The sequence below is a fragment of the Daucus carota genome, chromosome 6, assembly GCF_001625215.2.
Source record: "Daucus carota subsp. sativus chromosome 6, DH1 v3.0, whole genome shotgun sequence".
NCBI lineage: Eukaryota > Viridiplantae > Streptophyta > Magnoliopsida > Apiales > Apiaceae > Daucus > Daucus carota.
Genome location: NC_030386.2, coordinates 13,690,314 through 13,762,402, shown reverse-complemented (window position 1 = coordinate 13,762,402; position 72,089 = coordinate 13,690,314). Strand labels below are relative to the sequence as shown.

Genomic DNA, 72,089 nt, shown 5'->3' with positions numbered 1-72,089 from the left:
CCAAAGCCGCCCTCTCCAAGCTTATTGTTTTCCGAGAAATTGTTGGTTGCTTCAGCAATTGTTACCAAGTAAAACAATGGTAGTTCCAGACCTTTCTTCTCACTATTATGTGTTGATTCACCTTGTACCTTAAATCTACGTTTTCCTGACAAATGGGGAACAAAACGACACTCAAATACTTGTAATGACATATATAGATATAACAAATTACAATATTTTCCTACATGATGAAAGTCACTGGTGTGCTGAGAAGCTAAAGAGTTACTAATATCAGTAAATTATTGGCATACCTTTTTTTTCTCAGAGTTTGTTTTCGATTCACAGTTGATATAAACAGGCTTAGGAATATTGTTACAACTAATACAGCAATGATAATAATCCATAGCGGCTTCTTTGCTCTTCCAATCATGCTTCTTCCTGTGCATATAAAATTTTAGAACATAATAATAATCTGAACTGATATTATAAACATTAAGTGGACTAATTTTACTCACCTAATTCTCCAGCAGCCCTTCTTACATAAAGATCTTGAACATTTCCCAGATATTCTCTGATATCAAGCAGGTCACCGAACCACAATAAGCATCCACTTCCACCTTCTTTTACATCGATATTTCCATATGCTGTGCATGAACAGTTCTTCAAGCACTTAGCTGCACATTCCTCTAGGGTCAGACTTCGATCAAACCATGAATTTTGAGTGTCTGGAAATTTGAGATTGGAGTAACTCTGAAAACTATCTTCATTCCCACACAACAACTTAGATTTGCGAACACAACCATCAGAATGATCTGTTAACCTCCATTTTTCTGAAAATTTTGGCTCAAACCCATCCAAACACCCACAGATGTCACGTCCGTAAGTTTTCTCAGTAATGTTACAAATACCATATGCCCCACATAAAGCAAAGTCGTCGCATTTATCTGTTGGTAGAGTCACAGTGTTATCCCAACCTTGCATATTGTTAGTCCAGGTAAGAATTTTTAGATCTCCGTCTGAATTTAAGATCATTCTCATCGCAGCAGAACTATTGAGAAGTTTAAACATGTAATACAAATCCTTTTCGTCAGACACAACATCATATGTGAAAACCATATTCTGCATCAAATTAGACTTGCCACCAAACTGAACACCATTCCATGGTCCAAACCTGAATCTCATAGCTGAATCTTTCCATATAACTCGCTGTGGATATCCTTTTAGATAGACTCCATATGTGTAATTGCCTGGAGATGGATCATCCGGGCTTTTCCAGGATATGAGATACCTTTCTAAGTGTTTCACCAAGTCCCAGCCAAACTTCATGCCTGGTAGAATAGTATCACCAAGGTGATCAAAACTCTGCCAGGAAATCTTCAGGATAACTGTCATTTGCATACCTGATCACAAGATTTCCTGTATCTAACAGTTGCGCCACAGGACTCATCACAGTATTTGATGAGTTGGATGACCAAATTATTTTATTGTCACCATTAGTGAGTACCAAATTTCCATTAGCGTCAAACATGAGCACGCCTGATGTATCAGCAAGTGGCGTGTCTCTATTAGCAACCCAGACAACAGTCAGATTGGCTATATTTTTGTACCATATGCCCAAGAACCGACTCTTTAAATTACCAGGGGTAAAGAAACCCATTTGAAAAGTTTCTTTAGCCGACATGATGGTGCTGTTATCATCGTCTCTAATGGTTTGATTAACAGTTATAGTATCAATTGCATTTGCCATATTTGCAAAGGTGAAAAGCATCAAACTGGAGCAAAACAGAATGAAGTAAGTGCTTTCCATTGATCAGTTATAGTTGCTGTATCTACAAATATATACTAAAAGAATAACGTTTAATAGCTTTCCATTGATAAAACATACGTTCTTGCATGCACATCTCAATCTCGTCAATGTTAGTTTAACTATTATGTAATCAAGTTAGCGGATAAAAGTCTTGAATGCTACCAATATTCTAATCTCTGATTGTCCATCGTCGAATGCTACAATAATTAAAGACTAATGTATTGACCTGGACTCTGCTTTATTTATCTTAAGTAGCCAAGAGACTATCAACTTCCTGTTCTTAATTTCTGACAGCTGACATGGATGTTCATGTCAGCATCCTTCAACAACCATTTATTTACTGCATCTATCTATCTATTGCCTAAAGGACAGAGTTTATTATATTAATCACATTTCATATTTCTTAAAAAAATTAAACTATCTTCTGAAACATTTCCAGATTCATCATACAAGTATGGATCGTCAACATACTAATTTACAGATTCCCAGCTTCAGTTCTCAAAGACCGGAACCTCCATTCACGTACTTTTCCTGTACAGGTAACTGAAGTCGTATAAGGACCATGTTTCCAATATAAACAGAGTAAGATAAACTTTAATAGTGATAATCATTGTTATCTAAATTCTATGGAGTAGGACTGACAAATATTCTTCTTATCATCAATATTTTATAATTGGAAAGCTCCATCTGGTCTATTTGTCTATTTGTCTCGTCTAATAGTATTGGCTGCTAGCTAGAGACTTTTCATCCTTTCGCTTTCAAATTCATTCTACGTCTTTTAGTATAGATTCTGATTTTAGATCTCTTTGGTTGTAACTAATTTATAAATGGTGTGTCACCGATTAATATTCAAGACATTAAAAATGCATTTTTAACCTTTTGCAAGACCATGAAAAAGTGTAAAAAATGGGACACGAAACACCATAAAAAAGTGTAAAAAACGAGTAAAGTGGGTATAGTGGTGAGACCCATTTATATTTAATAATAAATTTGAGATAGTGAAGTAAAGTAGTGGGTGTAATAGTATTTATAATATTATATAATGGAGATAGTGGAAGAAAATAGTTTGTGTAATGGTATTTTATATTATAAAAGTTTACTACTTTTGCAATATACACAATTGGTGGGACGTCTAAAAAAAATTGTAAAGAAATGAATGGGACAGAGGAAGTAATAGGCAACTCGAAATAAAAGAATAATCTCATTGACAATTTCACAAACATATAAATTATAATAAACTTATTTTATTCATTAGCAAAATGCAACAAAAGAGATACACCATCATTTGTATACACATCTCAATCTCGTCAATGTTAGTTTAATAGCTTTCCATTGATACAACATACGTTCTTGCATGCACATCTCAATCTCGTCAATGTTAACTATTATGTAATCAAGTTAGCGGATAAAAGTCCTAAATGCTACCAATATTCTAATCTCTGATTGTCCATCGTCGAATGCTACAATAATTAAAGACTAATGTATTGACCTGGACTCTGCTTTATTTATCTTAAGTAGCCAAGAGACTATCAACTTCCTGTTCTTAATTCCTGGGTTAACAACTTACTCCGGAATTGTAATATAAAGAATTGTGGAACATGGTTGTTAAATGTTGAAAACGTTAACTATAAATTAACATAGTTATCATTTCGTAGAAATTCTTACAACTAATTCTTTTTCTTTTTTGATTCACAGACTCAAGTTTCACTATATGCTTCATTTATTTCTTAGAAAGCTGACATATCACTATATTTGTCACAAGCTCTTGTCTGTTCAGAACCCTTGGAGCCTAAAAAATCGATTTTAATCTAAAATACATTTATTTAAGTTATCAAGTTATTTGATCATATCTGAATGATTCTGGGAAATCCTCCTGATAATATTCTTCTCTCTGAGCTAAATTGGAAAATCTTTTCGAGCTCAATGCCCTTTTAACCCTCAAAGTTTAGGGTGGTGTACCGATGCGGCCTCGATGTTTTAAATCAACCGAATCAACCCTCCAAGTATCCGATATGTTCTTTTTAACCCTCATTACCGGTATGAATACAAAAAACAGTATAATAACAGAGGGTAATATGTGTAGAAATAAACTATAAAACTGATGACTTCAAATTAAACAAGATGAATATATATGTACAAAAGCAAATGAACTCCAAAGACTACATTGTATTTCTCCACATATATTAAAAGAGATACATCACATAATATATAAAGGCTACCCACCAAAGTGATAGCAACTAACTAGTGTCCACCTGAAACTAAACTCTACTACTCCATGATCCTAAAAACACTCATTACTAATCCAATACTCTCCCACAATTTCTCTAACTTATCCTCTACTAATAAAACAATTAGTGATTATACTAATTTATTTATTTCAAGTTTAGATTATTAGAATACAATTCCAACAATCTCCCCCTTAATCTAAACTTAGCTTCTATGCCCGTCTGGCAAGTTCTTCGGTGCCCATCTGACTTTCTTTATTGGCCCGTATGACCTTTTGAACTGAGCCCGTATGGCTATTTTGTTTTGCCCGTCTGGCTACGTCTTCATCTGCCCGTATGGCTTTCAATTTAGCCCGTATGGCTTTCAACCCATTTGGTTTTCAACTTAGCCCGTATGACCCTTCTTATTTGCCTATCTGGCACGTCTTGTTTGCCCATATTGCACACTTGTTTGCCCATCTGGCCTTTTTTTTCTTGCCCATTTGGCACTTTTTTCTTGCCCATCTGGCACGTTCACCTCCATTTGATTTCACCGGAAAAATAGAGAACACAACTTCCCCCCATAACTCTCTCGACTTCAAAAATCATTGCTTTTCAAGCAAAAATATCTCTCACAAACACGTTCACCTCTATATCATTTTCTGCCTTCAGTAAGCTTCTCTGGCATCGCCTCACCTTTCACGGCAGCTCCTACTACACATGCATCCCATACTACACATGCAGCTTTGCCACCATGCTTTTGCAACGCCTACCTGTAACTATCTCGTCACACACTTATTCTGCGGCTCCACCACCACCTGGCGGCGGAACAACAAAACCTTGCTCTGATACCATGTAGAAATAAACTATAAAACTGATGACTTCAAATTAAACAAGATGAATATATATGTACAAGAGCAACTGAACTCCAAAGACTACATTGTATTTCTCCTGATATATTAAAAGAGATACATCACATAATATATACATAAAGGCTACCCAAAAAAGTGATAGCAACTAACAAGTGTCCACCTGAAACTAAACTCTACTACTCCATGATCCTAAAAACACTCATTACTAATCCAATACTAATCCAATACTCTCCCACAATTTCTCTAACTTATCCTCTACTAATAAAACAATTAGTGATTATACTAATTTATTTATTTCAAGTTTAAATTATTAGAATAAAATTCCAACAATCTCCCCCTTAATCTAAACTTAGCTTCTATGCCCGTCTGGCAAGTTCTTCGGTGCCCATCTGACTTTCTTTATTGGCCCGTATGACCTTTTGAACTGAGCCCGTATGGCTATTTTGTTTTGCTCGTCTGGCTACGTCTTCATCCGTATGGCTTTCAATTTAGCCTGTATGGCTTTCAACCCATTTGGTTTTCAACATAGCCCGTATGACCCTTCTTATTTGCCTATCTGGCACGTCTTGTTTGCCCATATTACACACTTGTTTGCACATCTGGCCTTTTTTTTCTTGCCCATTTGGCACTTTTTTCTTGCACATCTGGCACGTTCACCTCCGTTTGATTTCACCGGAAAAATAGAGAACACAACTTCCCCCGTAACTCTCTCGACTTCAAAAATCATTGCTTTTTAAGCAAAAATATCTCTCACAAACACGTTCACCTCTATATCATTTTCTGCCTTCAGTAAGCTTCTCCGGCATCGCCTCACCTTTCACGGCAGCTCCTACTACACATGCATCCCATACTACACATGCAGCTTTGCCACCATGCTTTTGCAACGCCTACCTGTAACTATCTCGTCACACACTTATTCTGTGGCTCCACCACCACCTGGCGGCGGAACAACAAAACCTGGCTCTGATACCATGTAGAAATAAACTATAAAACTGATGACTTCAAATTAAACAAGATGAATATATATGTACAAGAGCAAATGAACTCCAAAGACTACATTGTATTTCTCCTGATATATTAAAAGAGATACATCACATAATATATAAAGGCTACCCAACAAAGTGATAGCAACTAACTAGTGTCCACCTGAAACTAAACTCTACTACTCCATGATCCTAAAAACACTCATTACTAATCCAATACTCTCCCACAATTTCTCTAACTTATCCTCTACTAATAAAACAATTAGTGATTATACTAATTTATTTATTTCAAGTTTAGATTATTAGAATATAATTCCAACAATATGCAGGGTAAAGTCCGGGTGTTCCTTTTAAGCCCTAAAATATACACATCGAGTAAACAGTTGAAGAAGAAGAAAAGCAGAAGAAAACTAACATCAGACAGGTAAAAACAAGTACACAACAACTTTAAGAAAGTAGCTGTAGTTACTGGTCGTACTAGATGCATTGGTGGAGCGACCGCCCGTATATTTGTGCGGCATGGTGCAAAGGTGGTGATTGCTGGTCGTCAAGACGAACTAGGCCGATCTCTATGAAAAGATCAAGACGATCTTTCTTATTTTCACCGTGATGATACTTATGAATCAGATGTACAAAATTTGGTTCATTTCACTGTGACCAAGCATGGTAAGCTTGACAATAAGTTTGCTAATGCTGGCATCACAGGTTTGAATGATCCAAGAATATCAGCAACAACATAGTCTGCTTTCATTCCAGGCCGGCAAATCTCCGATAATATACTACTCGCTCAAGTATTATTCAGGGGCTATACGAGAGACACTGGTACATCTAAATGTGCTCTTAAAATTGATTTACACAAGGCATTTGACTCAATACATTGGGATTTCATTTTTGCAGCTATGGCTCATATGAATTTCCCTTCTCTTTTTGTGTCTTGGGTTCGTGCCTGTGTCACCACTGCCATGTTTTCTATCAAGGATAATGGGGCTTCTTGTGGTTATTTTAAAGGGGCAAAGGGCATCCGTCAAGGGGACCCTATGTCTCCTTATCTATTCACAATTGGCGCCATGCATGTTTTCTCATGTATTCTAAATGATTCTCCCCCATTATTCAAATTTCATTGGAGATGTAAGGAGCTACGCTTAACGCACCTATTTTTTGCCGATGATGTGCTGTTATTTTCACATGGTGATGTTGATTCTATTTCTCATCTGATGAGCAGCTTGGAAAGGTTTGGAAACTTAAGTGGCCTCACTGCTAGCATTAACAAAAGCACCAGTTTCTTTTGCAACTGTGAGCCGGAGACTATTGAATGGTTCGATCTTAATTATTCCATGCCTAGGGGTCTGCTGCCTGTCAAGTTTCTTGGAGTGCCACTTATTTCTTCGAAGTTATGCATAAATGATTGTATTCCCTTAGTGGACCGAATCACTGCAAGAATCATGACTTGGACTTCTTTGTTACTATCTTATATGGGACGTTTGAGGCTGATTGAAGTGGTTTTGCTTAGCATTCAGAATTTTTGGACTCGTCATTTTGTCTTACCAAAGAAGGTGCATAAATTAATCCAGCAGCTCCTAACTCGTTTTTTATGGAAGGGTAATGTGACTTCTATAGGCAGTGCAAAGGTTTCTTGGGTGAATTTATGTCTTCCAAAAGAGGAAGGAGGTCTAGGTTTGAAAAAATCGGAGGAGTGGAATTATGCTCAAATTATTTTACACTTATGGTCAGTTATTATTCAGAAGGGCTCTTTGTGGTCTAACTGGGTGATTAACAGTGTCCTTAGGGGGCACAATTTCTGGGTAGTTCCTATCCCTACGGACTGTTCATGGATTTGGCGAAAAGTTTTAAAGCTTCGAACTTTGGCTAAACGATTTATTCTCTACAAGCTGGGCAATGGTATTAGCACTTCTCTTTGGTTTGATCCTTGGTGGAAACATAATTGTCTTGCTACATATTTGACTGATCCTATTATAAGGGCTGTTGGTTCCACTCCGAATGCAACTGTTTTCACTATTATTTGCTTTGGGGAATGGCGTCTGCCCAAGGGGAACTCACAGCATCACCACTCTAATCATGCTTTGGCTACATGGCTGCGTGATTTTGATTACCCTTTATTTGATTTAGACCAAGATGATCAGATAAGTTGGGAGGGTACGTGTTAAACCTAACCATGTCACCACTCGAGTTATATGGGATTCAATTCGCATCAGGGGTGAGAGTTGCACCTGGTCTGCTGGGGTCTGGTGTAAGTTAAAAATCACCAGATTTTGTTTCCTGTCTTGGCTGTTGTGTCTTGATAAGGTGGTTACTAGATCTGTTTTGTATGATCGTCATGTCATTTCTGATAACAGCTGCATTTTTTTTGTTGGAGGGCTTGAAATAGCTCATCACCTTTTTATTAACTGCCCGTATGCTAGACTTATTCACCGGGTTTATTTGAGCGAGACTCACGGGATTACTATGGATTATTCTATGGATTGGAAGGGCTGGGTTCTTTATTTTTTGGCTATAGCTGATGCACCTCAGAGGCAGATTTTGCTTTTATATCTACAAGTTTTTTCTTATCATCTATGGAGGGAACGTAATGCAAGGCTTCATTGGGGAGGCAGTTTTGGTCCAAGGAAATTGCTAACAGGAATCATGGTTGATATGCGTGCAGGGCTGCAGCTTCTACTTGGTTATTTAGACTCATTTCTAGTAGGCCTATTATATGTACATGGTTAATTTGATGTAAATCTTTTAGTTAGTTGCTGCTGTGTTGGTAGTCGATAGGCTATGATTGGGGTCTTTTTTTCCCATGCCAGTGAGCTTGCTTCTTTCTATCTATAATCTCATACCCTGAGATTGTTTATAGAAAATTTTTATGACTAGCCTCTTGATCTATTGTGTATTCTCTTTAATATATATATATATATATATATATATATATATATATATATTATATCCATTTAGCAAAAAAAAAAGATTTCAAGAGTGTGTTCGATACTAATGTTTTTGGTGCATTCTTGTGCGCCAAACACGCGAGTAGAGTCATGGTTCTTGCAAGAAGAGGCAGCATATTGTTCCCTATAAGTGTTGCATCAGTAGTTCATGGAGATGTGCCACATGCCTAGTGTGCTTCAAAGCATGCGGTTTTGGGTTTGGCATAGAATTTGTGTGTAGAGATGGGGAGTTATACGGAGTAAGAGTTAACTGTTTATCTCCTGTGAGTCTCCAGCATCTAGCAGCCAATACTAGTTAAGGTAGATTCCTCAAAAAGACAACCATCGTGAAAACCGAAACCGAGTGCACTACAACAAATCAGCCTTTTTACGACGGAAATTACGCCTGCATTCCGTCGTAAGTTACGACGAAATTAAGCCTGCATTCTTTCAGATCCGGACCATTTTTTATTATTTTTTATTTAGGAAATCAATTTAAATAAGGAACTTACGACGAAACGTATGTGTCATCGTAAGTTTGGAATATAAAAACGACACTGTACTCGGAATCAGAACATTTAAATTTTTTTCAATTCAGTGAAAAATAATAAAATAACGAACTTAAGACGGTTTTGTGTTCCGTCATAATAAGTTACGACGGATTGTAGACTGTCCGTCGTAAGTTGAGGCGCGAAGGTGTTCCGTCGTAAGTTATCCGTCGTAAATACCCTGTTTTGTTGTAGTGGTGTGTAAATATTATAGACAGAATTAGACAAGCAAAGCTCTGTTTTTATCCTTGCCATCTGTGTAGGTCTGATGGTTGTCTATTTTTAAGACTTTAAAATGTTTTCATCTATTTAAACACACACACATTCAGCACATATATTTAATTGCTGATATGAATTAATGTACGTAGATACCGGGAATGATCGTGGAAATGCCTACCGTGCTTCAAATTTCATAGAGATATCATCTTTTTAATTCATAAGATCTTGGTATGAAACCTTGAGATACTGGTTATCTTGCAATTCCAGGACATGATCATGGAACTGTTTTGAGTTCCCACGTCGATAACAGATAAAGGCAACACATGCTGAGATACCAAGGGGTAGAAGAACAAGGGGAGTATGATTTTATTGTTCAATGAGACCTTTACGGACAAGAAGGCAATTGCAGAGCTTGAATACCTCCACAAAACTATAAATTTCCAACAACTGAAAAAACACTGAGTTTTGAAAACTAACCTTGTCTAGGCATTTCCGCGATCTTACTGTGCTTCAAAGCATCAGGTCTTACGAATTAATGTAGGTCTGATCAGGGCGGATCTAGGAATATATTCTTAGGGGGCCACCAAGCAAATTTTCTAAAAATAACTATATATTCTCAGATTTTCAGGGGGGCACTTCTATAGATAAGAATTCTATAGAATTGAACATGAACAACAACGATAAGAGCTTTAAAAAGAACCACGCATCTACCACTGCTCATGATTCTAGAAGAGTTTCCATCGATGCCAAAATGATGAGAGGCACAAATTCTCCCTCGGGTGACGTTCAGCTGGAGAGATTCCTAGCCCAGTCCGCCAACTGAAAATCATGGCATCCAAACAACCTATTCAACTAGTTCAGGAGAGGCGTCCTGTCGTGCAGGGTAGTGGTTCAAAGACAAGGATGATGGAAGCGAGTGGGGAAGGACAGATGGTAAGAAGATCATGAGATATATATATATATATATATATATATATATATATATATATATATATATATATATATATATATATATATATATATATATATATATATATATATATATATATATATATCATATATATGCATAATATAGACCGTAAAAAGTTACGAGCACTGATATATGTACTTAAATTTTATTCAAAGCAGTACCATTTATAATATAGGATTCTAAACTCGAGCAATTGATAAATGGATATTTCTATTCATGACAATTTGATGTATTGTGTTAATTTGGTTGAACTTCTTTATTAACTTAAGATGCACTTTTCAACCAGTTCTCTATATCAAAATATAGAGTAAAGTCCTGAGTACCCAATTTTTATTTGATGTAAAGTGCGAGTACAAAAAATACACATTGAACCATTATTATGATTTTTAATGTTGTCTGTTTTATCTTTAGAATACTCCAGTTTTAATCGTAGTTTTCAGCAAAACTCCCACCCAATGAATTTTCTATGGGAATGACTACTCTGTCAGCCCCATGAGATTCAACTGCCTGCATTATTTATTTAAAAAGAAAATTACGAAACTGGGTATTGGTATATTAACTGAGCTGGACTATGCATGGGAAATATTATGTATCATATAAGGTTGTATAAACTTAAAATGATTTCTTATTTTTACCAAGATATCATGTCCTACTTATTAATCTCAAGAGTAAAAATTAAGTTACTTCACACATATATTGGGTAAAGATGATAAAATAACTGCAACAGTTCGTTGAAGTAGTAATTAGTAGAAATGTGAAGAACCTGCACTGCATTCTCAGATGTCTCGCAAGGATCTAACTGACAGCCAGGATAAACTGCAAGTACAGCTTCCTCACTGCATGCTCCTATTATTCCCTGCATATCACCATCAAAGCAATAATTATGCTAAGTAATTAAAAGTCTTAATTTGGTGTGTCCAAGTGCATCAATATATTCGATATTATAGTGTGTATTGGTGTATTATATGTTTTGTGGTGATGGCTACATCATACAAGTTGTAATTATACCTTATAAGCTACTTTAAGGTGGGGAAAGGTGGAAACTGGGATACCACTAGCATTTGGTTGGTGGTCTCTTGATTGTGCCCTTCCAAATGAAACCTGGCTAGCCTTTTGCTCAAACTTTTGGACAAGCCTCTGTAGTGTTTCATGGGACACTTGTGCAGGTACATTAGGGCAACCTGTAACATCTGTCCCTACTCTAGCAAGGTGTTGTTTAAACCTGTTGATGCCCAATACCAACTTTGAGCAATAGTTACACTTTGCCATTTTCTTATTTCCTTCACCCTCATGGGTGCAATGTTCCCATGCAATGTCCACTTCCCTAGTTGACATCTTCCTATGAAATTATACAGTGAAATACAAATCATACACTTGACCATATCTTAACTTACCATCCCTAATTCAATTTTATTAGTAAATCTCAAGAAGGAATTAAAATTCTCAAAACATCATAGATCTTATGGATCAAAATCCTAATTCAAATTAATTAAAAACAACTATCTTTCAATATAGAAATACATAAACATTCATATCTATATCTATATTCGTATATATAACTTAAAAAATAATACTTATTTATTTAGAAAAACTACCAACCGGTCCAAATTGTAAAGGACAAATTTAAAATTAGAAAATGCAAGTCCTGAATTGTGATAGAAGAAGAAGATCACTTAATATAATTAATTTAAACTTTCAAATGGATAAGAAATAAGTAAATTTATGAATTAATGATATTGTTTAGATCTAGACAAAATGAAATAATTCACGAGATTTATCAATAATTATAGATGAAAAATTCAGAATTATCACAATTATACATATTATATTATATTTAAAATGCTAAATCCAAAAATTTGATAACTGATTAATTTCATTTTAATTTTAAAATATTGACTAGGATAAAAAAGAAGACAATATAATCTTTGATGACAAAAATAAAAATTTAATACTTCATACTTAAAACTATGGGAAAAGAAAAACAAAATAGAGGGGATAATCTTAAAATCACTTGACCAAAATTTACATGCTTATCATTTGAATTGACAAAAATGATTAAAAATATTGGGAAAATTATTTTAAAAATTATAAAGTTTAAACAAATGTATCTACATACTCATAGTGTAATAAAATGTATTAGACGGATGGACGTCAATGGAACAAAATCAAACAAATTGAGAAATTGATTGATCATATGTGGATGTCTGATTTGAGGAATGGATCTAATTTGCATTTGAATTGACAAAATAATTAAAGACAATGAGAAAATTAACTAAAAAAATATAAATTTTAAAGTAAAAGTATCTACATACTCACAGTGCAATGAAATGTATAAGATGGACTGATGTCAATGGACCAATATCAAATAAATTGATAAGATTGCGGTTGAAATTGATTTATTGAGGGATGTCTGATTTGAGGTTGATTTGAGTAATGGATCTATGGGAGGAATTGCAATGGAGGGGTGAAAATTACTGATCGTCCAAAAAACATCACACCTATTGTGAGAATGGGATGAAAAGGGGATGGAAGAAAAGCGTGAATGTGAAATCAGACCTATTGTGAGCAGGGGGTGAAAAGGGGATGGAAGAAAAGCGTGAATGTGAGAACTCACTAATAGTGTATATATAATTGTGGACTGAGGTAGAGAACTGATATATTTGGACATAATTAATCTCAAATAATACTTTACTTTTGTTAAAATTTGTAACTATTTATTTTATTATTAAATTACAATTATATAAGTAAATTTTTTACCATTATTAAAATTTAATTATTATTTATCATTATTTATGAATAATTGTACGGTTTTGGTCAAACATTCTTTAATCCACCTTCCAAGTTGGTATACATACATATTATATTATATATGTACTTAAATTTTATTCAAAGCACCATTTATAATATAGGAGTCTAAACTCGAGCAATTGATAAATGGATATTTCTATTCATGACAATTTGATGTATTGTGTTAATTTGGTTGAACTTCTTTATTAACTTCAGATGCACTTTTCAACCAGTTCTCTATATCAAAATATAGAGTAAAGTCCTGAGTACCCAATTTTTATTTGATGTTAAGTGCGAGTACAAAAAATACGAACCATTATTATGATTTTTAATGTTGTCTCTTTTATCTTTAGAATAGTCCCGTTACTATAAAACAATCATCCTTTTTAAAAATTAGAGGATGTTTGATTCATTTTTACACATTGAAAAACCACCTTCGTTCTACTCCCTTAGAAGAATACTTATGTGACAAACTCATTTAAATCCAACTTCATTGTCTTTTTAAGGACGTTCTACAAAGTCTCAGTTGTGATTTTTCTCAATCATTTTCAATTCTTCAACCACCGACTTTCTCCAAGATTTTACTTTTGAAGCTTCCTCAAAACTTTGTGGTCCAACTCAAAAAGGTAGCTATTTGGGAGCTAAATTAAATGAGAAATAGGAGTTATTAAGCTATACACCGTTCAACTCTATTTCCCATATCTTAAGTTTCATATGTCGTATTTCGACGATCTTACCGCTCACACGAAGGTTATGAAGTTATATTTAATTAAGAGGTGATGTAATAAGAACAATCCAATTGAAAAGGCTCGTAAATCGATGATAAAAGAAAGCTATGAATTTTGATGAAGAATCCTATTTCGTTTGAAGCTCTATTTGTATACTGAATAAAATATTAAAAATACTTTTATTATTAGATATATGATCGGATATTATTATTATTGTATAGTATTAGATTTGGGATATTATTAGGGTGAGAGGGGGATAGTGGGAGGCCAAGTGAGACACTACAATTTTTTTCGTGGTTGAAGGTTTCTTATTTAAATCTCTTTTATTTTCTAGTTAATTTAATTAGTGTGTTAATTTAGTCATATTTACTAGTTATTTTAAAACATCCACATGCATGTTCACCCTCGGAGACAACTGATGGTAATTGAACCAAAATTGATCGAACATGTGTTCTTAAGCATACAACTCGCATTTGTCCGTCTACAATCAGTAGAGACCATACAGTAGAGACCATGCTCTTGCGGTTATATATAATTTTTTGTCATACTGGCAGTGAGATAATTTTTTTGTTTTATTTTCATGGAATGAGTATTAGTTTTTGATTTGTTTGTCAAACAACTCCAAAAAAAATTAAACGCACTTTAACATAATTGTTTTTAGTTTTATTATATGTAAATAAAGTTGAATTTAAAAAAATAATTTAACATACCGATTATAATATACGTGAATAACAAGAAGAAAATAAGATCTACAAATTAATTTACAAAAATATATTGAATTGGTCAAGTAGCCAATTAATTGAGTCGGTCATCGAGCACCATTGTTGACTTCTATTATTGGATATGATCCAAGTATACGAACCGATGTAGCGAAATCCTGTAACATTTAACATATAATCAGATTACCATAACAATTTACCTATGTGAGAGATTTATACCGATCATCATGGTTATGAGCTCTATATTTTCTGGGTGGAAGCAAAATTTGTTATTACGAACAAGTAGGTAACTGGTCGGTGATTCCTACAGTGCGAAGTTAGGGGCCATTTTTACATTGAATAAGATCAATGATATGTCTTCCAATTTAATGTGTTTAGGTGGAGTAAACCAAACCTTAAGTTTTGTGACAACATACTCTACATATGACTCTTCCCTGACTTCAAAATCAACATAAAAGAGATAATCAAAGCACCTGCATTAATGAATTTGACCGTTACATATAAGCCGAATTACGAACTGTTTAATTCTGTTAGTGTTTACAAAAAAAGATGTCAAATAAATTATATATTTTCTTCGAATCCTGAAAACAGTGGACTAAGAAAAATACAACTTACTCACCCTTCAGTGGATCTATCAGCCACATTCGGTAGTATATTTCTTTGAGGCCTGCTCACAACCTACAACCACGACCAAGAGAAACAACTTTTAACCTGTACATATTCACTAGCTTCACACAATTGATTTAGTTTCCTTCGTAGCATGCTTACCTTTGTGAGCTTTAATGTTTTACTGGTTGCAAATACTGAAAGGGTTTTATGCACATCTTTAGGGCTTTCTCGCAGAGTGAATACAAGGCTCGTCTGAAAAGGAACAGAAAGAACTTGCATAGGAAATTTAAAACAAGAAATTACTGATGAAAAATTTAAAGAATTTTCCGCTACATACTTTGAAGGACCCGTCATTTGTAGGAACTATAGGATCTCTAGCTAGTATCCAGAAACGGGTAATACTTCCCTTATTCCCGTCCTGCACCAAGAAATCATATATTATAAATGTCATATTTAATGAACGTATATAATATAACCTCCTAGACTAAACGTAAATAAGGAAACCAGATGATTCAAGAAATTTTACCTGGACTCCTCTTGCAACTACGTGCAAGTTATATAATCCAACAGCTTTTTCACTTCCGATTACACCAGTGTGGTCTTCGGCGGTACCAATTACAAGACCAGTGGTTTCTTGCTTATATGATAGTATAAGCTGGACCAAACAATGTGGTTTAGGGAACAAAGGTGACTGATACAAATATTGAACGGGATGACAATTAGATAACTGGAGATCACCTGAGCATAATATGGATCATCAATAACAATGTCTTTTTCAACACCCAGGTTACCCAGGAACGTTTTGGTTTGCCCAAGTGCCTGCCGATGAGCAACAAGTTGTCAATTGATAAATTGAAGTATTGAACTATATAAGACGATATATAATTGTGACATCACATCATAGATTATTGCTGACCTGTGGATGTCCTAGAACACGTTTCAACTGTTCTAGTTTGACGCCAGGTCGTGCTAGGAGGGAGAAGTTGGTGGATACTTCAACTTCACCAACAATGTGCAGCTGGTGAGAATTGATTAAATCGTAGTTTTCAGCAAAACTCCCACCCAATGAATTTTCTATGGGAATGACTACTCTGTCAGCCCCATGAGATTCAACTGCCTGCATTATTTATTTAAAAAGAAAATTACGAAACTGGGTATTGGTATATTAACTGAGCTGGACTATGCATGGGAAATATTATGTATCATATAAGGTTGTATAAACTTAAAATGATTTCTTATTTTTACCAAGATATCATGTCCTACTTATTAATCTCAAGAGTAAAAATTAAGTTACTTCACACATATATTGGGTAAAGTTGATAAAATAACTGCAACAGTTCGTTGAAGTAGTAATTAGTAGAAATGTGAAGAACCTGCACTGCATTCTCAGATGTCTCGCAAGGATCTAACTGACAGCCAGGATAAACTGCAAGTACAGCTTCCTCACTGCATGCTCCTATTATTCCCTGCATATCACCATCAAAGCAATAATTATGCTAAGTAATTAAAAGTCTTAATTTGGTGTGTCCAAGTGCATCAATATATTCGATATTATAGTGTGTATTAGAAAAAAGTACTCAGCCGTTGACCACCGATGCGAGAGAGAGTTGTTACCCGGACGTCTTTTTTCTAGCTAGGCTGAAATTTGGGGTTGTGCTCATCTGAGTACTTGACTTGGCTCCATGCCAGCAATATTTTTGCTTCTCGTTTGGTGCTGGTAATTTCAGTTTATATGTAGTTGGCGGTGTAACTGTTTGCATGTTCTTGCCTTTCGGAGCAGCCATAAGAGCATCTTGCTCTGCAACTGCATTACCTGGTTCAAGAACAACAGGAACCACAGTGCGTCTTGCTTCAACTGAATGTGAAATCAGACCTATTGTGAGCAGGGGGTGAAAAGGGGAAGAAAAGCGTGAATGTGAAATGAGACCTATAGTGAGCAGGGGGTGAAAAGGGGATGGAAGAAAAGCGTGAATGTGAGAACTCACTAATAGTATATATATAATTGTGGACTGAGGTAGAGAACTGATATATTTGGACATAATTAATCTCAAATAATACTTTACTTTTGTTAAAATTTGTAACTATTTATTTTATTATTAAATTACAATTATTTAAGTAAATTTTTTACCATTATTAAAATTTAATTATTATGTATCATTGCTTATGAATAATTGTACGGTTTTGGTCAAACATTCTTTAATCTACCATCCAAGTTTGTATACATATATATTATATTATATATGTACTTAAATTTTATTCAAACCACCATTTATAATATAGGAGTCTAAACTCGAGCAATTGATAAATGGATATTTCTTCTATTCATGACAATTTGATGTATTGTGTTAATTTGGTTGAACTTCTTTATTAACTTAAGATGCACTTTCAACAACTTAAGATGCACTTTCAACTAGTTCTCTATATCAAAATATAGAGTAAAGTCCTCAGTACCCAATTCTTATTTGATGTAAAGTGCGAGTACAAAAAATACACATTGAACCATTATTATGATATTTAATGTTGTCTCTTTTATCTTTAGAATAGTCCTGTTACTATAAAACAATCATCCTTTTTAAAAATTAGAGGATGTTTGATTACCTGGTTCAAGAACAACAGGAACCACAGTGCCTCTTGCTTCAACTGAAGGAGCTGTCACAGTTGCAGTTATGTCTCTTCTGGTCAACAAATTAGCAGCCAGAGGATGTGCAGATGAGCCATTTCCTAGATAATTAGCTCTCCGCTGATGGCTCTCTTTAGGTCTCCTCTGACGAGCATCACTCCTCTTTTGAGTTGCATGAGGAGTCTCCTTTCCTCTGATCATCGAAAGATGCGGGGCCACATCATTTTCTGCCGTCACAGGAGCATAATGTCCAGGCTTGAAAAGAACACCCCTTAGATCTGAGTTGCCAATTTTACCAGTAATCACATAACCATCATCAATTTCCGACTCCACAACAGCAGTAACTGCCTGACCTACCTTACTAAATGTATCCTCAACTGGATTAACATGCTCTGGGACACTGGCATTTCCAGTTCCAAGTAGGTTGTTAGGGGTTCTTGGGCGAACACTTGGTACATGATATAAGCTTTCATCTTTTTGTGGGTGACCTCGTTTTTGCTTCAGAGGGATACGGGCCGAGTCAAACGAGTTGTTCCCTTGGATAGATTCAGCCATTGTAAGAAGAACTAAACTCAAAACTCCCTGGTCCCTTTCCTCTGCAGACAGATATCAGTAAGCAGATAAAAAAGACTAAACAAATGTAACACAAGGGATTCATTCGTAGAAAATATTTCTTATCTTCTCTAAAATCAATGGATTTCATAAATATGAAGAGACGTTACCTCAAAAATGTATGTCAATGGAGAATAGGCCGAAAATCAAATCGGTGGAGCATTTTCTTCATTGTTTTCTACAATTATAAATAAAAGTAATTTAATTAAAATTTTAGCAAAAATCCAAAGATAACATAATAACAATACTCATGTCAAGGCACACTAACACTACTGCGTCATTCTAATACATGAGAACTTGGTTAATCCCATATTCTTATACAAAGTATTTAATCCACCTTCTGACTTTTTATTATTCAAAAATTTATTAATATCCAAAACAATTCAAAATTTAAATGAAACAAAAATCCACGTACTTTGTACAATCATTTTAAACTCATTGTTTTTGTTAATACGATTTATATTGAAACGTTTAAACTTTTTATACATAAATTACTTTTGGCTGAATTCAATAAAATATAATGAACAAGTTATCCATCTATTAGGATAATAATATATCTTATATAACTGTGTCCATGTGTGAAACATTTTAAAATATAGTTGGGACGACTTAATTATATCTCAATACCAAGAACTTTGTAAGTGTATTAGAGGAGAATTTTACAAAACAAAGAAATGTGTCAAAAATCTAAATAATGAAAGCATTTAACTTGTTGGTATAATATTATTGTGGTAACTTAATTTGTGTGAGAGATATTGAGGGAGTTGTGGTGAATTTAATTATATTACATGTAGTCTAGGAGAGGTATGAGCATGACATTAATTGAGATGGAGACCATTGAGAATGAGCCATGAAAATAAGATATGGTTATACTAGAAATGAATGTGTTACGATAAACATCAAATATTATGGCAAGTATGATGAACAATAATAAGTTAAATAATGTGATAATGGAGAATTAATTACTAGTTACCTTAAAAAAGGAGTTCTCATATTGGAGGCCCATCTCACTAAGCTCATTAGGGTGATATTGACGGAAGAGAGGCCCATTAGGGATAGAGCGTGTAGCCGAATTCGAAATAGCCCTTAAAAGCTCGGTTTGAGACGGACCTGAAAACGGAGCAAAAATAGATGTTAAGAGGGCATGACTGTTTCTCCCTCGTTTGTCCCCATTTCGGCCGAATTCTCCAATTATTAGGCAAACATCAAATGAAGTGAGGAAACGCCGATTTAAATTAATTCAAGTTGGACTATATGATATAAGCGATTTGATACTCACAAGCTCTTGTACAGTTTTATTTACTCAACCTAAAATGAGATTTACTTATTCTGATGAGATCAGAGGAATTATCTCCATCAAAGAATCAAGCCCTCATCACAGATCACTATTAAAGCAATTATGTTGAGTGAATAACCATCTTAAATTGGTGTTTCCAATTGAATAATTACAAACAAAATTGTACTGTGTATATTGCTTGACGACAGAATCGCACTCAAACTCACACAACACAAATATTTAGAAAAAGAGTGCTTGATCACAAATGATCTGGTAAAAGGCTTTATATAGGATTCAATAGAAAGAACTAGAGGTAAATTCTAGAATTCAAAGGAATCACTAGAACTTTCTCGTATATATTTTATAATATTAATTCTCATATCCAATGGCATTTTGCACTTATTTGGATTTTAATTTAATATATATTCCGCTTTAATTTAGATACGTAGGTAAATTACTTTAATTGTTTTTCTGAATAAACCATTTTAGTGTGGAAATATAATATAGAAGTTTTCTTATAAATACCCAAGTCCAAATTTTTTTTTGCAAAAATACTATATCTTTTCAAATTCTGCAAAAAATATCAAATTTTTGAAAATATTTGCAAAAATAATGTTTGCAACCACATGCAACCATACTTGTAATTCATGCGCCGCTAATTAATTGAAGTTGCATCTCGTTACATCTAGTTGTAGATCATTTTTGCAAATATTTTCTAAAACTTTATTATTTTTGCAAATATTTTTAAAAATAGTAAAATCGTAGCAGCAACTGTGCCTTGCTACAACCAAATTTTTTCCTACATCGCCAACAGCAAGCCTCTCCATTTCTTCTCCACACAAAGGGGATCTATCCACCGAAAATAGTTACAACATCGATCTAGACATGTCCAGAATCTTTGCCTAACATTTGCGGTGGTCCACGCCATTTGTTGAGCCGCCCATTTCCTACAGAAGCACTTTCTGGCCATGGATTTTTCACCAAGAAAGATGTAGATATATGGGGGTGTGTGTGTGTGTCTGACTATGTATAAGTCTTAGGGTTATTATGTTTATAATGAGGATAAACATCGATTAGAGCCGTTAGAGTTAGGAAATTACAGCAATAACACCCCCCCCCCCCACAGTTAAAGTTAACGGTCAAATATAACGGGAGGCGGTCAAAGGGCGCAAATCGAAGCTAGATTAAAACAATGGGTTGTGTTCTGCAAAAAAAAAAAAATACTTTAAGACCAAAACGAAAAAACGGTATAACATAGTGGGTGCAAAGTGTCATTTACTCTAAAAAAAACTTAAAAAAGTGGTACTTTTGCTAAATTCACTATAATTATACTATACAAAAATAAAAATTATATGCGGCATATATAATGCAAAAATTTTGCTAGCCGGGATAGCGGGGGTTACCATTATACATCCCTAACTTTTAACGGATCAGTTGGCCACAGAAGAAATTCTTATTAATTTTAAACTGAAATTTTTGATCTGAACAAAATAACTACTAAATTTTGAAATCCAGGAAATCCAGCTAGAGGGAGCTCAGATACTAAATTCTGAACAAAAATGTTCAGATATCAAAGAGGATGAAGAATCTGAATCAAGAAGTTTACTCTCTGTGGAAAAACCAGGCTGGATAGGCTCAGGTACCTCACATTTACTACTTAACATGAGAGACACCACGGCCATGCTTGGTCTGTCTTCTGGGAACGGTTGTACACACAATAGTGCAATTTGAATAGTGCGATACACGTCGAAGTGATTGCACCACGCTAGGATCACATCATCAATTATGTCCAGAAACTTTTCCTCTTTGTAGAGTCTCCAAGCCTAAATGAATAATTCAATATGATACATTAAAAGATGTTGTATCATGAAATATTAGCAGTATTCTAAAAGTCTCAGTGTTCAATCCACTTGTTAAATGCTTATTGTAGACATTTATCGATTCATTAATAGAACCATAAGCCAGCTTAAAATCGAATCATTAGAGCAAATACGGAGTATGCTAAAGTTTATAAGTTGTAGTCACTTTGTTCAAAAGTAATACTCAATATTTATAGTACTATTTGCTAGAGGTTGAGTTGGGTGTTGGTCTCCAATCTCACTATTTAGAAGCAAAAAACCTCTATTGTCATTTTCAGAAAAAATGACCCCAACTGTCACTTCAACGCAACTTCGTGTTGTGTTTATAGAAACGCAACTGAGCTGAAAATGCAACTTCAAGTTGTGCTTTCTTCATAAAAATCAAAACGCAACTTTAAGTTATTACATATTCACATTAGCAGAATTATTACATAGTTACATAGATAAAAGTACTTTTTTAACTGAGTTAAGTGTTGGGCCGTGCATACCCATCAACTCCATGTTAGTATGATATTGTCCGTCTCGCCCGTGGTCAACCCCGGACGAGTTTGTTTTTGGACTCCTCCCAAAAGGTCTCATATTAATGGAGTTGTTTTGACGGGTTATAATTAAGACGAATCTTCTTTATGTTTATGACGTGGGACTTGGGTTAGACACCCACTTAACAATAAAGTACTTATATCTTCTACTAAAAAAATTCAATAGTGTGCATGGAATCTAACATCATATAATGATTGTATGACAATACTCTGTTCTAGACAGAGTATAATTCAAACTAGCTAGTGAATTAAAATAACTATCTTGGTATCTTTTCCAACAACATAATGATCATTTTGCGTTACTAAAATACTCTTAATATATGTTTCATCAGAACATAAGTAAATCAAGAAAATTACCATGTAAACAGGTCCAAAGCCGCCCTCTCCAAGCTTATTGTTTTCCGAGAAATTGTTGGTTGCTTCAGCAATTGTTACCAAGTAAAACAATGGTAGTTCCAGACCTTTCTTCTCACTATTATGTGTTGATTCACCTTGTACCTTAAATCTACGTTTTCCTGACAAATGGGGAACAAAACGACACTCAAATACTTGTAATGACATATATAGATATAACAAATTACAATATTTTCCTACATGATGAAAGTCACTGGTGTGCTGAGAAGCTAAAGAGTTACTAATATCAGTAAATTATTGGCATACCTTTTTTTTCTCAGAGTTTGTTTTCGATTCACAGTTGATATAAACAGGCTTAGGAATATTGTTACAACTAATACAGCAATGATAATAATCCATAGCGGCTTCTTTGCTCTTCCAATCATGCTTCTTCCTGTGCATATAAAATTTTAGAACATAATAATAATCTGAACTGATATTATAAACATTAAGTGGACTAATTTTACTCACCTAATTCTCCAGCAGCCCTTCTTACATAAAGATCTTGAACATTTCCCAGATATTCTCTGATATCAAGCAGGTCACCGAACCACAATAAGCATCCACTTCCACCTTCTTTTACATCGATATTTCCATATGCTGTGCATGAACAGTTCTTCAAGCACTTAGCTGCACATTCCTCTAGGGTCAGACTTCGATCAAACCATGAATTTTGAGTGTCTGGAAATTTGAGATTGGAGTAACTCTGAAAACTATCTTCATTCCCACACAACAACTTAGATTTGCGAACACAACTGTTAGGTCCAGATATGATTGTAGAAGGGGGGGTTGAATACAATCAGTACCAAATCGTCGCGGAAGTGAATCTGATTGAATATGATTTGTTAATCAGATTATAATTAATTAATATAACAATGTTTGAAGTCGTTATATAATTAAAATGGTTCAGTTTTAATGTCCACTAAAGTTCGTAGAATAAATTCGACAGGGTATATTCTAGATTTAGTGATTAAAACAACCGGGTTATCAAAGCACAGAAAACTGTGGATATAACGATCAAGCAAGTTACGAACAACTTGAAAGCTTTACAAATGCTTTGATTTACAAAGTGATGAACATTAAAAATGAAGGATGCAATGCCATATTTATAGGCAAAGCATTTGTACTTGTAAGACAATTGAAAGACAAGACAATCACAAGTAGAAAAGACAATCTAGCAAGGGCAAGACAATTACAATTGCCTAGAAAGCCAAAAGCATGGCAGAAAGACAATCTACAGGAAGGGCAAGACAATTGACCTTCGGTCAGACAATTAGAATTGTCTGCAGGAGCTATTCGGCCAGACAATCAAGGATTGTCTTGGAAGCCTTCAATCGGTCAGACAATCTATGATTGTCTTGCTAGAGTCCAAGTCTCGGTCAGACAATCTATTGTCTTGCAGGCAATGCAACTTCGGTCAGACAATCAGAATTGTCTTGGCAGTGCAACCTCGGTCAGACAATCAGAATTGTCTTGGCAATGCAACTTCGGACAGACAAACAAAATTGTCTTGGCAGTGCAACAATCGGTCAGACAATTAACAATTGTCTTGTAAGCTTCAGTCAGACAATTGTTTTGTCTTGGCAGATTGAAATATTCGGTAAGACAATCTCAGATTGTCTTGCTGAGCTTTAGTGGATGATTGTGTAATATGTAGATTATATTTAAATAAAAAATTATCCACTTAATTAATTTAATCATATAAATTCATAAATTAAATTAATTCGAGAGTGAATTAATTTAACAAATAAATTACATAATTAATTTAATTATTTGAGAAGTGGAATAATAATCTATTAAATATTTAATCATCCATTCTTCAGTAGAATTGCTTCCCATCTTCTTTAAACATTAATAACTCCGTCTTGATCAGTCGAACGAACGAACCAGCAACTCTGCTTGACTTCAAATATTCAATTTGAATAACTGATACACAGATGCACTGTCTGGTTCATCTGTATCTAGTTAAATCAAATATTCTTTGTCAAATAAACATTAAGAATTTGATTTGTTCGTCGAGTCTTCGTCTTGTAAGTACTTCTTCATTAAATGGAATCTTCTGATAAAATAAAGTATAGAAATTTTATATCTTCTGAACTCCTGGACGTGCCACAAAAGATTATTTGTGCACTGAGGCTTGAACATATTAATGAACTTCTTTCAGTGATGTGCAGCAGCATCCTGGAATTTATCTGACATATAATTCCCATAAATCATTTGACTTTCTTCGTACGGATTCTGTTGACTTGCTATTTACTGAGCTTTCTTATCTGAGTTGAGTTGTATCTCTTTAAATACAAATAGGCTGAACATATGCCTTTCAATCTCCCCCTATTTGTTTGTTAACATAACATGCAAATTTCCTAGAGGATAACTCAACTAACAGATAAGACAAAGATTTAAACAAAGGAAGGTAAATAGCAAAAGTTTATGGCTTGCATTAAACATTAAACCATGATCAAAAATAGATTACAAAAGGATGTTCCTTGAACATATCTAACAAAATATCCTAATCAATCTATTCACTCAGAACGAGTGACTTCTCCTTCTTCAGCATCTGAACAGTGAATAATTGGAGTAGAAGGCTCATTCTGAGTAGGCTCTTCAGCTGCAGTGGATTCTCCACGCTTCTTTCTTTCACGAGCCAATGAAAGATAATATTGAACCTCTATATCCACAGGGTCTTCGATGAAATCTGCTGGCTGAGATTGGTTGATATACTTCATCTTCCTGAAGTATTGTTGAATGTTTCTCCTTGTGCAGTAGTTTACAATCTCAGTATCAGCATCAGCTTTGGCCTTAGAAGCGAAGCCCTTGGTACGTAGAATTGTAGATACAAGAACCAACTGACTCACATCATACTTAAGAAGATGTTGGTGGTCCAGGTAGAAGGTTCCAAATTTTCTCTCGTGAATGAACTTGACACAGTAAGGCTTTCTGACAACTTGTGGACTGTTATGAATAGCACAATCCATAAGTCTGTCACGAAGGAGTTCATTCAGATTTGAGCTGCGTCTGATCTTGTTACGAATCACCCAGATTTCAGTTAGAGATAGAAACTTGAATAAATCAATTGAAACCCTGAATGTTCCGTTTCTCTGAGTAGAAATAATGATCTCCCATTCATTGAGAAGATTCTTGACACCAATAGTTATATATTCTAACTCGAGAGCAAGAGCACGCATAAACATATCTTCATTAGGGTTAGCCTCTCTCAGGTCATAAATGAAGGATTTGAACTTACCATCATTGAAAGGTTCCCTTTGAGGTCCAGAGAGGATTTGTCTTGCAATATCCCAGCTTTCACCAACTTTCCTGGAGATATCCTCTCTCTTTTCCTTGCACTTGGCAACCCACAGTTTCTGTTTCTCCAGCTTGACCAACTCATCAGTTGTCCTCTTCTCATCCACCAGTTTCTGCAGTTCCTGAAGCTTTGCTTTGCTAGCTTCATGTTGAGCTTTAAACATTTTGACCTTTTCCATGTGCTCAGGGTCCACAGACTGGTCTTCATTGAAAAGAAAGCCTTCCTCGAAACGACCTTCTTCCTCAGCTTCAAAATAAGCAGAATCAAATGCATCATCATCATCAACATCTTCAGGAATATTGTCATAATCCTGATTAGTGAAGATGTTCTCAGTTTCAGGCATTTTGCCTTTAGATTTGCTAGCTGCAGAAGAATCCTTTTTACTTGCTCCTTCTCCACCCTTATCACTCCTATCAGTATCACCACCCTTATCACCCCTATCAGCAGCATCAGCATTGCTGTCAGCAGCATCAGCATTGCTGTCATCCTTATCTTTGTCATCCTTATCCTTCTCCCCCTTAGTTGAGGGATCCTCTGGAGTAGACTGAGCTGTTGACGGATTAAGCTTTAAGTGTTGAACAACTTGAGCCAGAGTGTGCTCCAAGTTGCCAAGCTTTGTCAGACAGAGCTCTTGAGACTTATCAAACTTGTCCATCCTAGAGTGAATACCCTTGACATGAGCATCTAATTCCTGTTTGAGGGAAGAGAATGAAGGATCAACAACCTTTTCTTGTAGAGTTACCAACTCTCCACTTCTGAATCTGGCATTCTCAGCATTTAACCTTGCAATTTCAGCTTTCAGAGCAGCCAACTGTTCCTGTAACAGATCAGTGTCGGTGTGTGCACTCACCTCACGAACACTCAAAGATTTATCACTATCCTCTCGTGCATGTGTTTCGCTCGGTGTTTGCCTGATTTCACTCGTGTTTATCACACCGTCACCAGTACCTATATATACAACCATAGTTCCCTGAGATGGAACTGTAGGTTGTGAAGGAACAAATTGTCCTTCAGATGCCTGTGAAGGCTGATGTACTTGCAGGTTGCCAAGTATAGCCTGATCCAAAAAGAAAGAGTGATCAGAAAGTTTTTCATATGACAATTTTTGAATATCTGTGCTCTCTCTAAGTGAAGAATTAAAAGACAAAGGTTCTACTAGCGTGAGTGCTAGTTGTGTGCTTGACTCTTTACAGGATACCGCGGTCGGACGGCCAATCAGTAAATGCATTCTGTGGAGAGAATGAATCTAGAGACTGTATATTTACCGTTTCAGTGTCCAAATCCTTTTGGGAGGAAATGGATGCAGCTGCAGTTGTCTCTGGTTCTGCCACCCTTTGCTTCTTATGAGACAGAGCTGCGGGATCTCGTAAAAGTGCACTCCCACTCCGTTTCCGGGCTACCTTTCGAACAACTGGTGTATGAGTAGTGTCGGTTGATGTGTTTGACGAAGAATCAGTTGTTGAAACGAAAACGTCAGCTGGGTTATGAACCTGGGTGTTTACAGGTTCAATGCTGGGAGTCTGGAATTCAAATCCAATATCACAATCAAAATCTGCAATATCAATATTAAAGGTATCAGTGAGATTAGGAAGTACCTGAGCTACCTGTAAATCTGTCCTGAAGTCCTGTAGCTCTGGATTGATAGCAGAATCAGCAGGCAGTGGCTGAGAGGTTGATTGTGGTTGAGGAATGGTATGTGTATGTGTAGGTGAAGGTGTTGGTTCAGATTGAGAGGGAAGAATGGAGGCTTGTTGGTCTGGGAAGAAGTTGTATTGTGGAGGGGATTGGTGTTGAGATTGGTGAGGAGAATTGTTTGATGATTGGTGAGGTGGTTGTTGTGGTGAATTGTAAGGAGGGTTGTAGGGAGAGTAATGTGAGGATTGGCTGGATGACTGATAGTCTTGAAGTAGTTGAAGTGGTTGATAGTTTTGAGGAGGTGATTGTTGTTGCGGTTGTTCTTGTTGTTGAGCTTGTTGTTGTTGTTGTGGTTGATATTGTTGTTGTTGTAGTGGTTCTGGAACTTGTACAGGCTGAAAAGGAACACTGAATTGCTCGAGCATTAATGGAGTCACCACCAGTGGTACATTGTCATGCTTTTTCTTGTTGACCAGCCTAGTTTGGATCTTGGCATAAGTCCTCTGAATAGGAACAACAGGAGAATCGACGTACATGTGCCTATCATCATCATTCATCTTATCATTCATAAACAACATCAGGAATCTGGGGTAGAAGCATTCAACTTTCTCATTCCTCTGAATTGATCTCTGTGTAACAGACCCCATCTTTCTGATAATCTCTCTCAGCAATATCTTCCCAAAATTGATTCGACGGTTATAAGCTATGCTGAATCCAAAGATTTGCAGCATTGAAGATATATTCCCAAAATTCTTTCGATTAGTGGGAGCAAACACCTTGGCAAGGGTGTCAAAGAACACATCCCATTCAGCCTTCAGATTTCCCTTTGACATCTTCGGGAGAAAAATCTGACCTTGATAGTGAATATCCTGAAAGAATTGTCTCAGTTCATCCTCTGAGGGATCAGGCTCAAAGTTGTCCCTTGGAAGTCCTAAGATCCGGTTCACATCATCGACAGTGATTACAATACGTTTCCTGTTAGGTAGATCCCCTATGATCTTGTAATTCTCCAGAGTCGTAGAATTGACAGCATTTGAGTAGAAGTCAAACAAGGGTTGCAGCTTGACTTCTATATCTGTAGTGAGTGCAGTACTGACTAAACTCTGTCTCGAAAGAAATCTGACCCAAGTACGGAATCTATCGGAGCAGTCATCAGGGTTAAGGCTAGCAAGGTAATTAGTCTCAGCAACCACGAATTCTCCGGCCATTTTTAATAATTAAAAATTGAATTAAGCGAGAATTTTTCAAATTAAATGTGAATTCTCAAATGTCTCGCAAATTTCAACTAATAATTAAACTTGATTAATTAATTAATAATTCGAAATATTAAAATATTATCGAATTAAAAGTTAATTAACTAAATGGGCACTAATCAATTAATCCACAAGCCAAACGAGTCCTAAATCTTAAACAATTTACACAACCAAACAAGTCCTTAATTGAGATAATCCCCAAATCAGCCAAGAACCCTAAATCAAACACAAGGCACTCGGTTCCTCAATCCAATAAGCAGAATATGAAGACACAGGTTCGTAAACTCAAGAACACACAGCAGTCGATCAAAATCGCGCACAAATCACACCAAATCAGACCAAATTTCGGCAGAGTTTTGGCTGGAATCGGTTGAAAATACAAACCCAGCAAGCAACTATGGCTTGAAATCAAGTAAACACAGCAAGTTTTACACAAAACTTGAAAAAGAATCGCAGAAATCGTGTATATATATGTACGATAGTGTGTATACGAGTTGGGGAAGATGAGTTTGGGCAAGACAATTTAAATTGTCTTGCTCAAATGTCTTACAGGGATATATATACAAGGCAGCAAGACAATCCAAAGTTAAGTCTCGGTAAGACAATTTGAAATTGTCTTGCCGAGATTTTAACGAAGCAGACAAAGTCAAGTGTCAGTAAGACAATTTCAATTGTCTTACTGATACAAAGTGCGGCTTAATGGCAGACTCGGTAAGACAATGTAATTGTCTTGCCGAGTTGTTTGAAAATCAGAAAAACCGGTTCAGCAAGACAATCTAATTGTCTTGCCGAGCCAATCAGTAGACAATGTAATTGTCTAACAGAAAAACAAATAATAATAATAATATGATTTTTGATTAATTTAAAAGATAGAACATTTTGCAATTAAAATCAAAAATCTATAATAAAAACAATACTATATATTACACAAATATTTTGTAAATTTCAAATTTAATTAAATATAAATACTTATGACTTTAACTTTTAATTCAAAAAGATGAATTAACTTAAAATCAAATATTTATGCTTAATTAATTTTGAAAAATACAAAATAATTACAAATAATTATCTAAATGCTTAGGGAATATTACAGGGAAGTGTATGAGCACTTAGAAAATTACAGACTAATATACAAACATGCATAATTACTCAGAATATTATCAGATAACATACAGAAAATCATATAAAATCTAATAATATAGATATAATTATACAGAAAATTCACAAAAATATATAAAAACATATAATGCATATGAAAAATATATACAAGAGAACTATGTCATATTTAACATCCCTAATTCACAAACCAGCTTAGAGAAAGTGGATTCATCCAGTGGTTTCGTGAAGATGTCAGCAATTTGCTCAGTCGTAGGTACAAAATGTAACACCACTGTACCATTCATGACATGTTCTCGAATGAAATGATACCTGATATCAATGTGCTTGGTTCTTGAATGTTGAACCGGATTGTTGGAAATGGCTATGGCACTTGTATTATCACAAAATATGGGAATTTTGTTTACTACAACACCATAATCATTTAGTTGGTTCTTGATCCACAAGATCTGAGCACAGCAGCTACCAGCAGCTATATACTCAGCTTCAGCAGTAGAGGTAGACACTGAGTGCTGCTTCTTGCTATACCAGGAAACCAACCGACGTCCTAGAAATTGACAGCTTCCAGACGTACTCTTCCTATCAATCCTGCATCCTGCATAATCAGAATCTGTATAGCCGGTTAAGTCAAAACCAGTATTCTTAGGGTACCAAATACCCAATCCAGGTGTACCCTCAAGATATATAAAGATTCTTTTGACGGCTATAAGATGTGATTCTTTAGGATCAGCTTGGAACCTAGCACACAGACATGTTGCAAACATGATATCTGGTCTACTTGCAGTAAGATAGAGTAAAGAGCCAATCATACCTCGATAGCTTGTGATATCAACTTTCTTACCAGATTTATCCTGGTCAAGCTTTGTGGCAGTGGCCATGGGTGTCTTTGCCGGTGAAGAATCTTCTAGATTGAACTTTCGAAGAAGATCTCTGACATACTTGGATTGGCAAATGAATATTCCATCTTCCTTTTGGCTTACTTGAAGACCAAGGAAGTAGGACAGTTCACCCATCATACTCATCTCATAGTTACTCTGCATCAACTTAGCAAATCATGTCCTTGGTGACTGCTTGAGTCCATAGACAGCTTTGAATAGGAAGTATACAAAATCAGCAAACTCTGGATTTTCAAAGCCAGGGGGCTGTTCCAGATATACTTCTTCTTCTAGCTTTCCATTCAGAAATGCACTTTTCACATCCATTTGATATACCTTGAAGTTGGAGTGTGCAGCAAATGCAAGAAATATTCTGATGGCTTCAAGACGAGCAACTGGAGCATAGGTTTCATCATAATCAATTCCTTCTTCTTGTGAATAACCTTTTGCAACCAGTCTGGCTTTGTTTCTTACAACAATGCCATCACCATCTAACTTGTTACGGAAGACCCATCTAGCTCCAATTGTAGATTTTCCTTTTGGTCTTGGAACCAGGGCCCAGACTTCTTGTCTCTCAAATTGATTGAGTTCTTCTTGCATGGCAAGAACCCAATCAGGATCAGCAAGTGCTTCTTCTATTTTCTTTGGTTCTAGTTGAGATAGAAACCCAGAGAATAGGCATTCATTTGTCGTAGCACTTCTAGTCCTGACACCAACATCAGGATCACCAATAATTAAATCAAAGGGATGATCTCTGCTCCAAATCCTTTCCCTTGGAAGATGTGTCCTTGATGATTCAGCAGTATTATCATTAAGCTGAAGTGTGTGACTAGTTGATCCATCAGCTCCCCCTGAGTTGTTGCCAGGTTGACTTGATGATCCACCACTGGCATCAGTGGAATCTCCAGCATTATTGCCATTTTCTCCACCATTGCCTGGATCATTATCATTGTTGTCATCTCCTGTTGCAACCTCAGGTGGTATATCATCATCTGAGTCAGAGTCTGGATAGTTGTCAAACTTCAAAGACTCAGATGGATCAGCAGATTGAAGACTTGGAAGTTTAGTGTCATCAAATGTAACATTGACACTAACTTTCACTGACAGAGTATCAATTACAAAAACTCTATAAGCATTATTTGTATAACCAACAAAAATTGCTTCAGATGCCTTTGGCTCAAACTTGTTCAAGTTCTCTTCACCATCCTTGAGAACATAACACTTGGCTCCAAAGACATGAAGATGTTTGACATAAGGTTTCTTGTTGTTATACAGATGAAATGGAGTTTTCATATGATCCTTGTTGATCAAAGTTCTATTCTGGGTATAGCAGGCAGTAGACACAGCTTCAGCCCAAAAGTACAGAGGAAGCTTTGCTTCAGCAATCATAGTCCTTGCAGCTTCGATCAGTGTACGATTCTTTCTTTCGACGACTCCATTCTGCTGAGGAGTCCTTGGTGTTGAATACTGCCTTCTAATTCCCTTTTCAGAGTAAAAGTTGATTAGAGTTTGATTTTTGAACTCAGTTCCATTGTCTGATCTCACAGCTTTTACAGGAACACCTTTTTCCAATTCAACCAACTTGATATGATCAATTACTGTCAGGGGAGTTTCATCCTTAGAAGCCAGGAAGTAAACCCAAGTAAATTTTGAGAAGTCATCCACAATAACCAAGGCATATCTTACTCCATCAATAGATGCAACATTCACAGGGCCAAACAAATCCATATGCAACAAATGAAGTGGATCTGTAATGGTATTGATGGTTTTGCCTTTGTGAGATGCTCTCTTCGCTTTTCCTTTCTGACAAGCTTCACAAAGATCATCAGTTGAGAATTCCAGGGAAGGCAACCCTCTCACTAGATCTCTCTTGACTAGAGAGTTCATGGTTTTGAAGTTGAGGTGTGAGAGCTTCTTATGCCATAACCAACTATCTTCAGCAGACGCTTTGGCGTAGAAACAGTGAACTTCGTTTCCTGGTCCTGAAGACAAATCAGCTACGAATATATTGCCTTTCCTTATGCCACATAGTGAAGGACGCTTATCCTTGATATGTTTAATGATACATATCTCCTTTTCAAAATGAACATAATAACCTTTGTCACAAAATTGACTGACACTCAGGAGATTATGTTGAAGTCCTTCAACTATTGCAATATCTTCTATGATGATCCTTCCAATTTTGTACTTGCCATATCCCACAGTACGACCTTTGCTATTATCAGGAAAACTGACTGTAGGGCCAGCTCCTTCTCTTATGTCTTCTAGCAGGGATTTATTGCCAGTCATGTGCATTGACGCTCCACTGTCAAGCACCCAGGTAACACGAACAATTCCACTGGCACCCTGCAAAAGACAACTTGATTAAGCATTCCTTGGGACCCACACTTGATTGGGTCCAGCAAACTTAAAGAACTGATTTCTATCAGGTGTAACAACAGAGCCTCTTGGACTGATACTTGGTTCAGACTTGACTGAACTTACTTCCTTAACAACAGCCTTATAAACCTTAGTTTTAGGCTTTGGAACATAAGTCTCCTTCCTAACACGAGTAGGACTAGCAGTCTTTGATCTAGCATACTTGTTGTTTGTGTGTTGTCTAGGCGATGTGTTTTCATTTTTAGCATGCAAATTTTTAAAATAAGCAGACATCAAATTGAAAGCACAAGTCATACAATTATCAACACTACAAGATTTATGACATGCATCAAACGCAGGAACAACAGGAGTATCAGTCATAATAACAGGAACATCAACAGATTCTACTCTACTATTGTTAACAGTTTTAAAATTCTCAGTAGAATGGCATCTATTGTTTCTGTTCTTACTATTCACAAAGTTATTAGGCTTGTTGAACTTAGTTCTTTCAGAGTTGACACCTAAACCAGCTTTAGGCAACCTAACATTGCCTCTCACTTTGATTGGTTTCAGGTTTGTCAGAATCTCATCTCTCATCTCATTACTCTCTTTCATTTTAAGGTCTTCCTGTTTTAGTTCATATCTAATGACAACAGGAGTCTCTAAGAGAGGTTCAGCTTCTGAGGTTTTAAACAAAGGTTTAAGGGAATCTTTCAAAACAAAAGGAATCCCTCTCTCCTCAGCACTCTTCTTAAAAGGAGTAATGTTACTAGCCTTACCTACAGATTTGTTATAGTCAAAGCCTATTCCAACAGTTCTCTTGATCTCTTGTTTATCATTAAGTTCTTTGACTATCAAGGAGGCATCCTTAAAGGCTTTACATTTCACTTTCTCTTCGTCTAGCTGAAGTCTTAAAGCAATCTCACCTTTCTCTAGAACTTTGACTTTAGCACATTGTAATCCTAAATCCATAGTCAATTGTTCTATTTTAGGTTTTAATACTTTCATCTCATTCATCTTATAAGCATGAATTTCTAAGACTAAAGTATCAATTTTAAGATTAGCAGCTTTCATCTTTTTAATAGCATCATCTCTTTCAAGTCCTAATTTCATAAACAGTTTAGGGCATGTAGGATCTACCTGAAAGCTTCCAGCAGGAGGAGGTGAAGATGATCCAGCATTAGCCATGAGAGCAACATTCCCAATTTGCTCTTCTTCATCACTATCTGTATCATCCCAGCTTTTCCCTTCTGCTAGATATGATTTGCTCTTGAAGCTTTGACTTCCAGAAGTACCATGATGCTTTCTTACTAAGGCATCATACTTCTGCTTCAGCTCATCATACGAATCCTTTCTCTTTCCTTGAACCTTGGGCTGCTTGCACTCAGTTGCAAAGTGTCCAGGTTCACCACAGTTGAAACATTTAAATTTACTTTTGTCCACCATCCCAGTCTTGTATCCTCCTTTGCTTGTTGAATATGAATAGCCTCCCTTCTGAAACTTACTAACAGTCGGTTTGTATTTATAGGAGGGGTTCTTCCGGAATCTCATGTTTCCAAACTTCTTGGCAAACAGGGATAGAGATTGATCTTCTAACTGTTCAAGCTCTTCCATTGTATAGAACTCTTCGTCACCACTGGAAGAAGCAGTCTGACCCATCTCAGGTACAACAAATTCCTGAGTAGTCTTAGGAGGAACAACAACATCCTTCTTCTTTTCTTCCAGTACAGGTGACTCAACAACTAGAGCTCTCGAATGGTTCTGTGTTTTACCCCAGCCATATCTCTGTTTACTCTGAACTTGCTCCAGTTCATAAGTTTTCAAAACTCCGTAGAGTCTTTCCAGAGAAATCTCATTCAGATCTCTGCTTTCCCTGATGGCAGTGATTCTGTGTTCCAGATGTTCAGGAAGGGTTAAGAGAAACTTCATGTTGACCTCTTTCTTGTCGTAGAATTTCCCATTCAGATTTAAATTATTTATCAAATTATTAAGTCTGATAAATACTTCTGAAATCCCTTCACCGGGATGGGAACCAAACTGTTCATACTGAGCCATCAGTATCTCTTTCTTGTTTTCCCTAACTTCCTCTGAGCCTTCATTGATAATCTCTAACGTATCCCAAATTTGCTTGGCGTTCTTACAATTTACAACAGCATTGTACATCACTGGATCTAGAGATTCAACCAAAATTAGTTGAAGAGCATCATCTAAATTCATCTGTTCACTCTCTTCATCTGTGTACTCAGAAAGTTCTTTCGGAATGATCTGATGAGGTATTAACACACCATCCTCTTCGTGTGCTAATATGACATTCATCGGAGTAGTAACACCTTTGTCCAAAATCCCGATGTATTTTCTGTTCGCAGTGCGGAGGAATAGGAACATGTGCCTCTTCTATAGGCCAAAGTGTTCCTTGCTGAACGGTGGGATTTTAATGCTACTAATCTTTTGTGTACTCATGTTTAAGGATTTGAAGTGAATAGTGTTTGGATGAGATTTGGATTTTTGAAAGAAAAATATTTTAAATCAAAATTAATTTTTGGAATAAAATTAATTCGAATAAAAAATATTTGGACGTTACAGAGTGTGTATAGGATCTGATACGGAAAATGGTATCAACCGCTCTGATGCCAATTGTTAGGTCCAGATATGATTGTAGAAGGGGGGGTTGAATACAATCAGTACCAATTCGTCGCGGAAGTGAATCTGATTGAATATGATTTGTTAATCAGATTATAATTAATTAATATAACAATGTTTGAAGTCGTTATATAATTAAAATGGTTCAGTTTTAATGTCCACTAAAGTTCGTAGAATAAATTCGACAGGTATATTCTAGATTTAGTGATTAAAACAACCGGGTTATCAAAGCACAAAAAACTGTGGATATAACGATCAAGCAAGTTACGAACAACTTGAAAGCTTTACAAATGCTTTGATTTACAAAGTGATGAACATTAAAAATGAAGGATGCAATGCCATATTTATAGGCAAAGCATTTGTACTTGTAAGACAATTGAAAGACAAGACAATCACAAGTAGAAAAGACAATCTAGCAAGGGCAAGACAATTACAATTGCCTAGAAAGCCAAAAGCATGGCAGAAAGACAATCTACAGGAAGGGCAAGACAATTGACCTTCGGTCAGACAATTAGAATTGTCTGCAGGAGCTATTCGGCCAGACAATCAAGGATTGTCTTGGAAGCCTTCAATCGGTCAGACAATCTATGATTGTCTTGCTAGAGTCCAAGTCTCGGTCAGACAATCTATTGTCTTGCAGGCAATGCAACTTCGGTCAGACAATCAGAATTGTCTTGGCAGTGCAACCTCGGTCAGACAATCAGAATTGTCTTGGCAATGCAACTTCGGACAGACAAACAGAATTGTCTTGGCAGTGCAACAATCGGTCAGACAATTAACAATTGTCTTGTAAGCTTCAGTCAGACAATTGTTTTGTCTTGGCAGATTGAAATATTCGGTAAGACAATCTCAGATTGTCTTGCTGAGCTTTAGTGGATGATTGTGTAATATGTAGATTATATTTAAATAGAAAATTATCCACTTAATTAATTTAATCATATAAATTCATAAATTAAATTAATTCGAGAGTGAATTAATTTAACAAATAAATTACATAATTAATTTAATTATTTGAGAAGTGGAATAATAATCTATTAAATATTTAATCATCCATTCTTCAGTAGAATTGCTTCCCATCTTCTTTAAACATTAATAACTCCGTCTTGATCAGTCGAACGAACGAACCAGCAACTCTGCTTGACTTCAAATATTCAATTTGAATAACTGATACACAGATGCACTGTCTGGTTCATCTGTATCTAGTTAAATCAAATATTCTTTGTCAAATAAACATTAAGAATTTGATTTGTTCGTCGAGTCTTCGTCTTGTAAGTACTTCTTCATTAAATGGAATCTTCTGATAAAATAAAGTATAGAAACTTTATATCTTCTGAACTCCTGGACGTGCCACAAAAGATTATTTGTGCACTGAGGCTTGAACATATTAATGAACTTCTTTCAGTGATGTGCAGCAGCATCCTGGAATTTATCTGACATATAATTCCCATAAATATTTTGACTTTCTTCGTACGGATTCTGTTGACTTGCTATTTACTGAGCTTTCTTATCTGAGTTGAGTTGTATCTCTTTAAATACAAATAGGCTGAACATATGCCTTTCAACAACCATCAGAATGATCTGCTAACCTCCATTTTTCTGAAAATTTTTGCTCAAACCCATCCAAACACCCACAGATGTCACGTCCATAAGTTTTCTCAGTAATGTTACAAATACCATATGCCCCACATAAAGCAAAGTCGTCGCATTTATCTGTTGGTAGAGTCATAGTGTTATCCCAACCTTGCATATTGTTAGTCCAGGTAAGAATTTTTAGATCTCCGTCTGAATTTAAGATCATTCTCATCGCAGCAGAACTATTGAGAAGTTTACACATGTAATACAAATCCTTTTCGTCAGACACAACATCATATGTGAAAACCATATTCTGCATCAAATTAGACTTGCCACCAAACTGAACACCATTCCATGGTCCAAACCTGAATCTCATAGCTGAACCTTTCCATACAACTCGCTGTGGATATCCTTTTAGATAGACTCCATATGTGTAATTGCCTGGAGATGGATCATCCGGGCTTTTCCAGGATATGAGATACCTTTCTAAGTGTTTCACCAAGTCCCAGCCAAACTTCATGCCTGGTAGAATAGTATCACCAAGGTGATCAAAACTCTGCCAGAGGAAATCTTCAGGATAACTGTCATTTGCATACCTGATCACAAGATTTCCTGTATCTAACAGTTGCGCCACAGGACTCATCACAGTATTTGATGAGTTGGATTACCAAATTATTTTATTGTCACCATTAGTGAGTACCAAATTTCCATTAGCGTCAAACATGAGCACGCCTGATGTATCAGCAAGTGGCGTGTCTCTATTAGCAACCCAGACAACAGTCAGATTGGCTATATTTTTGTACCATATGCCCAAGAACCGACTCTTTAAATTACCAGGGGTAAAGAATCCCATTTGAAAAGTTTCTTTAGCCGACATGATGGTGCTGTTATCATCGTCTCTAATGGTTTGATTAACAGTTATAGTATCAATTGCATTTGCCATATTTGTAAAGGTGAAAAGCATCAAACTGGAGCAAAACAGAATGAAGTAAGTGCTTTCCATTGATCAGGTATAGTTGCTGTATCTACAAATATATACTAAAAGAATAACGTTTAATAGCTTTCCATTGATACAACATACGTTCTTGCATGCACATCTCAATCTCGTCAATGTTAGTTTAACTATTATGTAATCAAGTTAGCGGATAAAAGTCTTGAATGCTACCAATATTCTAATCTCTGATTGTCCATCGTCGAATGCTACAATAATTAAAGACTAATGTATTGACCTGGACTCTGCTTTATTTATCTTAAGTAGCCAAGAGACTATCAACTTCCTGTTCTTAATTTCTGACAGCTGACATGGATGTTCATGTCAGCATCCTTCAACAACCATTTATTTACTGCATCTATCTATCTATTGCCTAAAGGACAGAGTTTATTATATTAATCACATTTCATATTTCTTAAAAAAATTAAACTATCTTCTGAAACATTTCCAGATTCATCATACAAGTATGGATAGTCAACATACTAATTTACAGATTCCCAGCTTCAGTTCTCAAAGACCGGAACCTCCATTCACGTACTTTTCCCGTACAGGTAACTGAAGTCGTATAAGGACCATGTTTCCAATATAAACAGAGTAAGATAAACTTTAATAGTGATAATCATTGTTATCTAAATTCTATGGAGTAGGACTGACAAATATTCTTCTTATCATCAATATTTTATAATCAACCCTTTTAACCCTCAAAGTTTAGGGTGGTGTACCGATGCGGCCTCGATGTTTTAAATCAACCGAATAAACCCTCCAAGTATCCGATATGTTCCTTTTAACCCTCATTACCGGTATGAATACAAAAAACAGTATAATAACAGAGGGTAATATGTGTAGAAATAAACTATAAAACTGATGACTTCAAATTAAACAAGATGAATATATATGTACAAGAGCAAATGAACTCCAAAGACTACATTGTATTTCTCCTGATATATTAAAAGAGATACATCACATAATATATAAAGGCTACCCAACAAAGTGATAGCAACTAACTAGTGTCCACCTGAAACTAAACTCTACTACTCCATGATCCTAAAAACACTCATTACTAATCCAATACTCTCCCACAATTTCTCTAACTTATCCTCTACTAATAAAACAATTAGTGATTATACTAATTTATTTATTTCAAGTTTAGATTATTAGAATATAATTCCAACAATATGCAGGGTAAAGTCCGGGTGTTCCTTTTAAGCCCTAAAATATACACATCGAGTAAACAGTTGAAGAAGAAGAAAAGTAGAAGAAAACTAACATCAGACAGGTAAAAACAAGTACGCAACAACTTTAAAAAAGTAGCTGTAGTTACTGGTGGTACTAGATGCATTGGTGGAGCGACGGCCCGTATATTTGTGCAGCATGGTGCAAAGGTGGTGATTGCTGGTCGTCAAGACGAACTAGGCCGATCTCTATGAAAAGATCAAGACGATCTTTCTTATTTTCACCGTGATGATACTAATGAATCAGATGTACAAAATTTGGTTCATTTCACCGTGACCAAGCATGGTAAGCTTGACAATATGTTTGCTAATGCTGGCATCACAGGTTTGAATGATCCAAGAATATCAGCAACAACATAGTCTGCTTTCATTCCAGGCCGGCAAATCTCCGATAATATACTACTCGCTCAAGAATTATTCAGGGGCTATACGAGAGACACTGGTACATCTAAATGTGCTCTTAAAATTGATTTACACAAGGTATTTGACTGAATACATTGGGATTTCATTTTTGCAGCTATGGCTCATATGAATTTCCCTTCTCTTTTTGTGTCTTGGGTTCGTGCCTGTGTCACCACTGCCATGTTTTCTATCAAGGTTAATGGGGCTTCTTGTGGTTATTTTAAAGGGGCAAAGGGCATCCGTTAAGGGGACCCTGACGCGAGTAAGTTATACAAATGTAGCTGATGCTTCTTCTCTGGAGGAAAAATCTATCTTTTATTGATATTTCTCTCCAAAGGGTTTTACAGACTTTATAATAAACTGATTACATTAATAAGCTGCATCCTACAACTTCTCAACTTCCCTGCAACTTCTCCACTTCTCCGTAACGTACATAACTTTCTCAAATATCTCCAGTACATTGAAACTTATTCAAAAACATTTTACTACCTAATAATTAGTTTATTTTAAACACAAGTTTAGATTAATATAAAATTAATTCCAACAGACCCTGTGTCTCCTTATCTATTCACAATTGGCGCCATGCATGTTTTCTCATGTATTCTAAATGATTCTCCCCCATTATTCAAATTTCATTGGAGATGTAAGGAGCTACGCTTAACGCACCTATTTTTTGCCGATGATGTGTTGTTATTTTCTCATGGTGATGTTGATTCTATTTCTCATCTGATGAGCATCTTGGAAAGGTTTGGAAACTTAAGTGGCCTCACTGCTAGCATTAACAAAAGCACCAGTTTCTTTTGCAACTGTGAGCCGGAGACTATTGAATGGTTCGATCTTAATTATTCCATGCCTAGGGGTCTGCTGCCTGTCAAGTTTCTTGGAGTGCCACTTATTTCTTCGAAGTTATGCATAAATGATTGTATTCTCTTAGTGGACCGAATCACTGCAAGAATCATGACTTGGACTTCTTTGTTACTATCTTATATGGGACGTTTGAGGCTGATTGAAGTGGTTTTGCTTAGCATTCAGAATTTTTGGACTCGTCATTTTGTCTTACCAAAGAAGGTGCATAAATTAATCCAGCAGCTCCTAACTCGTTTTTTTATGGCAGGGTAATGTGACTTCTATAGGCGGTGCAAAGGTTTCTTGGGTGAATTTATGTCTTCCAAAAGAGGAAGGAGGTCTGGGTTTGAAAAAACCGGAGGAGTGGAATTATGCTCGAATTATTTTACACTTATGGTCAGTTGTTATTCAGAAGGGCTCTTTGTGGTCTAACTGGGTGATTAACAGTGTCTTTAGGGGGCGCAATTTCTGGGTAGTTCCTATCCCTACGGGCTGTTCATGGATTTGGCGAAAAGTTTTAAAGCTTCGAACTTTGGCTAAACGATTTATTCTCTACAAGCTGGGCAATGGTATTAGCACTTCTATTTGGTTTGATCCTTGGTGGAAACATAATTGTCTTGCTACATATTTGACTGATCCTATTATAAGGGCTGTTGGTTCCACTCCGAATGCAACTGTTTTCACTATTATTTGCTTTGGGGAATGGCGTCTGCCCAGGGGGAACTCACAGCATCACCACTCTAATCATGCTTTGGCTACATGGCTGCGTGATTTTGATTACCCTTTATTTGATTTAGACCAAGCTGATCAGATAAGTTGGGAGGGTGTTAAACCAAACCATGTCACCACTCGAGTTATATGGGATTCAATTCGCATCAGGGGTAAGAGTTGCACCTGGTCTGCTGGGGTCTGGTGTAAGTTAAAAATCACTAGATTTTGTTTCCTGTCTTGGCTGTTGTGTTTTGATAAGGTGGTTACTAGATCTGTTTTGTATGATCGTCACGTCATTTCTGATAACAGCTGCATTTTTTGTGTTGGAGGGCTTGAAACAGCTCGTCACCTTTTTATTAACTGCCTGTATGCTAGACTGATTCACCGGGTTTATTTGAGCGAGACTCACGGGATTACTATGGATTATTCTATGGATTGGAAGGGCTGGGTTCTTTATTTTTTGGCTATAGCTGATGCACCTCAGAGGCAGATTTTGCTTTTATATCTACAAGTTTTTTCTTATCATCTATGGAGGGAACGTAATGCAAGGCTTCATGGGGGAGGCAGTTTTGGTCCAAGGAAATTGCTAACAGGAATCATGGTTGATATGTGTGGCAGGGCTGCAGCTTCTACTTGGTTATCTAGACTCATTTCTAGTAGGCCTATTATATGTACATGGTTAATTTGATGTAAATCTTTTAGTTAGTTGCTGCTTTGTTGGTAGTCGATAGGCTATGATTGGGGTCTTTTTTTCCCATGCCAGTGAGCTTGCTTCTTTCTATCTATAATCTCATACCCTGAGATTGTTTATAGAAAATTTTTGTGGCTAGCCTCTTGATCTATTGTATATTCTCTTTATATATATATATATATATATATATATATATATATATATATATATATATATATATATATATATATATATATATATATCCATTTAGCAAAAAAAAAAGATTTCAAGAGTGTGTTCGATACTAATGTTTTTGGTGCATTCTTGTGCGCCAAACACGCGAGTAGAGTCATGGTTCTTGCAAGAAGAGGCAGCATATTGTTCCCTATAAGTGTTGCATCAGTAGTTCATGGAGACGTGCCACATGCCTAGTGTGCTTCAAAGCATGCGGTTTTGGGGTTGGCATAGAATTTGTGTGTAGAGATGGGGAGTTACGGGGTAAGAGTTAACTGTTAATCTCCTGTGAGTCTCCAGCATCTAGCAATCAATACTAGTTAAGGTAGATTCCTCAAAAAGACAACTATCGTGAAAACCGAAACCGAGTGCACTACAACAAATCAGCCTTTTTACGACGGAAATTAAGCCTGCATTCCGTCGTAAGTTACGACGAAATTAAGCCTGCATTCTTTCAGATCCGGACCATTTTTTATTATTTTTTATTTAGGAAATCAATTTAAATAAGGAACTTACGACGAAACGTATATGTCATCGTAAGTTTGGAATATAAAAACGACACCGTACTCGGAATCGGAACATTTAAATTTTTTTCAATTCAGTGAAAAATAATAAAATAACGAACTTAAGACGGTTTTGTGTTCCGTCATAATAAGTTACGACGGATTGTAGACTGTCCGTCGTAAGTTGAGGCGCGAAGGTGTTCCGTCGTAAGTTATCCGTCGTAAATACCCTGTTTTGTTGTAGTGGTGTGTAAATATTATAGACAGAATTAGACAAGCAAAGCTCTGTTTTTATCCTTGCCATCTGTGTAGGTCTGATGGTTGTCTATTTTTAAGACTTTAAAATGTTTTCATCTATTTAAACACACACACATTCAGCACATATATTTAATTGCTGATATGAATTAATGTACGTAGATACCGGGAATGATCGTGTAAATGCCTATTGTGCTTCAAATTTCATAGAGATATCATCTTTTTAATTCATAAGATCTTGGTATGAAACCTTGAGATACTGGTTATCATCTTGCAATTCCAGGACATGATCATGGAACTGTTTTGAGTTCCCACGTCGATAACAGATAAAGGCAACACATGATGAGATACTAAGGGGTAGAAGAACAAGGGGAGTATGATTTTCTTGTTCAATGAGACCTTTACGGACAAGAAGGCAATTGCAGAGCTTGAATACCTCCACAAAACTATAAATTTCCAACTGAAAACACTGAGTTTTGAAAACTTACCTTGTCTAGGCATTTCCGCGATCTTACTGTGCTTCAAAGCATCAGGTCTTACGAATTGTTAGGAATATGTAATGCTTGATGATACAAAGTATTTTATTCTTACTTAAAATAAAATTGCATGTAGCTGATCAATTGATGGCATGCTAAGGCAGTATCAATTGATCAGATTGACCCATCAACGGCTGATGAGGTACTTTAACAAAGCCGGAGTATCTTAGCAGTTGATGTAATAATAATGTGTACTTTTAGATTAGCAGTTGATCTATCAATGGATGTATAGATAGGGTGACATAATTGTAAATATGAGAAGTCATGTAATCTATTTAAGTGAAGTGAAGATCGATCGCTAATCATGAAGTATCAATGGCTAATTGGAAGAAAGATTATCAACCGCTAAATCAACACCATTATCCCATAATTCAAATAAGACTATCAACCGCTATTTCAGAAAAGTATCAACTGGTAATATTAGCAGTTGATGATTAGCAGTTGACAACAACAAGTCAAGATAAAGACAAAGAGCACATGGGTTGATGTGACAGATGCTGCACCAGTTTTGGAAGCTAAACCAAAAGGAGTTTACTCAAATATTGAGAACCTCGAAGCCTACCATTTCTGGCAAAGCAACAAGAATTTCAAGCTGCCAAATGCAGTATCAATTCCAAGAAATTCTATATTTGTACTAGCTAGAAAGTGAGTAGGAAAATACTTTTACAGACTAGTTTTGTTTGTAGTAGTATACATTCACTTTGTAATTTACATTTCAAAGTATCCAAACACCAAGAACTGAAGAGCAAAGCACTAGAGAAAGTTAGCAAGAAATTGTAAGCTTTTGCTCTTCATTCTTTTGTAAGCTGCCAAGTATTTTTACTTGGAAGGTTCTTGATATAAAAATCTCTCAGGTGGATCAAACAATCCACCTGAAATTTTTAAGATCCTTGTTCTTTAAATTTCTGTTTTAGCTTTTATATTCTCTTTTAGTTTGAATATAATCTGTTGTGTAAAGGTTGTTGAAATTTTTGTAGATTGTTTTCAACCCCCCCAACCCCCCCTCTACAATCTAACTTATTGTTTGCATTGTCTAAATAACACGAATTAATGTAGGTCTGATCAGGGCGGATCTAGGAATATATTCTTAGGGGGGCACCAAGCAAATTTTCTAAAAATAACTATATATTCTCATATTTTCAGGGGGGGGGGGCACTTCTATAGATTAGAATTCTATAGAATTGAACATGAACAACAACGATAAGAGCTTTAAAAAGAACCACGCATCTACCACTGCTCATGATTCTAGAAGAGTTTCCATCGATGCCAAAATGATGAGAGGCACAAATTCTCTCTCGGGTGACGTTCAGCTGGAGAGATTCCTAGCCCAGTCCGCCAACTGAAAATCACGGCATCCAAACAACCTATTCAACTAGTTCAGGAGAGGCTTCCTGTCGTGCATGGTAGTGGTTCAAAGTCAAGGATGGTGGAAGCGAGTGGGGAAGGACAGATGGTAAGAAGATCATGATATATATATATATATATATATATATATATATATATATATATATATATATATATATATATATATATATATATATATATATATCATATATATGTATAATATCGACGGTAAAAAGTTAGGAGCAATTGATATATGTACTTAAATTTTATTCAAAGCACCATTTATAATATAGGATTCTAAACTCGAGCAATTGATAAATGGATATTACTATTCATGACAATTTGATGTATTGTGTTAATTTGGTTGAACTTCTTTATTAACTTAAGATGCAAGTAAAGTCCTGAGTACCCAATTTTTATTTGATGTAAAATGCGAGTACAAAAAATACACATTGAACCATTATTATGATTTTTAGTGTTGTATGTTTTATCTTTAGAATACTCCCGTTACTATAAAACAATCATCCTTTTTAAAAATTAGAGGATGTTTGATTCATTTTTACACTTTGAAAAACCACCTTCGTTCTACTCTCTTAGAAGAATACTTATGTGACAAACTCATTTAAATCCAACTACATTGTCTTTTTAAGGACGTTCTACAAAGTTTGAGTTGTGATTTTTCTCAATCATTTTCAATTCTTCAACTACTGACTTTCCCCAAGATTTTACTTTTGAAGCTTCCTCAAAACTTTGTGGTCCAACTCAAAAAAGTAGCTATTTGGGAGCTAAATTAAATGAGAAATTGAGAATTGGAGTATATGCATGAACATGATTGGGATTCTATAATCCCAATCCATTTCCACCCAAATATCATCGGGGATGTCGAGAATGCCATAGGTGTAACACCCCCATCTTAAATTAAGACGAGAGGTTACATACAAATCCAAAATCTGCAAACAGAGCACTAATAATCAATAAACATGAATAAATAGAATCACTAAACAATAAAACTATCTTAACAACACTAATGGTCCATAAGTCTTAGTCACTGTAACTTAGGGTAGCTCTCCATCACACAGCCCCGCCCCGGGTCCCTCTAAGAACCTGCCAGAAGAAGAATACGGCATGAGCCAAATGCCCAGTACGGATTGGAAGCATTTACAAAACAAGAAACATTTAAAATATTTTGACCATCATATAAAACAATAATTTTTTTAAAATAAATAGGCCGATGCAACGAAGGTTAGGATATTTCATACCGAGATCAAAACATATACAAATACACACATCATAGGGTACCTAATGTGTGCAACAAACCGGTTAACGTGTACGGCATATACAACGTCACCGTCAAATCACAAATCATATCAAAACTGAACTGGATGCATCCACGTATCCTGAACATATAATCAAAATGGCCAAAGCTCCTCCCAAGAGCTAACAGAAGGATACGCCGTGACCAATCACACTGTCACGGAAGTGTCATGTCAATGGTGCCGCAAAGACATGGCTGTAGTACCCCCACAGCTAGGAAACTCGGTATACCCTATATCTCTCTAAGGGTTCAAAACAAAATAGTTTTCACAACTTTAAAATCACATGGTACAGATATTTCAAATTAACTGAACAAATCACAATTTTGTAAACTCTTTGTAAATCGGAGAATGAATATTTGAATATCTCAAAACAGATTTTTAAAATATTTTTCGGAAATCAAAACAGTTAAATGAATAGCACAGAACAAGCTTGGCAAATCGGACGGATCAAAAGAGAACAAATAAAAATCATTTAATATCGAAAGGAGTAGCACTGAATAAAAAGAGTAGAATCCGTACGAACACATCGAACAGAAAGGATCAAAACAGGGTAATCAAATTTACCTAACACTGATAGAGTGCTGAATAAAAGAGAACGAAATCCGTACCTCGAAAATAGCAAATTCAAACACTAGCGAACCTCACAACGGACCATCTAAACTCCCGAACCCCGGCTTTATCTTAAACTCCAATTATCTCCATGATTGCAATCTGCCCAGACCAATAATATACTGTTTTGACCCTCTAAACAATGTTTTCTGGAAAAACTCAAAACACGAAAGTCGTGGAGAACGAAAAGACCTTTCTGAAAAGGTAAGGCTCATCGAAATCGGAGTTATAACGAATTGGGAATTAAATAAAACGTCCGCTGATTCAGAACTCAAAGAATAAGCAGGATCTGATTAAGTTTTGTAATTTTGAGAACAGTTCGAACATAATCTGAGAAAACATTGTGAACGAAAGTTGTAGGAGATTGAAAGAGCTTTCCGAAACATCAAGAATCTTCGAAATCCGATAAGAATTGAATTTACTACGAATTTTACAAGACAGCTGATTTATGAGAATAAAGCCCTGCGAATTTTTGTAATAAAAACGAATAGAAGGTTGGGTGGCTCTCAAAAGTGTATATAAAAGAATGAGAGAACAAAATCAATATATAGAGTCTTGAAACCCTAATCCTAAACCTATCCGTTATCCGAATACAAGTCTGATTCATATTCTAATTCTATTATCTTAATTCAATTTTAAATCCTAATTATAATCCAATTTTAATCCCCTTTTTATTAATACTAATCTATTAATGTTATTCTAAAAATTACGGGATATCACATTAGGAGACTCCATCGATTGTGACGGTGTTGTTGTTGTAGTTGATTGTGTCTGCCATTGTAATTTTGATTGTGATTGTAGTAGTTGTAGTTAATTTGTGTTAGATTAGATCCCTTTTTATAGCACAAGTGTTAAGCAACTAAAAAGTCTCTACATTGAATTGTATTAGTGTTACAATCCCAAGAGTCACCCTTCCATTACCCTTGTATTGAATGCTATGAGTTACACTCCCAATATTCATACCCCTTGATTGCTTAGGAAATTGATAGGATTTTGAAATTGAAATATTATTAAGATTAATTTTATTTGATTTTGGACTTTGAATTTGATTTAAATATTGTTATTACTCATCTATTTTAATTGATTTTGAGTTTGATTTGATTTTGATATATTTTTTGAGTTTGATTTTATAAAATGTGTGAGTTTAATTTGTTATTAGCATAAATTTTAATTTGAAATATTTTGAAGATTAAACAATTTTTTAGGGAAGTTATCATTGACGGGACTGGTTTTTATCAGACGACTTGCGAATAAATGGTTGCATTTGTTATGAGTTTTCTGATATAAAACCAGTTCCGTCAAATTATTTTTTTAAAAATGTAAGCCACAAAACCGACCGACAAAAATCATAACCGACCGAGGTGACCATTGCCGTAACTCAGTAAACCGACCGATTACGTCATAACCGACCGCTAATACCATAACCAAGTGCAGAAAACCGACCGATACTGTGGTCGGTTTTGAGTTTATTAGTTTTATTTATCGATTTATTTGGCTAAGTCATGAGAATGCTCAGCGGCACCGACGAACGACGTCGTATGCGTATTATAAAACCGACCGATGACGGTCAGTTTAGATTATTTTATTTTTAATTCTCGATTTATTTGTCTAAGTGCTGAGATGATGTCGTTTGTGTAATATAAAACCAACCGACGGCGGTCGGTTTTGATTATTTTATTTTTAATTCTTGATTTATTTTGGCTAAGTGCTGAGACGACGTCGTTTGTGTACTAGAAAACCGACCGAATTGTTGGTCGCTTTTGATCGGTCGGTTTTAAATGGTCGGTTTTAAGTGCTGGGAAAATAGCGCACTGCTCGTTAACCGACCAGAAACAGACGGTCGGTTTTATTTTGCGACATAACCGACCACCTGGTGGTCGGTTTTGACCGCCATTTGTATATTTTATTATTTAAAAAACGGAGGGTAGGTACGTTTTAGCAGTGATACAACAGCGTTTTGTTAAAATAGACATAACTGACCGGTTATTTTTGACAGGCGGTCGGTTTTGTGTGAGCTAAAAAGTAAAAAACTACTCTCCACTTTCATTATACAACAAAGCTTGGAAATTATCAAATATCAAAAGAAGAAGAAGGAGAAGAAGAAAAAGAAGGAGAAGAAGAAAAAGAAGGACAAGAAGGACAAGAAAGGAAGGAATCAATTATCAAAAAAAAAGTAAGCTACTCTTCTTAATTATGATCACATTGTGATTTTTATTTATTTTGTTGAGAATAATTTGTATGCATGTTGTTTATATAAATTTCTTGGATAATTTGTAATGTGTATATGTTATGTTCATACATACGTGGTGTGTATATATATTTATGTAGATGACAAATCTTGATCAGAGTTGGATTAGTAACCGGTTGCAACGAGATAAAATTACTCTAAATTTAGAATATAGGGAAGGTGTAGAGGAATTTTTGAATTTTGCAAGCTTGAAAATGGAGGGAGGTATGATGAATTGTCCTTGCAAGCTTTGTAAAAATTTGAATTGGTTAGGGGTAGATGATGTTCGGTTTCATTTGATATCCGAGGGTATGATGGAGAGTTATACGATATGGACTTCGCACGGAGAGGTTTCGCAAAAAAGTAAAAAGCGAAAATCATGTGAAACGCGAGAATGTCGTAGGGTAGTAGATGATCATGTTGATATCAACTCCATGTTACATGATTTTGCCGGTTCGAATCATGAATTTTATGATACCACGGGTACTACTAATGTTGAAGAAGCTCCTAATGATAGTGCTAAAGAATTTTATAAGGCGATTGTTGGAAATGGTGCTCCTATTTATCTCGGTTGCACAAAATTTACAAGGTTAAGTTTTACCGTAAAATTGTTGGAGTTCAAAAATGCGTCTAATTGTAGTGACAAAGCCTTCAACAGTTTGATTAAGATCATTATGGACGTGTTACCAAAACATCACACATTACCCGAGTCTTATTATGAGATGAAAAAGGTTATGAAAAGTTTAAGGGTGGAATATGAAAAAATTGATGTGTGCGAGAATGATTGTATGCTATTTTATGGAGATGACAAAGATAAAATTGTGTGTGATATATGTAGTTGTAATCGATATTTGGATAAATCAAGGAAAAATGGTAAGAAAATTCCGAGAAAAATTTTAAGACATTTTCCTTTGATTCCCCGACTGCAACGGTTATATATGTCGGCACATACATCCGACCATATGAGGTATTACAAAAATCGAGAGGTCAATGAAAAAGAAATATCTCACCCTGCGGATGGAGACGAATGGAAGAATTTTGACCTCTGATATCCATCATTTGCTCAAGAAATTCGTAATGTAAGACTTGGTTTTGCGACCGATGGTTTCAACCCGTTTGGGAATACGGGTAACAAAACATATAGTGTATGACCCGTGGTAATTGTTGTGTATAATCTTCCGCCGTCCATGTGTATGAAGAGACCGTATATATTTTTGACGGATATTATACCGGGTCCGGAGAGTATTGGGAAAAATATTAATATATATCTTAGACCTCTCATTGATGAATTGAAGACATTATGGTATACCGGAGTGCAAACATATGACCAATCTCTAAAACAAAATTTTACCATGAGAGCGGCTCTTATGTGGACAATCAGTGATTTTCCTGTCATGAGTATGGTAAGTGGTTGGTCGGGGAAAGGAAAGCTTGCATGTCCAGTGTGTTTGGGAAGTGTACAGGGGTTTCAGTTAAAACATTCTGGGAAATGTTCTTTTCATGGCACTAACCGAATTTTTCTTGAACCTAATGATCCATTGCGTAAGAAGAGTAGCTTGTTTGACCATTCGGAAAAAAGGTTGTGGCGTGGACGCTTATCCGGGGAGGAAGTTAAAACTTGGATTGATAGCATAGACTTTCCACCACCCGGAAAGACTAACAAAAAGAAAAGAAGTGATGGATATGGGGTTGATCATCATTGGACTCATGCCCCGATGTTCTATGATCTCCCTTATTGGTCTTCACATAGTTTGCGACATTCCATTGATATCATGCATACCGAAAAAAATGTGTTTGAGAACATATTTTTTACCATTGTTGGGGGTAAGAAGTCAAAAGATCACCACAAGGCAAGGTCGGATTGCAAACACTTCGGTGTGTTGCCTCATTTGTGGATTGATGAAAATGGCAAAAAACCAAAAGCACCGTACTCTCTTAGTAGAAAACAACTCAAAATTCTATGTCAGTGGATTGAGTCGTTGAAACTTCCAGACGGTTATGTCTCAAATATATCTCGTTGTTGCAATGCTAAGGAGTGTAAGTTTTTTGGATTTAAATCGCATGATTGTCATATTTTCCTTCAAAAATTGTTGCCTCTATCAATTCGCGAGCTTCTACCGGGACCAATTGTGGATGCCTTACAATGATTTCCAATTTTTTTCAAGAATTATGTTCATCCGTGATTACGAGATCCGATTTGGATCTAATGACGAAATCGATTATTAGAGCTTTGTGTTTATTGGAAACAATTTTTCCTCAGACTTGGTTTGATTCGATGGAGCATTTGGTAATACATTTAGCAGAAGAAATTAGACTAGCAGGACCCGCTTATTTGCATTGGATGTATCCAATTGAACGGTTATTAGGGAAATTTAAACAAAAGGTTGGTAATAAAGCGCGAGTCGAGGGTTCAATTGTGACGGACCCAACATAATTAACCGACTAAAGCATGCATAAACGATAAATAAACTAGAATTATAGAGTTATGAAACATTAGAACTAAAATCTAAATCCACAATCCCCGGATCACCAGGAATGAGTATGAACAACAAATAAAGTTATTACAACCCAAATAGAATCCAAATTAAATCTAAGTCATTACTACAGTTTTTAAATCCCAAAAGTTCAAAAGATAACCACTAGGGAACTAAGAGTTCCCAACCTGCTCCATCATACGGCGGTAAGCAATCCCGTTGCCTGAGGTGGATTTACGTGCGGTCTGCTTGAATCGGGCCATTCTCGGGTTTCACTAAAGGGTTATAACAACAATATATATATGAGCATAAAGCTCAGCAAGTGAAATCAGTAAATAAAACAGTTCACAATATGCAATATAACAAGTGCAAAAGCAACAACAGATATCACAAGGTATAAACACAAGTAAAGGTGAAATGTGGGGTATCAATTTATTGGAATTGGAAACACACAGCGCTACGAGCATTGAGGGGTGATCAGCCCACACCAAGCTCCGAACCACATAAAGTGATTCAACCAGGGAGGATCCTCGGCACACATTGGCCATAAACAGACATCAGGCTCCCCGCTACTGATGCTGCAATAATAGACTGGCGCCTCAGTCTTAATATAAAATTATTATCCAATTCCTTTTAAGGTCATTTCAAATCAAATCATTTTCAAAAAGGGGTCTTGATCAAGGACAAGTTATAAGCAAGGGTGTTTTCAAAATACAAGTGATCTTTCAAAAGTAAAGGATGTTATTAAGATCAGGGTTCCAAATGAGATAATTCAGGTTAATGTGGGGTATCAAGTTCTCATTATTCATCAAGGACTATTGGAGTATAATCATGTGGGTGTAGGGTAATAACATATGAAAAAGGTAATTCATGTGTTAAGGGTATTATTGGAATCCAAAGTGATGATCACGAGGGGTAATAAGGTAATTCAGTTCTAAGTAAACAGTAATTCAACGTTCACAGGGTACACAATTGTAAAGCAAGTATAAAGGAAGAGTTTCACTTGCCTGGATAAAGCTTACTAAACTCCTGTATAGATGCTTCTAGGGGTTCCTTGCCTGGCCTCCTACTTGCACCTATAATTAATAGTATCCTCGTCACTAACTACCCTTTCGCGTATAAATGTTTATATATATATATATAAATAAATATATACATATATAATAATTATACCCTTAAACTTAATATAATCATCAAGTAATGCACATAACAAGTAAAGCATGGCACTTTATCATTTAACTATTATCACTTAAGAATCTCTAACTACACCTAAGTCACTTAAGCATTTAATCAAGTAACACATAAGGTCCAAGGCCAATACCTCCTAACTATACTCTACTGACCTCAAATTAACAAATTAATAGTAAGGCACACTTGTGCCCCACCTCCCAAGACTTACAAGTGAAGTGTAACCTAAATGACTCACTAGTATGCTTACCTTGGCAACACTTGGGTGCCTTGGTAAAAGAATGCATCTACACTAAGTGAATTGACTTAAACTAACTTGCACTATCTAATATGACTTAAAACTAACTCATGGACTCAATATGAGGTCAAGGCCTCACTGATGACACACTCAAATGCAATGCATCTTAAGTGAATTCTAAAGTATGACTCCATGTGTGACACTTGTGTCCCTTAGTGGAAATGAGGCATCTCCACTTAAGGTATTGACTCCAAACCAATTTCTAAAGGTTGACACAATCTTAAACTAATATTATGAAGTGGTGTGACTCAAAGGCCTTGCCTATATGGGTCCTTAAAAACTAGTGTACCAAAGTGACCATTCTGCCTTGGCAGTTTGGCACCCCTTGGGGGTTTTGGCAAAAACAAGTGTTTCTACTATGTGCCTTGGTGAAATTGTGACTCTACTGGATACTTAAGACTTAAATCTAAATTGTGCACTTGTAATGACACTAAGGCCTTGCTCAGGCCTCCTTGGGCCTCTAAACAAAGTTGGCACAAAGCACTCTGCCCTGCTGTGGGGACTGCCATGAACTTAACAACTTGAGACTCACTAAACTCACTCACTACACCAATCCAGTGACTCAAATAGCTTCTTAATACTACCCTAAGCTTATCTAAATCAAGGCCCCATGAGGGCCTCATCATTGACAAGGTGTTAACCACTCAAGGACACATTTAATCTTAAAATGCCCTGTTCTGCCCTATACTCAAAGATGTGTGTGTGCATCTATGTAAATGATGGTTTTTATGACTTTTATGGCTACTGGAGACTTGTATACATCAAGTCCCAACTCCAGGAGACTTGGGCCTATGAGGGCCTAAGCATGACACATCTAATTCTCATGGTTTCTATGGTGCAAAAATCTGCCATGGTGTGTGTGTGTGTCTCCTTCCACCTTAACACCCTTCAAAACTCCTCAAACCAACAAACCAAGCCACAATCCTATTCTACAATATACATATATCTACTGTCTATCTTCACCAAGCAAGATACCACAATTTATAACCATGAAAAATTCAATGCCGAAGTGAAACAATGAACCAAAAACAGAGCAGAATTTTCAGGGAGCATATATGAGCAAATTTCGAGTATATCAACATGGTGTTCACATAATAGCTACTGATTATTACTAGATATCATCATACACACCATAAACTATCATTTTAACACTTAGAACATGGCATGCATTACTCAAAAATCACATACAAAACTCAAATTCAAAGCTTAACACTCGGTTTTCACATAACCCAACATGCATCACTAGAGTTTCTTATACATAGCTTTATCTCATCATATAACATCAAAATACTAACATGCAAGGGCTGAAATCACACCAAATTCTTACCAAAGCATCACACCCTTCGAATATACAAGAAATCAAACTCAAAAACCATCAAAACTTCAAAAAAACCAAACCATTCCCTCGGCTCTCTTTGAGTTCATTGCCGAGGGTGATGAACAAGTGCTTTTTGGCTAAAATGAGATGTAAAACCTCACCAAAAACACATCAAGATCATCATATAGGAACCTCCAAAATGGTGACTCTAAATCCACAAGGATCAAAGCCCCATTTCGGCTCCAAATTCAACATGCAACATAAGTTCTAACCTCAAGTGAAGATGCAAGCTTAGAGAGTGAAAGTCTTGGCCTCCAAAAGCTTGAAATGAAAAAGAATGGAAGAAAATGGTGGAGAGAGGGGAGGGTTTAGAGATTCAGCCGAGAGGGAGAGAAGAGAGTAGAGAGAAATGAGAGAAATGAGAGAGAGTGGAGTGAGATGAGGGTTTTGGTGGGTGAAAGGGGGTGTGACAAGTGGAGCTATATGCTTGCTTTGACCCCTCTTTTGACTAGAAAAGTGGTAGTGGGTGTAGAAATGACTAGCTTATCCTTTCCTCAAGTGTTAGTGTAAAATGCATGCAAGGGTAATGTAGTCTTTTGATAATTAATAAAAGTGTGATTAAAAGAGTATTAAAAAAAATGAGTTTTAGTAAATAAAGTACAAATCTATAAATCATGAAATTAATAACACAAATAATATGGGATTTTAGAAGTTTAATAAAATAGTTTTCACAAATTTTGGACAAGAAATGAATTTTAAAAGAAATAATACAAGTAGAGCTCTAATAGTCACATTTCACATGAATATAAAACACGAATATAATACACGTAAAACCTCGAGAAGAATATATATACCAAACGCTATTTTACAAGTTAAAGTTTATCGGCTACTCGCAATTTATCAAATATCACTAAATCGCATATATCTTTACTATTATTTAATCGGGTAACGGCAACGATCACATTTATTAATGTAAAGTCAAAACCGTCGCAACTAGTAATATTATTTAATCGCGTAGCGAGAATTATTCGCCAAAAGTCATATAAGTACATTTTAACGACATACGAAAGTCATGTAACGATAAACGAGTCAAATTCACATAGTTTGGAAATTAAAACACGAAATTTTATATATCACCAAAAATGAAATACTGTAATATATATATATGAGTCAAATATTACAGACGTTACATCCTTCCCCCCTTAAAAGGATTCTGACCCCAGAATCTAAGTAAACAAATGAGGATACTTATCTAACATATCACTTTCTAATTCCCACGTTGATTCTTCAACCTTGGGATTTCTCCACAAAACTCTAACTAAAGGAACTGTCTTATTCCTTAACACCTTATCCTTTCTATCTAGAATGCTAACCGGTTGCTCGATATAAGACAAATCGGGCTCTATCTCAACTGGTTCATTCTCTATGATGCACTTGGTGTCGGGGTTGAACTTCTTAAGCAATGAGACATGGAAAACGTTGTGAACGTGCTGCATTTGAGGCGGTAAGGCTAATTCGTACGCCACTTTCCCAATTCTGCTCAGAATTTCTAAAGGACCAATGAATCTTGGACTCAATTTCCCTTTTTCCAACTTCATCCCAATATATCGGAGATCTACACTTCCTTCCATAAAGAGCTTCGTACGGGGGCATTCCAATGCTGGCATGATAACTGTTATTATACGAAAACTCAACCAAAGGCAAATGCTCGTCCCAATTTCCTTTGAAGTCCAAAGCACAAGACCTCAACATGTCTTTGATAGTTTGAATTGTACGCTCGCTTTGTCCGTCCGTTTGTGGATGATAGGCAGTACTCATCTTGAGTCGGGTTCCCAAATGTTCTTGAAATTGCTTCCAAAATCTCGAGTTAAAACGAGGGTCTCGATCCGACACAATAGATACTGGAACTCCATGACGAGTAACAATCTCTTTCAAATACATGTGAATCAGCTTGTCCATTGAGAATCTCTCGTTAATTGGCAGAAAATGAGCCGACTTGGTCAACCGATCAATTATACCCAAATAGCATCATGATTAGATTTCGTCCTTGGCAATCCAACTATAAAGTCCATTGCAATGTGCTCCCACTTCCATTCTGGTATCTCTAACGGCTGTATCAATCCACTTGGCTTCTGATGTTCAGCTTTTACCCTTTGACAAGTGTAGCATTTACTGATCCATTGAGCAATTTCCTTCTTCATGTCTGGCCACCAAAAGTTTTGCTTCAAGTCTTGGTACATTTTTGTGCTTCCGGGGTGAATAGAAAACTCTGAATTGTGAGCATCCTTCAAGATTTCATTCTTTAATTCCTCCACATTTGGTATCCAAATTCTTGATGAAAACCTCAAGATTCCTTGGTTGTCTTTCTGTGTGCAGATTTCTTCTCCGGTTAACTCATTCATCTTTTCATTCATCACTTCTTCTTGGCACTTCCTAATCTTTTCCATCAATTCAGGCTGAAAGGTCATGGTATGAATCATTTCTGTAGGTGCACTAGGAGCTCGAATTTCAATTCCCATCTTTTCAAATTCCTCTGATAGTTCTTGAGCCATGGTCAGCATATTCAACCTTTCTTTGTGACTTAACGCATCTGCTACTACGTTCGCCTTTCCGGGATGATAGTTAATCGTGCAGTCGTAGTCTTTAATCAATTCCAACCATCTTCGCTGCCTCATGTTCAACTCTTTTTGCGTGAAAATGTATTTCAAGCTTTTGTGATCCGTGAATATTTCACACTTCTCGCCATAAAGATAGTGTCTCCAAAGCTTCAAAGCAAACACAATTGCTGCCAATTCCAAGTCATGAGTCAGATATCTTTGTTCGTGTGGCTTGAGTTGTCTTGACGCGTAGGCTATCACTTTCCCGTGTTGCATTAAGACACAACCTAATCCTTTATATGACGCATCACTGTAGATAACAAAATCTCCTTGATCATCTGGCAAAGCTAGAACTGGAGCGGTGACTAACTTCTGTTTCAACTCTTGAAAACTCTTTTCACATTTGTCGGTCCATTCAAACTTCTCATTCTTCCGAGTCAATCTTGTCAACGGTACTGCAATCTTCGAAAAATCTTGCACAAACCTTCGATAATATCCGGCCAATCCCATGAAACTTCTAACTTCAGTTGGGGTCTTCGGCCTCTCCCAATTCATCACAGCTTCTATCTTTGCTGGATCCACTCGAATTCCTTCACTTCCAACAATATGCCCTAAGAACTGCACTTCTCGTAGCCAAAATTCACATTTTGAGAACTTTGCATATAACTTCTCCTTCCTTAAAGTTTCCAAAGCTATCCTCAGGTGTTCAGCATGTTCCTCTTCAGATTTCGAGTATATGAGAATATCGTCGATGAATACAATGACGAACTTGTCTAAATACTTCTTGAATACACGGTTCATCAAATCCATGAAGGCGGCTGGTGCGTTTGTCAATCCAAATGCCATAACTAGAAACTCGTAATGCCCATACCGAGTTCTAAAAGCGGTCTTTGGAATGTCTTCCGGCTTAATCTTCAATTGGTGATATCCCGAACGCAAGTCAATCTTCGAAAAGTAAGTTGCTCCTTTGAGTTGATCAAATAAGTCGTCGATTCAAGGCAAAGGATACCTATTCTTGATTGTCAACTTGTTCAATTCTCTATAGTCGATGCACAATCTCATGCTTCCGTCCTTTTTCTTCACAAAAAGAACTGGAGCTCCCCACGGGGATACACTCGGCCTTATAACTCCTTTGTCTAACAACTCTTGCAATTGCTTGGCCAACTCCTTCATTTCTGCCGGCGCCATTCGATACGGTTGCTTTGAAACTGGTTCCGTGCCGGGTGCTAAGTCGATAGAAAACTCAATTTGACGGTCGGGAGGCAATCCAGGAAGATCGTCAGGAAATACATCAAGAAACTCGTTAACTATCGGAATACTTTCTATATTCGGCGTCTCTTTAGATCTATCAATTACATGCGCCAAATAACCTTCACAACCTTGCCTTAACAACTTCTTAGCTTCAATTATTGTCAAGAATGTCTTAGCTTGTTTCTGCCCTTTAAACTCTACTTTCTTGCCTTGAGGAGACTTAAGGATTATCTTCTTCTTCTTACAGTCTATTTGAGCACCATTTTCTGCTAACCAATCCATACCTAATATAACATCAAACTCTCCTAATCGAAAAGGTATAAGGGAAGCAAGAAAAGTAAAGCCATAAATCTCTATAGTACATCGGGGGCAAATACTTCTAACAGATACTTGTTCTTGATTAGCAACAATGATAGAAAGAGGTTCATCTAATGGTTCAATTGCACAATTCAACTTGCCAACAAAAGATTCGAATATGAAAGATCTAGTAGCCCCAGAATCAAATAGCACTTTAACATGGATGTTGTTGACAGAAAGCGTACCTGCCACAACCTCAGAACTCTGAACAGCATCCTTGATATTCATGTTAAATGTCCTTGCTTGAGCCGGATAAGAGGGATGGAAAATAGGAGTTGCAGACTCAAAAACTTGAGTAGAAGGTAGTTGCAGAATCGGAGCAGAAGATGTCATTCCTTGATTGTAAGGGGTAGCTGCCAATTGCATCAACTTGTTGGTTCCAGGAGCTTTACAATCTCTTGACATATGACCGGTCTTTCCACACTTGAAACAGGTAATAGAAGGCTTCGGGTTCTGGCACTCGTTTGCATAATGACCTTTCGAGTTGCACTTGAAACAGACAATATCAGCCTTATTACAACTTCCCGTGTGCTTCTTGTTGCAGAACTTGCATTCTGAATTTGCTTGTTGACTCCTTTGACCACTCGGTCCTTGAATCTTCCTCACGTTCCTGTTATCACCTTTCTTGAATCCTCGGGGACCTCCTTGATTCTGAACTCCAAACTTCTTGAAATTCTTCCCTTTTTGGCTCCCTTGAGCCGAACCTTCACCATTATTCCCAAACTTTCTCTTCTTGTTATCCTTCTCCTTCTGATTCTGATCACTTTCTCCTTCTATTACCATTGCCTTCTGGACCACTTCAGCATATGTGGCCAATTCAAATGCAGCCACTCTGCTTCGTAGCCAAGGCTTCAATCCTTGTTGAAATCTCTTCGCTCTTTTCTCGTCCGTGTCCACATAATCTCCCACGAACCTTGCCAATTCTGTAAATTTCTTCTCGTATTCCCCAACAGTCATTCCCTCTTGCTTCAATTCAAAGAACTTTAACTCCATCTGAGTTTGCATATACCTTGGAAAATACTTGTCTAGAAATATCCTCTTGAATCTATCCCAAGCAATAACCTCACCTTCTTCTAAAGCACGGGCTGACTCCCACCAATAGTTCGCTTCATCTTTCAGAAAATAGGAGGCATATTCAACTTTCTTATCATCGGTTACAACAGCCAAAGTGAAAGCCTTCTCCATCTCCTTTAGCCAGGATTGAGCTTCAACAGGGTCTTGAGTTCCTCGGAACTCGGGTGGTTTCACAGCTTGAAAAGATTTGAAAGTAGTAGGTGGTGGTGGTGCTTGTTGTTGTTGCTGGAGTTGTTGTTGAAGTAATTGTTGTTGTTGAGCAAGGGTAACAGATTGTTGGTGAAGAAGTTGCATAAGTTGAGCCAAAGTTGGTGGTGGTTCTTCGGTATTTTCATTGGTGGTGTTGCGGGCTCTTCGAGGAGGCATGATTCTGAATGTAGACAAGAAAAGCTTATTCACAGTTCAATATATGCATACAAGTTATATCAAAAGGGAATATTGGGTACAAAGGTATTATTCAAGAGTTATTCACATGGTAACGGTTTATGGTTATTATTATGGCATCATGGTATGTGTGCGTATTATTAGAGTCTAAGGTATCATATTGCAAAGGTACAATCATTCGGTGAAAGTCATATTCATGGTATATTGGAAAAGTTTAAACATGATCAAGTGCTAAAGGTTTAACATGGCAATTTCTGTCTAAGCATGGTATATATGTAATGACAAAATGAGATAAATAGCCAAAGTGCGAGATTAAACATTAGTTCAAATGATAAGTACGGAACAGTACGAACGGAAATAAAGTGCGAATAAAGTCTTCCCGAAACAATCCGGGGGTACAAAGTACGAATGAAAGTCAAAGTACGGATAACATGATAACGGAGATAAAATAGACTAAGGAATAGTCTAGGGGGATGGTGATGATGCTGGTGAAGCTGATGGACTGGCAACTGGCTCACGGAGACTGCTAATCACACGGCGGAGCTCGTCAGTAATGGCGGTCAAAGTGATACGGCTCTCACGCTCGCGGTAGGGTGGAATAGCTGCCAAACGGTCCTCGGCCATGCGAATGATCTCCTCGACCCTAGCAATCAAACGGGGACGGTTGCCCTCATCATCAAAGTCCTCACGGTACAGCTGGTCAATCCGATGCTGGAGAATCGTGTTCTGGCCCTCGAGTCGGTCAGTAAGCCTCACCATCTGCTCGTAAAGCGGGAACGGAACAGTAGCCGGGAATCCGGGACTAGAAGATGACGATGCATGCCAACAGTTATATATATATATACGCGGTTATAGTAAAAAGGGTGAGAAAACTTAAAAGATTCTAACGCCCCAAGTCCCACATGATCTAAATTCATCTTAACCTCTAAATCCTATCTTATATTCATTTATCCTATGTTGTTCAGTGACTCAAACCTGTCGCTCTGATACCAACTCTGACGGACCCAACATAATTAACCGACTAAAGCATGCATAAACGATAAATAAACTAGAATTATAGAGTTATGAAACATTAGAACTAAAATCTAAATCCACAATCCCCGGATCACCAGGAATGAGTATGAACAACAACTAAAGTTATTACAACCCAAATAGAATCCAAATTAAATCTAAGTCATTACTACAGTTTTTAAATCCCAAAAGTTCAAAAGATAACCACTAGGGAACTAAAAGTTCCCAACCTGCTCCATCATACGGCGGTAAGCAATCCCGTTGCCTGAGGTGGATTTACGTGCGGTCTGCTTGAATCGGGCCATTCTCGGGTTTCACTGAAGGGTTATAACAACAATATATATATGAGCATAAAGCTCAGCAAGTGAAAGCAGTAAATAAAACAGTTCACAATATGCAATATAACAAGTGCAAAAGCAACAACAGATATCACAAGGTATAAACACAAGTACAGGTGAAATGTGGGGTATCAATTTATTGGAATTGGAAACACACAGCGCTACGAGCATTGAGGGGTGATCAGCCCACACCAAGCTCCGAACCACATAAAGTGATTCAACCAGGGAGGATCCTCGGCACACATTGGCCATAAACAGACATCAGGCTCCCCGCTACTGATGCTGCAATAATAGACTGGCGCCTCAGTCTTAATATAAAATTATTATCCAATTCCTTTTAAGGTCATTTCAAATCAAATCATTTTCAAAAAGGGGTCTTGATCAAGGACAAGTTATAAGCAAGGGTGTTTTCAAAATACAAGTGATCTTTCAAAAGTAAAGGATGTTATTAAGATCAGGGTTCCAAATGAGATAATTCAGGTTAATGTGGGGTATCAAGTTCTCATTATTCATCAAGGACTATTGGAGTATAATCATGTGGGTGTAGGGTAATAACATATGAAAAAGGTAATTCATGTGTTAAGGGTATTATTGGAATCCAAAGTGATGATCACGAGGGGTAATAAGGTAATTCAGTTCTAAGTGATGCTTCTAGGGGTTCCTTGCCTGGCCTCCTACTTGCACCTATAATTAATAGTATCCTCGTCACTAACTACCCTTTCGCGTATAAATGTTTATATATATATATATATATATAAATATATACATATATAATAATTATACCCTTAAACTTAATATAATCATCAAGTAATGCACATAACAAGTAAAGCATGGCACTTTATCATTTAACTATTATCACTTAAGAATCTCTAACTACACCTAAGTCACTTAAGCATTTAATCAAGTAACACATAAGGTCCAAGGCCAATACCTCCTAACTATACTCTACTGACCTCAAATTAACAAATTAATAGTAAGGCACACTTGTGCCCCACCTCCCAAGACTTACAAGTGAAGTGTAACCTAAATGACTCACTAGTATGCTTACCTTGGCAACACTTGGGTGCCTTGGTAAAAGAATGCATCTACACTAAGTGAATTGACTTAAACTAACTTGCACTATCTAATATGACTTAAAACTAACTCATGGACTCAATATGAGGTCAAGGCCTCACTGATGACACACTCAAATGCAATGCATCTTAAGTGAATTCTAAAGTATGACTCCATGTGTGACACTTGTGTCCCTTAGTGGAAATGAGGCATCTCCACTTAAGGTATTGACTCCAAACCAATTTCTAAAGGTTGACACAATCTTAAACTAATATTATGAAGTGGTTTGACTCAAAGGCCTTGCCTATATGGGTCCTTAAAAACTAGTGTACCAAAGTGACCATTCTGCCTTGGCAGTTTGGCACCCCTTGGGGGTTTTGGCAAAAACAAGTGTTTCTACTATGTGCCTTGGTGAAATTGTGACTCTACTGGATACTTAAGACTTAAATATAAGTTGTGCACTTGGAATGACACTAAGGTCTTGCTCAGGCCTCCTTGGGCCTCTAAACAAAGTTGGCACAGAGCACTCTGCCCTGCTGTGGGGACTGCCATGAACTTAACAACTTGAGACTCACTAAACTCACTCACTACACCAATCCAGTGACTCAAATAGCTTCCTAATACTACCCTAAGCTTATCTAAATCAAGGCCTCATGAGGGCCTCATCATTGACAAGGTGTTAACCACTCAAGGACACATTTAATCTTAAAATGCCCTGTTCTGCCCTATACTCAAAGATGTGTGTGTGCATCTATGTAAATGATGGTTTTTATGACTTTTATGGCTACTGTAGACTTGTATACATCAAGTCCCAACTCCAGGAGACTTGGGCCTATGAGGGCCTAAGCATGACACATCTAATTCTCATGGTTTCTAAGGTGCAAAAATCTGCCATGGTGTGTGTGTGTGTCTCCTTCCACCTTAACACCCTTCAAAACTCCTCAAACCAACAAACCAAGCCACAATCCTATTCTACAATATACATATATCTACTGTCTATCTTCACCAAGCAAGATCCCACAATTTATAACCATGAAAAATTCAATGCCGAAGTGAAACAATGAACCAAAAACAGAGCAGAATTTTCAGGGAGCATATATGAGCAAATTTCGAGTATATCAACATGGTGTTCACATAATAGCTACTGATTATTACTAGATATCATCATACACACCATAAACTATCATTTTAACACTTAGAACATGGCATGCATTACTCAAAAATCACATACAAAACTCAAATTCAAAGCTTAACACTCGGTTTTCACATAACCCAACATGCATCACTAGAGTTTCTTATACATAGCTTTATCTCATCATATAACATCAAAATACTAACATGCAAGGGCTGAAATCACACCAAATTCTTACCAAAGCATCACACCCTTCGAATATACAAGAAATCAAACTCAAAAACCATCAAAACTTCAAAAAAACCAAACCATTCCCTCGGCTCTCTTTGAGTTCATTGCCGAGGGTGATGAACAAGTGCTTTTTGGCTAAAATGAGATGTAAAACCTCACCAAAAACACATCAAGATCATCATATAGGAACCTCCAAAATGGTGACTCTAAATCCACAAGGATCAAAGCCCCATTTCGGCTCCAAATTCAACATGCAACATAAGTTCTAACCTCAAGTGAAGATGCAAGCTTAGAGAGTGAAAGTCTTGGCCTCCAAAAGCTTGAAATGAAAAAGAATGGAAGAAAATGGTGGAGAGAGGGGAGGGTTTAGAGATTCAGCCGAGAGGGAGAGAAGAGAGTAGAGAGAAATGAGAGAAATGAGAGAGAGTGGAGTGAGATGAGGGTTTTGGTGGGTGAAAGGGGGTGTGACAAGTGGAGCTATATGCTTGCTTTGACCCCTCTTTTGACTAGAAAAGTGGTAGTGGGTGTAGAAATGACTAGCTTATCCTTTCCTCAAGTGTTAGTGTAAAATGCATGCAAGGGTAATGTAGTCTTTTGATAATTAATAAAAGTGTGATTAAAAGAGTATTAAAAAAAATGAGTTTTAGTAAATAAAGTACAAATCTATAAATCATGAAATTAATAACACAAATAATATGGGATTTTAGAAGTTTAATATAATAGTTTTCACAAATTTTGGACAAGAAATGAATTTTAAAAGAAATATTACAAGTAGAGCTCTAATAGTCACATTTCACATGAATATAAAACACGAATATAATACACGTAAAACCTCGAGAAGAATATATATACCAAACGCTATTTTACAAGTTAAAGTTTATCGGCTACTCGCAATTTATCAAATATCACTAAATCGCATATATCTTTACTATTATTTAATCGGGTAACGGCAACGATCACATTTATTAATGTAAAGTCAAAACCGTCGCAACTAGTAATATTATTTAATCGCGTAGCGAGAATTATTCGCCAAAAGTCATATAAGTACATTTTAACGACATACGAAAGTCATGTAACGATAAACGAGTCAAATTCACATAGTTTGGCAATTAAAACACGAAATTTTATATATCACCAAAAATGAAATACTGTAATATATATATATGAGTCAAATATTATAGACGTTACATCAATTGCCGAACAATATATGGAAGAGGAGGTTCTTAATTTTTGTTCCTTCTACTTTGCCACGGACTCAATTCATAATAAAATACGTCGCAATGAAGCTCGTTTTGATTGTGATGGCTCCGAAAAATTAGAAGTTTTTGAATATCAAATTGAATGTCTTGGTAAAGAGGGAAGTCGTTATTTGACCGATAAAGAGCGAAAGTTAGCAGAAGAATATGTATTTCTGAACTCTCCAGAAATTCAACCTTATCTAAGGTATCATTTATTTAAATTTATTTAAATTTATTATAATTTATTGATAATTTATTATAATTTATTGATAATTTATTTTAATTTATTGATAATTTATTGATAATTTATTATAATTTATTGATAATTTATTATAATTTATTTCAGGCGGTTTACAGATCGTGTTATGAGTCAACGTCCGGAGACAACACCTCAACAATTAGATTGTTACATAAAGACCCGATTTAAAGATTGGTTATTGAAAAAGGTATATACAGTTTTTTCAATTTCCTTTGAAATTTGAATTTATTTCATCAATATATTTTTAATATTTTTAGGTTGGACGAGATGATGTAAACCGACCTCTTCTTCAATATTTGTTTGAGGGACCGGCTATGCGGGTAATGACATTTGAGACTTGTAAAGTCAATGGATACAAATTTTATACGAGAACTTCTTCCGGTTCCGGTGTCATTATTAAGGGCACTTCACATGATAACAATAGTGATTATTATGGACAATTGGAGGAAATTGTCAAGCTTATTTATCAAGGAGGAAATTATGTATATTTATTCAAATGTATATGGTTTGATAGTGTCGGAAATGGTGTTGTGATTGATAAAAATAGGGTCGTGACCGTGGATATTACTTCAAGATTGAAGTCGGATGAGATTTTTATTTTGGCTAGTCAAGCTTCCCAGGTTTACTATGCTCCCAGTGTATTGAATCCACATGGCAAATATTTTACGATCGTCAAGTCTAAAAGTCGTCCGATAAGCGAATCTATCAAAATATCAAATGATATTGAAGAAGCTTATTAAGAAGATAGATCAAATGCTACTAGTGCATTCTCTATATTTGTTGATTTTGCACAATATGGTTCCTTACCATTCGTTCGACATGAAGAAGATGAACAAGAAGAAGAAGACAAAGATGAAGAAGAGGATGAAGAGGAAGAGGAAGAGGACGAAGAGGAAGAGGACGAAGAGGAAGAGGACGAAGAGGAAGAGGACGAAGAGGAAGAGGAAGAAGAGGAAGAGGAAGAAGAGGAAGAGGAAGAAGAGGAAGAGGAAGAAGAAGAAGAGGAAGAAGAAGAAGAAGAAGAAGAAGAAGAAGAAGAAGAAGAAGAAGAAGAAGAAGAAGAAGAAGAAGAAGAAGAAGAAGAAGAAGAAGAAGAAGAAGAAGAAGAAGAAGAAGGAAGTGATGACGAGAATGAAAATAATGGGGATGGAGATGATGATTATGATGATGGATTTGATGAAATTGATTAATAAAATTGAATATTTTATGATGTTGTTGAATTTAGTACTTCAACTTTCATGAAATTATTGATTATAGCTTTATTGGTTTGTTGGATGGTTGTTGGTTTGGTCGCAGGTAAAGGCAGAGAAAGGAAACAACAAAACCTTGTTTTTTTTTGTTAAAATGCGCAGAAAACCGACCGACTAACCTTAAAACCGACCGCTATTACCATTCAAAAAGCAGAAAACCGACCAATTTGTTATATAACCGACCAAGGTTGCCATTCTAAAAAGCAGAAAACCGACCGATTTCAAATATAACCGACCGACTGTTCCATTTCTGAGACAGAAAACCGACCGCGTTAGTGTAAAACCAACCGAGTTTGCATAAATATTTTTAAAAAATCCGGTTCGCCTAATTTTCACGTTACGAAGTCACACATGTTAATTATAAACTTGACAAAGATGTTTTAATTTTTTTAGACAATTTAAAAAACATTCTTATTTGTACGGACCCCCTAAACAGAAGACTGATCATATACCAGAAGTCTTATTTTGAATTACCTCGTTCACTCTTAATTATTCAAAAATAGATGTTTTATTATTTAAACGATCCAACCGTACGGATGTTAATAAAATAATCTCATCAACCTCGAGACAAAAATTTAGATGATTTCAATGAACCGAAATACACTTTCATAACCTTTTTATTGTGAAAATTTACATAAATAAAATTTTAAATTAAGAAAATATTTTTAAAAAACCCGGTTCGCCTAATTTTCACGTTACGAAGTCACACATGTTAATTATAAACTTGACTAAGATGTTTTAATTTTTTAGACAATTTAAAAAACATTCTTATATGTACGGATCCCCTAAACAGAAGACTGATCATATACCAGAAGTCTTATTTTGAATTACCTCGTTCACTCTTAATTAATCAAAAATTGATGTTTTATTATTTAAATGATCCAACCGTACGGATGTTAGTAAAATAATCTCATCAACGTCGATACAAAAAATCATATGATTTCGATGAATCGAAATACACTTTTATTATTACTATATATAAACAAAATATTAAATTAAGAAAATATTTTTTCAAAAACACAAAACCGACCGATTGGACAATAAAATCGACCGACCTTGAAATTACGCGGAAAATGAAATTTTTCGTGAAAAAATAAAACACCCGCGCGACAGAAACGACGTCGTTTGATGGTTCTGCGCAGATTTCCAGGTCAAAACCGACCGTGTGACCGGTCGGTTTTGTCGCGTCAGTATATAAACAAAAAAAAGCCCCCCTTTCCTCTTTTATTCTCACACGAACACTGCTGCACGCTCTCCAAACACCGACGAACTCAAGAACTCGAATCAAACACTCTGCAAACTCTTTCAAGGCGGCAAGAATCAAGAATCAAGTGCAATGGCGGCAAGAATCAAGAATCGAAAACCCTCTCCAAAATCCTCTTCAATGGTAGAATCCGAAACCCTCTCCTAACTTTTTTCAAGTTCAATTGTTATAGAGCTTAAATTTGTGTTAGTATAGAGCTCTATTGAACTTCATTTTGTTTAATTTGTTTAGTTTTCAAGCTTTTATATGTATGCATTGTATGTATATAAAATTTGTATATGTTAGTTTGAAAATCTACATGCAAGTTCTTGTCGTCGGTTATTTCATGAGAATGAAAACGATAGGTTTTAGTTTGTGTATATTTGTATATGTTAGTTTTAGTTTGTATATGTTAGTTTTAGTTTGTATATGTTAATTTGTATATGTTAGTTTGGAAATCTCTGTTTTTTATTTTTTTTTATATTTTTGTAGGTTTTATTTTGTGTATATTTGTACTCACATTCATAAGGAGGGCTTGGAATTTGGTTTTGTGGTTGTATTAAGGGGTTGTGGTTTGCATTTGGCATTTTGATATAATTAAGGTGTTGTGGTTTGCATAATTGGTTGTGAATGAAATTTATGTGATATAATTAAGGGGCTGTGGTTTGTATTTTGGCATTTTGATTCATAAGGGGTTGTGGTTTCATTCATTTTGGCGTTTATATGTTCAAAAAGGAGTCGATTCATAAGGTGTTGTGGTTTGCATAATTGGTTGTGAATGAAATTTATGTGATATAATTAAGGGGTTGTGGTTTGCATTTTGATTCATAAGGGGTTGTGGTTTCCATTTAAAGTCGATTATTTTTTGATTCATATTCTAACCAATGGTGTTTATGGTGTTTGATTAGGGCACCTTGTGGTGGTTTGTCATCCTTGTGGTGATGATCATTGCCTTAATGGCAAGAAAAGGCAAGGGCAAGGGGAAGGCCAAGGAGACAACGAAAGGCAAGGGAAAAGGGAAAGCCAAGGAGACAATTTCCACCCGGAAGGGTAAAGGAAACTCTAGCACCTTGGCTATACGTGATGAGCCAACTGATTCGGATGAAGGCGGGGAGAATCCGAATGAAGAGGAAGTTCCAAGACAAAGGGTAGTTAGGAGGCCACGATCCCATTCAGCCGGTTTGTTTGGAAAAGTCCCTCCGAAACCAATCCGTATCAATATTTCAGGAGGACAGTAAGTCTACTTGTAGTAACTTATCTATATATATATATGTATATCTACATATATATATGTATATCTATATATATATCTGTATCTTGCACTTGTTTAAATTTTGTTGACATACATATATATGTACATATAATCTCTTTTCACATTTTGGTAGTATATGATCAACCAAAGAAGACTTTGCTTGCTATTGTTCGTGAAAGGTGGCCGGTTGGACATTACACGTTCACCGACATTGTTGAATATGATGATGAATGGCTTAAACATGTAGTCGAGGAATTTAATATAAGCTACTCTTCTTATGCTCACATTGTGATTTGTATGCATGCTTTTTTATTTATTTGTATTATGTGTAAATAGTCTAACCATATGTATGTAATTTATCTTTGTTTTATTATAATTGTAGTTATATTTCAAGCAACAAAAGGGACAAAGCCGGTCCGAAGCAAAAAATATAATTGAGAAGCATATCAAGAACACAATAAAGAGGACGTTGAATGAGCTCAAGACAAATATTGAGCAAAAATCAAAGGAAAGCGGAAAATCAAAATTGAGTTTAAGACCTGGATATTGGTCCGAACTTTTTTGGAAGGATTTATTAAATTATTGGGAAAAGAATGAGGGGCACTTGCATAGGTCATCCGTTGGATCTACGAACCGCAAGAACGTCGAGCAGTTGCATAGTGCCGGTGCTCGGTCTTTTAATAAAGTGAAGGAGGTATATATAAATATCTATTATCATACACACCTTAATTTCTTAATTAAGATTTAATTCACATATATATTATATTGATGATTTAAATTGTTTTTGGAAGGAAATGAAAAGGAAAGAACGAGGAAAGAATCCAACTCGCCTTGAAGTATGGAACCGGACGCATACAAGGGTTGGAAGTGATCCCGAGCACCCCGTGTATACCACGCCGGCTGCAATGGCCATAGCGGTAATTAAATGATTGTCTTGTGTTTTTTCTTAAAGTTTCAATGTCCATTTTACTTTTTAAGTTGTTTAATGTACTGATTGATGCACATTTCTCTGTAGACACGATATGCTTCTATTCTAGAAAGCATGCTGGTGTCGATTACACAAATTGGGGATAGAGACGAGCTCTTGGAATGGTGGTTGTCAGCAACCGGAGTTCCCGAAGGCAAAAAGCCTAAGAAGGACTACCTTGTTGGATTCCCCGAGGCTCGTGCTAGTCAACTTATTCCGACTCTCGCCTCACATTACAGGATTCAACAAGAGGCGAAGCCGGTGGATCTTCCGGTCAGAGACAAGAAGCCGTCATTCCCGACAATGTGTACCTCTCGGTCGTGCGCAATGTGCTCAATGAGGTCCGTGCGAACCCCCTTCAATTTCAGCGACAAATGTCTGAAGAAGAGATCGTGAATTTTGCAAAGACGGCACTAGAGGCCTCCGATCCAGCTGCCGATCCAAGTACAAGGGTTCAATGGAATTCTATGATTGGTGGGGAGATGGTACACATTGTGGGGTCGATGGTCGAGGATATACTCCTCAAAATGGAAAGGAAGGTTGAAGAGGTACGAATTCATATTTGTTATCTACTTGTATTGATTGAGTATGCTTATTGTCTTATTGGTTGTCATTGTCTATTATATGTTCAATTAGGAAAAGGAACGCAGACTCGCAGCGGAGAAGGATTATACTGATCCAGAGGAGCTGTCGGAGGAGGAACGCAGAGGACCCGAAGCCGGTGCTGATGCGGGTGCCAATGCTAGTGCTGCTTCGGGAGCGGATGCTAGTGCTGCCACCGGAGCGGGTGCTAGTGCCGCTGCGGATGGAGCTGCTTCCGATTCAGATGTAAATTAGATTAGTTTGGCTTTTGAATATTTTTGTTTTGAATATTGGGTTTAAGTTGGATTTGAAATTTGGTTAATGCTTGTGAAGGGCTTTTGGTTTGCCCTTGTAGACAATTATATGTTTGATGTTTGGGATTGTAGTTATGGTACATTTTGTTGTTGTTATATATGGTGTTGTGGTTTATGTTATTTTGGATATTGTTGATTGTTGGTTGTTGGTTGTTGGTAGCAGGTATGGCAGTATATAGAAACAGCAGGAATATTTTTTTTTTGATAGAAAACCTAGAAAACCGACCGAATATAGACAAAACCGACCACTGTTACCATTCAATTCACAGACAAAACCGACCGCTAAATACATAACCGACCACGGTTACCATTCGAAAAAGCCAGAAAACCGACCGATTGCTTATAACGCGGTCGGTTATCTTTGGGAGACCGGTCGGTTATATACGGTCGGTTTTAAGCCCTGCAAGCGGTCTGCTCGTTAACCGACCAAGTGAATCGGTCGGTTATGGGAAACCGACCGCGGTCGGTCGGTTATAAGGTCATTCTTTTTGTTTGACTTTTTTGGTCAAACGTTTATAACCGACCATAGGCGGTCGGTTTTATTGCCCTCCACAAATTTGACTTTTCTGGTCAAGATGTTGTAACCGACCACAGACGGTCGGTTTTAGTGCCTTCAACAAATTTGACTTTTTTGGTCAACCAATTATAACCGACCACTACCGGTCGGTTATATTATTCTTAGAACGATTGACCATATTTTGGTCAAACATTTAAACCGACCGACGTCGGTCGGTTATAACTTTACACGTGGCTGTGGCGTCCACGTGGCTCCAGATGGCATTGCAGGGCCCAGGGTAGCGACTTTCTTAAATAAGCAAAACCGACCGACATTTCGGTCGGTTTTCGTCTTTAAACCCGACCAATTCTTTATAACCGACCAGGTTACAACCGACCAGCGTCTCCGGTCGGGTTTAGTGATAAAATCGACCGTTTTTGGCTTTAACCGACCGTTTTTGGCGGTCGGTTTTGCTCTGTTTTTTTGTAGTGATATAATTTTTTGT

At 36.3% G+C, this 72,089-nt stretch overlaps 2 protein-coding genes across 2 annotated transcripts; one reads left to right on the top strand and one right to left on the bottom strand.

The window, feature by feature from the left end:
* Positions 1-37,387: 37,387 nt before the first annotated feature.
* LOC108203775 (G-type lectin S-receptor-like serine/threonine-protein kinase At4g27290) lies at positions 37,388-38,344 on the bottom strand. Its single transcript, XM_017372936.1, has 2 exons — positions 38,070-38,344; positions 37,388-37,997 (listed from the first exon to the last, which is right to left on the bottom strand). The coding sequence occupies exons 1-2, from the start codon at positions 38,342-38,344 to the stop codon at positions 37,388-37,390; spliced, it is 885 nt and encodes a 294-aa protein (XP_017228425.1).
* An 11,034-nt stretch (positions 38,345-49,378) lies between these two features.
* On the top strand, positions 49,379-50,326 carry LOC135147210 (uncharacterized). Its single transcript, XM_064080070.1, has one exon. It carries the CDS (start codon positions 49,379-49,381, stop codon positions 50,324-50,326), a length of 948 nt encoding a protein of 315 aa, XP_063936140.1.
* Positions 50,327-72,089: the final 21,763 nt, after the last annotated feature.

Bases quoted from the DNA above. Each gene is read 5' to 3' on its own strand.
- LOC108203775 (XM_017372936.1), bottom strand. From the start codon at position 38,344: ATGGCAAATGCAATTGATACTATAACTGTTAATCAAACCATTAGAGAC. The intron at 37,998-38,069 runs GTAATCCAACTC...TCTTGTGATCAG, and splicing joins GGTGACAATAAAATAATTTG to GTATGCAAATGACAGTTATC.
- LOC135147210 (XM_064080070.1), top strand. From the start codon at position 49,379: ATGACAAATCTTGATCAGAGTTGGATTAGTAACCGGTTGCAACGAGAT.